This window comes from Gorilla gorilla, chromosome 8 (genome assembly GCF_029281585.2).
Source record: "Gorilla gorilla gorilla isolate KB3781 chromosome 8, NHGRI_mGorGor1-v2.1_pri, whole genome shotgun sequence".
Lineage (NCBI taxonomy): Eukaryota > Metazoa > Chordata > Mammalia > Primates > Hominidae > Gorilla > Gorilla gorilla.
The window spans coordinates 21,095,764-21,157,183 of record NC_073232.2 but is presented as its reverse complement, the minus strand read 5'-3'; the positions used below and the strand labels follow the sequence as shown (position 1 = coordinate 21,157,183).

The 61,420-nt window shown below is 46.3% G+C and overlaps 1 protein-coding gene and 1 non-coding gene across 3 annotated transcripts; one reads left to right on the top strand and one right to left on the bottom strand.

The window, feature by feature from the left end:
- Positions 1 to 2,983: 2,983 nt before the first annotated feature.
- On the bottom strand, positions 2,984 to 59,862 carry DHTKD1 (dehydrogenase E1 and transketolase domain containing 1). Of its 2 annotated transcripts, XM_004049058.5 has the most exons (17): positions 59,606 to 59,862; positions 47,107 to 47,262; positions 44,160 to 44,371; positions 41,185 to 41,379; positions 39,653 to 39,922; positions 37,222 to 37,393; positions 34,601 to 34,799; positions 30,877 to 31,189; positions 28,609 to 28,693; positions 27,681 to 27,820; positions 22,445 to 22,595; positions 20,831 to 20,937; positions 15,794 to 15,958; positions 11,123 to 11,205; positions 9,982 to 10,151; positions 5,920 to 6,005; positions 2,984 to 5,410 (listed from the first exon to the last, which is right to left on the bottom strand). In XM_004049058.5, exons 1-17 carry the CDS (start codon positions 59,757 to 59,759, stop codon positions 5,309 to 5,311), a joined length of 2,760 nt encoding a protein of 919 aa, XP_004049106.4. In that variant the 5' UTR covers positions 59,760 to 59,862; the 3' UTR covers positions 2,984 to 5,308. The 2 variants fall into 2 exon arrangements, 1 of the variants encoding a protein (XP_004049106.4); XR_010135154.1 differs by lacking the exon at positions 2,984 to 5,410 and having other exon boundaries at positions 15,780 to 15,958; positions 59,606 to 59,836.
- Positions 12,498 to 12,604, top strand: LOC115936069 (U6 spliceosomal RNA). Its single transcript, XR_004071654.1, has one exon. It is a non-coding gene; the product is annotated as a U6 spliceosomal RNA (small nuclear RNA).
- Positions 59,863 to 61,420: the final 1,558 nt, after the last annotated feature.

Genomic DNA, 61,420 nt, shown 5'->3' with positions numbered 1-61,420 from the left:
TTGTTTAATTAGCAGGGCATAGTGGCAGGCACGTTAGTTCTAGCTACTTGGGAGGCTGAGATGGGACGATCACTTGAGCCCAGGAATTCGCGGCTGCAGTGAGCCGTAATCGTGCCAGTGCACTCCAGCCTGGGGGACAGAGTGAGACCTCGTCTCTAAATAAATAAATAAATAAAATTGCAATTGGCAGTGAGGAAAGGAGTCTGCTTTAGATTGTGCTTTATCAGATTTAAATAAAATGACAATGAATTACTATTTCTATAGAGTAAGAGCTTTTGGGGTTTTTTAATTGATGAATGCTAGATGTACATACTTTCAAGGTGCATGTGATAATTTAATACGTTCATATAATTTGTAAATATCAAATTGGTGTATTTGGGATATCCATCACCTTAAATATTTGTCTTTTCTTTATGATAGAACCACTTGAATTCTCCTCTAGCTATTTCGCAATGTATAGTAGATATTGTAAACTATGGTCACCTACTGATTAAACTATGATCACCTACCGATCCATCTAACAGTAGGTCTTATTTCTTCTATCCAACCATATATTTGTACCCATTAATCTACTTCTTTTCATCACCCCACCCCTTCCCCTCCCGACCTCTGATACCACCAATCTACTCTCTATCTTCATGAGATCCACATTTTTTTTTTTTTTTTGAGACGGAGTCTTGCTCTTGTCACCTTGGCTGGAGTGCAACGGCATGATCTCAGCTCACTGCAACCTCTGCCTCCTGGGTTCAAGCAATTCTCCTGCCTCAGCCTCCCCAGTAGCTGGGATTTACAGGCATCCGCCACCACACCTGGCTAATTTTTCGTATTTTTAGTAGAGACAGGGTTTCACCCTCTTGGCCAGGCTGGTCTCAAACTCCTGACCTCAGGTGATCCACCCGCCTTGGCCTCCCAAGGGGCTGGGATTACAGGCATGAGCTACCGCGCCTGGCCAAAATCCACTTTTTAAGCTCCCATGTGAGTGAGAATATCCAAGTTTTGTCTTTCTGTCCTTGACTTATTTTACGTAACATGATGACCTCCAGTTCCATCCATGTTGCTACAAATGACAAGATTTTATTTTTTTAAATGGCTGAATAATATTCCATTGTGTATATGTAACTTATTTTCTTTAATATCCAAATACATATAAGAAAAATGTAGGTGAACCTTTTGGAACCTCAAGACTCAAAAGTCTTGATCCTTAATCTGTGACTTCCTTCCAGTGTAATCTTTTTTTTGGGGGGGGCAGGGTAACCCTTTCATTTCTTCAATTTTGTAAAAGGGCCAGGCGTGGTGGCTCACGCCTGTAATCCCAGCACTTTAAGAGGCCAAAGAGGCCTAACGCTGACGCAGAATCACTTGAACTAGAAAGGCGGAGGTTGCAGTGACCCGGGATCGCGCCACTGCCCTCCAACCTGGGCCACAGAGCGAGATTTGGTCTCAAAAGAAAAAAAGAAAACCTTAGTAATTTTATATTTGTATCTTATTTATATCTATTATTTATATCTATCTATGCCATTTTAATGTTCAATGAGGACTAAACCTTAAATTGGGTATTCAAGAAGTAGAAATAGTAGCAACCATGGAAAAATTTTAGTTTTATCTGAAATGACAAATTATTCTTAGTAAAATAAAAAATTTTTTAGTGAGAATAATAACTATTTTGCTCAGCTTTTCTATGTCTTGCCTACACATGCTATTTGGGAAAAATACTATGAAGCTTAAACATCTTTAGACTGACTACATTACCTTTGAAATTTTATTATTTTTTAAAAATTCCTTGGTTGACAATAAAAATAGTATCCCTTTTACACTTTTTTTTTTTTTTTTTTTTGAGATGGAGTCTTGCTCTGTTGCCCATGCTGGAGTAGTTCAAGTGATTTTCCTACCTCAGCCTCTCAAGTAGCTGGGACTACAAGCATGCACAACAACGCCTGGCTGTTCTTTGTATTTTTTAGTAGAAACAAACAGGCTTTCACCAGGTTGGCCACACTGGTCTCAAACTCCTGACCTTAGGTGATCTGCCCACCTAAGCCTCCCAAAGTGCCGGGATTACAAGCATGAGCCACCACGCCTGGCCTACTAAATTTTTAAGGGAAAAAAAAGTAATGAGTATTTGATTTGGAATTCCTCAAATGGTCCCTCCCTGCAAGGGAATGTAAAATGCTGATCCATGTTGCAGTAGTGATTGAGAGTAGAAAGGTTAAGCCAACAGAAGACACATTTCATGACTCGAGTTAGAGAAGACATAAAAAGAAACCATGAACAGACTCTGAGGTGTAAAATTAGAAATTTGGAGAGATCCACCAGTCACAGTGGCTCATGCCTGTAAACCCAGCACTTTGGGAGGCCAAGGTGGGCGGATCATGAGGTCAGGAGATCAAGGCCATCCTAGCTAACACGGTGAAACCCCATCTCTGCCAAAAATACAAAAAACTGGCTGTGGCACGTACCTGTAGTCCCAGCTACTCGGGAGGCTGAGGCAGGAAAATCTTTTGAACCCAGGAGGTGGAGGTTGCAGTGAGCTGAGATCGCACCACTCCAGCCTGGGCGACAAAGTGAGACTCTGTCTCAAAAGAAATTCGGAGAGATTTAAAGTAACCTTTTATTTTTTGAGACACAGTCCCGCTCTGTCACCTAGGCTGGAGTACAGTGGTGCGATCTCGGCTCACTGCAACCTCCGCCTCCCGAGATCAAGTGATTCTCCTGCCTCAGCCTCCCAAGTAGCTGAGATTACAGGCATGCACCACCATGCCCTGCTAATTTTTATATTTTTAGTAAGAGATGGAGTTTAGCCATGTTGGCCAGGCTAGTCTCGAATGCCTGACCTCAGGTGATGCACCCATCTTGACCTCCCACAGTGCTGTGATTACAGGCGTGAGCTACCACGCCCAGCCTAAACTAACCTTTTACAAAGATCTAATCTTCCATCTCATTTTTGTGCTTAGACTTTTGAAATCTTTTAATTCAAGAAGTCCAGGAGTCCTGAGAAAAAAAAATGACAATGTGCTTTTATTTTTTTTCTTGTTAAAAAAAAAAAAAAACATTGGTAAATCGTTTTCATTAAATAGACCTTTGTGATTTTACTGATTTACATGAGTGGCACTAAATTACATGATTTATAAGGCTTGACACAGGAAGGATACGCTGAGGTATATGGTAAGAAAAGGGATATGAATACTAGAGAAATGTTAAATTGATAACAAAGGCACACTTTCGGATGTGAATCATAAATCTACCACTGTGGCTAGAACAGCCTATATGTACATGGATTCTGAAAGGCATGATCAGTTGCTGGTAAAAGTAGAGAGGGCCTGGGCTTCTGCCAGTCCCCTGGTACTTCCCACACCACTTCAGAGAAAAAGCATCATGACACAAGAACAGTAGATGGTAGAGGCCCCCAGCACTGAGTCAGGTGAAGCTACATGGTTCGCTGTTTAGTTATGTTTCCAGTACTTGGTTTAATTTCACAGTGAGGGAGTCGGTTGGTGATCTCTAAGAAATCCCCAAGCACCTGGTGTTGGGAAAGTCCCTCAAATAAAGAAGTGTTCTTTTCTTTTTTTTTCCTCTCTCTCTCTTTCTATTTATTTATTTTTTGAGATGGAGTCTTGCTCTGTCACCCAGACTGGAGTGCAGTGGCAGGATCTCAGCTCACTGCAACCTCCACCTCCCGGGTTCAAGCGATTCTCCTGCCTCAGCCTCCCGAGTAGCTGGGATTACAGATACCCACCACCAGGCCCAGCTAATTTTTGTGTTTTTAGTAGAGACGGGGTTTCACTATGTTTTGTCAGGCTGGTCTCGAACTCCCAACCTCAGGTGATCCACCCACCTCAGCCTCCCAAAGTGCTGAGATTACAGGCGCAAGCCGCAGCGCCCAGCCAAGAAATGTTCTTTAAACATCACAAATAAACATACTGCATCAGGGACTTGTAGGGACAAGACTGATTAACCAGGGGCTGAAATCCCCATATCAGAAACCCCAGACAGTTAAAAATAGTAAGATATCACTATAAGAACAATTCAAAGAAAAACAAGTTTACGGCAAAACAGACTACAAATCAATTTCATTATCACTAAAACTCCTTAATTTAAAAATACAGTACTAGAAGATCATCCACCCAAAGATTTGTATTTAGTAGGACCTAGATTTGCTAGTGTTGGGGAGACACTTCATACAGTGACTGGAAAGCAGCACCAGAGATTACATAAAATGAAAATATTAGTACTGCCACAGGACTTTCAAAAAGGAGGGGGAAAATTAATGAAAGTGACATGCATCAAACAAATCAAGAGGCAGTGTTGAGGTCATCGCCACGGAGCTGTAAACTCAGAAGTGTTTCCTGGTCATATATGGTCAATTAGGGTGAAGTCTGAAATCATCTAGATAATGACCTAGTTTTCCAGCTCACTCAGAGCTAAAATCCATAACACTATCATACATTCCTTTTAATTTCTGAGATGGAGTCTTGCTCTGTCGCCCAGGTTGGAGTACAGTGGCGCCATTTCGGCTCACTGCAACCTCTGCCTCCCAGGTTCAAGCAATTCTCCTGCCTCAGCCTCCGGAGTAGCTGAGACTACAAGCGCATGCCACCACACCCAACTAATTTTCATATTTTTAGTAGAAACGGGGTTTCACCACGTTGACCAGGCTGGTCTTGAACTCCTGACCTCAGGTGATCCAGCCGCCTAAGCCTCCCAAAGTGCTGGGATTACAGGCGTGAGCCACTGCACCCAGCCATCACACTTTCTTTTTTTGTTATTGTTTTTCTTTTGTTGTTTTCCTATTTCTACCATCACACCTTCAAGGATAAATTTGCTGGTTGCATTCACATATTCATAACCAGTTCCCCGTGGTTATTAAATCATGTATATCAATCCCAACATCTTAGAGGAATACAGTCTTTTCATGTTACCCAACAGAGGGGTTGAGAGAGTGGAGGAAGGAGGCCTCTTTTAATGGCTTTTTTTTTTTTTTTTGAAACGCAGTCTTGCTCTGTCACCCAGGCTGGACAGCAATGGTGTGATCCTGGCTCACTGCAACCTCCGCCTCCCAGATTCAAGCAATTCTCTTGCCTCAGCCTCCCAGGAAGCTGGGATCACAGGTGCCCACCACCACACCCGGCTATTTTTTGTATTTTTAGTAGAGGCGGGGTTTCACCGTGTTGGCCAGGCTGGTCTCGAACTCCTGACCTCAGGTGATCCACCAGCCTTGGCCTCCCAAAGTGCTGGGATTACAGGCATGTGCCACCCCACCCGGCCTTAATGGCCATTTTCTTAAAGAGAAATAGTGTTTCTTCAAAAGTCATCATCAAGCGAAGGTCTTGGCGAGGATATCTTCATGCTGGTGCAAGTGAACTGTGCCAATTCCTACAGCGGGTACTGGCAAAGGGGGCCGGCCCACCAGACGGAGCTATAAGTGCAGCAGAGAAGAAATAAAATGACATTTTGACTAGATCAGAGCTCTGCTTAGTTCCAACAAGACAGTGCATGTATTTCTCTTAGCTTAACCATAAATCACCTCTTTCAAATAATGAGTTACACAGAAGAGATTAGAGGGACAGGGCTCTGTGCCTCAATGCCTGTAATCCCAGCGCTTTGGGAGGCCGAGGTGGGCGGATCACGAGGTCAGGAGATTGAGACCATCCTGGCTAACATGGTGAAACCCCGTCTCTACTAAAAATACAAAAAAAATTTAGCTGGGTGTGGTGGCGGGCGCCTGGAGTCCCAGCTACTTGGGAGGCTGAGGCAGGAGAATGGCGTGAACCCGGGGGGTGGAGCTTGCAGTGAGCTGAGATTGCGCCACTGCACTCCAGCCTGGGCAACAGAGTGAAACTCTGTCTCAAAAAAAAAAAAAAAAAAAAATTAAGAAAAGAAAAACAACATGCACACAAAACACTACCAGAGAAAACGTGTGATTACCTTGCAGGCCAGCTGCTTTTCAAACCTTGGAGAAACAAATGACCATGGACCCATGTTCTGAGGTTCCTCCTGACTCCAAATATGATCTATGAGAGAAGAAATTCTTTCAGCACCTCAAGTAGACACATGCAGACGGTCCCCAATTTACTATGATCCCACCTACGACGGAGTTTTCAATTTTACGATGGTGTGAAAGGGATTCACATTCACTAGAAACTGTACTTCAAGTACCCATACAACAGTTCTGTTTTTCACTTTTGGTACAGTATTCGATAAATTATCTGAGATATTCAACACTTCACTATAAAATGTAATAGATTTTGTGTTAAATGATTGTGCCCAACGATAAGCTAATGTGAGTGTTCTGAGCATGTTTAAGGCAGGCTAGGCTAAGCTGTGTTTTGTAGTTTAGGTGTATTCAATGCATTTTCTTTTTTCTTTTTTAAGTTCTGGGGTACACATGCAGGATGTGCAGGTTTGTTATGTAGGTAAATGTGTGCCACAGAGGTTTGCTCCTCAGATCATCCATCACCTAGGTATTAACCCAGCAACCATTAGCTATTCTGCCTGATGCTCTCCCTCCTCCCCCGTGACCCTCGGACAGGCCCCACTGTGTGTTGTTCCCCTCCTTGTGTCCACGTGTTCTCATCATTCAGTTCCCACTTATAAGTGAGAACATGCGGTATTTGGTTTTTTGATCGTGTGTTAGTTTGCTGAGGATAATGGACTCCAACTCCATCCCTGTCCCTGCAAAAGACATGATCTCATTCCTTTTCATGGCTGCATACTATTCCCTGGTGTATATGTACCAAATTTTCTTTTTTTCTTTTTTTTTGAGACGGAGTCTCGCTCTGTCGCCCAGGCTGGAGTGCAGTAGCGCAATCTCGGCTCACTGCAAGCTCCACCTCCCGGGTTCACGCCATTCTCCTGCCTCAGCCTCCCGAGTAGCTGGGACTACAGGCGCCCGCCACCACGCCCGGCTAATTTTTTTGTATTTTCAGTAGAGACGGGGTTTCACTGTGTTAGCCAGGATGGTCTTGATCTCCTGACCTCGTGATCCGCCCGCCTTGGCCTCCCAAAGTGCTGGGATTACAGGCGTGAGCCACCGCGCCCCGCCTGTACCAAATTTTCATGTTTTTGTTTTTTTCTGACACAGAGTCTGGCGCCCAGGGTGGAGTGCCCTGGCGCAATCTCGGCTCACTGCAACCTCCGTCTCCCAGGTTCAAGCAATTCTTCTGCCTCAGGCTCCCAAGGAGCTGGGACTACAGGTATATGCCACCACACCTGGCTAATTTTTGTATTTTTAGTAGAGACGGGGTTTTGCCATGTTGGTGACCCTGGTCTCAAACTCCCGACCTCAGGTGATCCACCCACCTCAGCCTCCCACAGTGCTGGGATTACAGGCGTGAGCCACTGCGCATGGCCTGCATTTTCAACTTAATGGTATTTTCAACTTACGATGCATTTATTGGGATATAGCCCCCTCGTAAGTTGAGGTGCATCCATACACCAAAACAGGAAGGGGAATATCTAGAGATACGTTTAGAGAGATTTTTCTCTATATATTAAAATTCAATTAAATATATGCTTTTCCAATATGGCATAGTGTTGCTTGTCTCTTTTTTTCCTGGCAAATACAGTCATGTATCCACCACCTCAATCACGATACAGAACAGTTCTATCAACCCCCAGCATTTCCTCATCCTGACCTTTTGTAGTCGACTCCAGCTCCCACCCCCACCACTGAAAATCACGGATCTTTTCCCTATCGCTACGGTTTTTTTCTTCTCCATAATGTCATATAAATGAAATCATGCAGTCTTGGGGCTCCTGGAACTGTAATAAGCATTTGTGATTGATTCACGTTGTTATGCACAGCAATGGTTCACTCCTTTCCGTTGCTGAGTAGCACATTATACGGATGTGCCACTAACTGTTTATTCATTCACTGGTTGAAGGGCATTTTGGTTGTTTCCAGTTTGGGGCAATTAGGAATAAAGCTGCTATAAACACTTGCCCACAGATTTTTCCGTAAACCTGTTTATTATTATTTTTTGTGACAGGGTCTCATTTTATCAACCAGTCTGGAGTGCAGTGGCATAATCACAGCTCACTGCAGCCTCAACTTCCCGGGCTCATGTGATCCTCCCACCTCAGCCTCCGAAATAGCTGGGACTACAGGCACATGCCAGCACACCTGGCTAATTTTTCTATTTGTTTTTTAGAAAAGGGGTTTTGCCATGTTGCCCAGGCTGGTCTTGAACTCCTGAGCGCAAGTGATCCACCCGCCTCGGCCTCCCAGAGTGCTGGCACAGGCATGAGCCACCGTGCCTGGGCTATTTTCTCTTTTGTAATTAAATAAAACTTTTTGAGAGAGTGGGTCTCACTCTGTCACCAAGGCTGGAAATGCAGTGGTACGATCACGGCTTACTGCAGCCTTGAACTGCTGGGCTCAAGCAATCTTCCCACCTCAACCTCTCGAGTAGGCTAAAACTACAGGCATGTGCTATCACACCTGGCTAATTTCTTTTATTTTTTGTAGAGACAGGGTCTTGCTGTATTGCTCAGGCTAGTCTCCAACTCCTGGCCTCAGGTGATCCTTCTGCCTCGAGCTCCCAAAGTGCTGGGACTACGAACATGAGCCACCATGCCTGGGCTGTGAATGTGTTTTCATTTCTCTTGAGTAAATACCTATGAGTGAGACTGCTAGGGGAATATGGTAACTCGGTGTTTAACTTTATAAGAAACTTACTTTTTTCCAAGGTGGCTGCACCAGCTTGCATCCACCAGCGGCGAGTGAGGGTTCCAGTGGCTCTGCTCCCTCCTCATCAACACTCATAGCATGAGTCTGTTGTTTAGTTTTGTTTTAGTTTTAACCATTCTAACAGGTGTGTGGCCATAGCTCATTCTGGATTAATTTTATTTCTTTTAACATGAATAATATTGAGCATTTTTTCAAGTGCTTATTTGCCATCCACTTCTTTGGAGAAGTGCCTACTCAAAGCTTTTGCACATTTTGAAAAATTGGATTATTTGTTTTCTTTGGGTTTGTTTTGTTTTTTTGAAATGGAGTCTCACTCTGTCGCCCAGGCTGGAGTGCAGCGGCACAATCTTGGCTCACTGCATGCTCCGCCTCCTGGGTTCAAGCGACTTTCCTGCCTCAGCCTCTGGAGTAGCTAGGATTACAGGCACCCGCCCGCCACCAAGCCTGGCTATTTTATGTATTTTTAGTAGAGACAGGGCTTTTCCATGTGGGCCAGACTGGTCTTGAACTCCTGACCTCAAGTGATCTGCCCACCTTGGCCTCCCAAAGTGCTGGGATCACAGGTGTGAGCCACCGTGCCGGGCCTTTTTTTTGTTTTTTAGAGACAGGGTCTCACTCTGTAGCCCAGGCTGGAGTGCGGTGGCACAATCTGGGCTTGCTGAAGCCTCAGCCTCCCAGGCTCAAGTGATCCCCCTGCCTCAGCCACCTAAGTAGCCAGGACTACAGGCGTGCACCACCATGCCCAGCTAATTTTTATATTTTTAGTAGAAATGGGGTTTTGCCATGTTGGCCAGGCTGGTCCCAAACTCCTGACCTCAAGTGATCCACCTGCCTTGGCCTGCCAAAGTGATAGGATTACAGGTGTGAGCCACTGCACCCGGCCGAGATTCAACTTTCTTCTTCTTTTTTTTGAGACAGAGTCTCACTCTGTCACCCAGGCTGGAGTGCATTGGTGCGGTCTCGGCTCACTGCAAACTCCACCTCCCAGTTTCACACCATTCTCCTGCTTAAGCCTCCCCAGTAGCTGGGACTGCAGGCGCCCACCACCACGCCCGGCTAATTTTTTGTATTTTTAGCAGAGACGGGGGTTCACTGTGTTAGCCAGGATGGTCTCAGTCCCCTGACCTTGTGATCCACCTACCTCAGCCTCCCAAAGTGCCAGGATTACAGGTGTGAGCCACCGCGCCCGGCCCAAGATTCAATTTTCTAATAACCCCCACCATGTCTTTTCATTTAAAAGAGCTGAAATGGGTTTCGGGTATCTGAACATCAAAACCCAAATGAGAACAACCTCTTACCTTTAACATGTTTGTATTTGCTCATCTCTTGCTGTAAAGAATCCAACGGGAAGGGGCAGAGTTCCTCTACTCGAATGATGGCAAAGTCATGCTTCTTGGCCCCCAGAGATTCTCTTTGTTTCACCAGGGAGTAGAAATGTTTGCCGGAGCAGAACACGAGGGTCTTAACCCTGTTGGACAGAAAAGGAACAATAGGGTGGGGGAGAAATTTTTTAAAGTAAGAATTACGTCAGAAGAGGCCAGGTGCTGTAGCTCACACCTGTAATCCCAGCACTTTGGGAGGCCAAGGCGGGCAGATCACGAGGTCAGAAGATCGAGACCATCCTGGCTAACATGGTGAAACGCTGTCTCTACTAAAAATACAAAAAATTAGCCGGGCGTACTGGCGGGCACCTGTAGTCCCAGCTACTCGGGAGGCTAAGGCAGGAGAATGGTGTGAACCCAGGAGGCGGAGCTTGCAGTGAGCCAAGATCGCGCCACTGCACTCCAGCCTGGGCGACAGAGCAAGACTCAACCTCAAAAAAAAAAAAAGAGAATTATGTCAGAAGAAAGGGGAGACAGTGCAGATTTAAAGTCCTCATGAACAAGGTGGTGGGGGTCTCTGCAGCCGAGTTCAGTCACAGGCTATTCCTGGGGATCCTTCTTCAGCAACATGCGCCTACAAAGTCCACTTTCCCACCCACACTTAACTCATACTCCACTGACTTAAAGGACTTAGGATAGAGGAGGCCAGGCATGGTGGCTCACGCCTGCAATCCCAGCACTTTCAGAGGCTGAGGTGGGTGGATAACCTGAGGTCAGGAGTTTGAGACCAGCCTGGCCAACATGGTGAAACCCCATCTCTAATAAAAATAAAAAAATTAGCAGGGTGTGGTGGCGGGCACCTGTAATCCCAGCTACTTGGGAGGCTGAAGCACAAGAATCACTTGAATCCGGGAGGCGGAGGTTGCATAGAGCTGAGATTGCACCACTGCCCTCCAGCCTGGGCAATAGAGCCAGACTCAGTCTCAAAAATAAATAAATAAATAAATAAAAATAGGAGAGGGGAGATCTGCATCACCTGTGATCTCTTAATGTGAACTACTTTTCCCATTAATTAAAATTCTGCCACAGAATATGAAAACAGAGATACATATCTTACTTTTTTGGATCCACAGATGAATCACCAATGACCGGGTTAAATGTTGTTCCTGGTGCCATTTCTTGAAGAGTTGACACGGCTGCCTACGAGGGAGAAGAGGCCACACATCCAGCAAGCAACAGAAAGAGGTGATGCTGTCACTTACAAGGGTCACTATCAAACACGAGTACCAAAGTTCCAGCCTAGCACTGCAAGGAGACACATGTCCTAATAGACATAATGCCTTGCCAAAAAATATCAGTTCTGTATACTTCAGGGTAAAACTATGTTTCTGAGGTTACATAAGATAGCCTTTTGGAATCTTAACACTTTGGGAGGCCAAGGCAGGAGGATCGCTGGAGGCCAGTTCAAGACCTGCCTGGCCATCATAGTGAGACTCCCTTTGCACCCCCTACTCCACCATCCCCACTGGTGCCCTGCCTCTATTAAAAAAAAAAAAAAAAAAAAAGGTGCCGTGGCTCATGCCTGTAATCCTAGCACTTTGGGAAGCCAAGGTGGGCAGATCACCTGAGGTAAGGAGTTTGAGACCAGCCTGGCCAACATGGTGAAATCCCATCTCTACAAAAATATAAAAATACAAAAATTAGCCGGGCATGATGGCGGGTGTCTGTAATCCCAGCTACTCAGGAGGCTGAGGTGGGAGAATTGCTTGAACCCAGAAGGCAGAGGGTGCAGTGAGCTGAAATCGCACCATTGCACTCCAGCCTGGGCAACAGAGCAAGACCCCATCCGAAACAAAACAAACCAAAACTGGCCAGTTGCAGTGGCTCCAGCCTGTGATCCTAGAACTTTGGGAGGCTGAGGCAGGTGGATTGCTTGAACTCACAAGTTTGAGACCAGCCTGGGCAAGATGGTGAAACCCCATCTCTACAAAAAAATACAAAAATTAGCCAGGTGTGGTAGCGCACGCCTGTAGTCCCAGCTACTCAGGAGGATGAGGTGTGAGGCTAGAAGTTTGAGCTTGGAGGCAGAAGTTGCAATGAGCCATGATCATGCCACTGCACTCCAGCCTGGGTGACAGAGCCAGACCTTGTCTCAAAAAAAAAAAAAAAAGAAAAGAAAAAGACTGGGCGCGGTGGCTCATGCCTATAATCCCAGCACTTTGGGAGGCAGAGGTGGACAGATTGCCTGATATCAGGAGTTCAAGACCAGCCTGGCCAACATGGTGAAAACCCGTCTCTACTAAAATTATAAAAGTTAGCTGGGCGTGGTGGTGCGTGCCTGTAATCCCAGCTACTGGGGAGACTGAGACAGAAGAATAGCTTGAACCTGGGAGCCGGAGGTTGCAGTGGGCTGAGATCACACCACTGCACTATAGCCTGGGTAACAGGAAACTCCATCTCAAGAAAAAAAAAAAGTAAAAAGATTGCCTTTTGTGCTCATTTTGGCAGCACATATACTAAAATTAGAACACTGCAGAGAAGATTAGCATGGCCCCTGCACAAGGATGACAATAAAAATTGAAAAATGAATTTAAAAAAAGATTACCTTTTGCCTGGTGCCACGACATAATTTTAAGAATCAGGCCGGACGTGGTGGCTCATGCCTGTAATCCCAGCACTTTGGGAGGCCGAGGCAGGCATATTGCTTGAGGCCAGGAGTTTGAGACCAGCCTGGCCCACATGGCGAAACCTCGTCTCTATTAAAAATACAAAAATGAGCCAGGCATGGTGGTGCATGCCTGTAATCCCAGCTACTTGGGAGGCTGAGGCAGGAGAATTGCTTGAACCCAGGAAATGGAGGTTGCAGTGAGCTGATATTGTGCCATTGCACTCCAGCCTGGGTGACAGAGCAAAACTCTGTCTCAAAAAAAAAAAATTGCTGGGTGTGGTGGCACACACCTAATAGTCCCAGCTATGTCGGAGGCTGAGGCCTTGCTTGAACTCAGTAGGCAAAGGTGGCAGTGAGCCAAGATTATGCCGCTGCATGCCAGCCTAGGCGACAAAGCAAGACTCTCAAAATAACAAAAAAAAGAAAAAAAAGAGCCCCATCAGAAAAATGGTGCTAAAGGCATTGCATTAACTCTTCCTGAATGTTCAGTGATGCCTCCAGGCTTATGAGGTCACCTCAAAATATATAAGGTTGTTTGCGAAACACTGGGTGAGAAAGAACCAGTAGACCACTATAAGTGAACTAAAAATGAATGGCTGCTATTGGTAAGACTACTGAAATCCATTTCCTGGCTATTGACTAGATACTGACTCCCAGGGCCAGGCTAGGGTGAGTCAAGTAAGGTACCTAGTGCAAAAAGTTTAAGGAGGCACTGATTTTAGGGCCATGAAAATATCGCCCCTGAGAATGAGTACCTCCCTACTCCCCTCTGAATGCTAAAAACTGCTTAAAACAACGAGGCCAGGCATAGTGGCTCACACCTATAATCCCAGCATTTTGGGAGGCCGAGTCAGCCCGATCACTTGAGGCCAGGAGTTCGAGACCAGCCTGGCCAACATGATGAAACTCTGTCTCTACTAAAAATACAAAAATTAGCTGAGCATGGTGATACAAGCCTGTAATCCCAGCTACTGCGGAGGCTGAGGCTGGAGAACTGCTTGAGCCTGGGAGGCGGAGTTTGCAGTGAGTGAGCCGAGATCGCGCTCTCCATTCCGGCCTGGGCAACAGAGCGACACTCCATCTCAAGAAACAAACAAACAGGCCGGGAGCGGTGGCTCATGCCTGTAATCCCAGCACTTTGGGAGGCCGAGGCGGGTGGATCACGAGGTCAGGAGATCGAGACCATCCTGGCTAACACAGTGAAACCCTGTCTCCACTAAAAATACAAAAAATTAGCAGGTCGTGGTGGCAGGCGCCTGTAGTCCCAGCTACTCAGGAGGTTGAGGCAGGAGAATGGCCTGAACCCGGGAGGCGGAGCTTGCAGTGAGCCGAGATCGCAGCACTGCACTCCAGCCTGGGCGACAGAGCGAGACTCCGTCTCAAAAAACCGACCAACCAACCAACCAACCAACCAACCAAGGGGTGGAAGCAAATCACTCGCAGCTTTTCTTCACTACCCCTCAATTCCAAATATACACTCTCGAACCTTTGTGAGCAGCACAAGATATTCTTGAATGGCCAAATTCTAAACGTCTTATTTCACCTCAGCAGTCATATCCAAATAAATGTAAAAACTGTAATACTCCCGGCCGGGCACGGTGGCTCATGCCTGTAATCTCAGCACTTCGGGAGGCCAAGGCAGGTGGATCACATGAGGCCAGGAGTTCGAGACCACCTGTCCAACACAGTGAAACCCCATCTCTACTAAAAATACAAAAATTAGCCAGGCATGGTGGCGAGTGCCTATAATCCCAGCTACTCAGGAGGCTGAGGCGGGAGAATCGCTTGAACCCGGGAGTTGGAGGTTGCAGTGAGCTGAGACAGCACCACTGCAATCCAGCCTGGGTGATAGAGTGAGACTCCGTCTCAAAAAAAAAAAAAAATTTAATACTAATTCTAATTAAAACTCATATGAACCTGAAAAAATTATAGCAGATGGGATAAATATATGCTTAGTAGTATTTATTATTTTGAACATTTCTATTTGAAAACTAGCATATTTTTGTGATTTGAAAAACAATGTACACTTAACAGATAAATAGGTAAACCTACGTATGTGTTAAATGATAAAATGATAAATTTCACGCCACTGCACTCTAGCCTGGGCAACAGCACAAGACTCCATCTCAAAAAGAAAAAAAAAAAAAAAAGAATGACAAATAATGCCACTCATTTTCAACAAAATACTTTGAATTCCCAAATTGCTGCTATCAAAAAAAATAGTGCTTAGACCATATGGGCTTTAAAACTTTTTCTTTTCTTTATCAGACAAGGTCTTGCTGTGTTGCCCAGGCTGGAGTGTAGTGGCATGGTCATACCTCACTGCAGCCTTGAACTCCAGGGCTCAAAAGATGCTCCCATCTCAGCCTCCTGAGCAGCTGACAGCACAGGTGTGAGCCACCACACCAGCTAATTTTTTTTTTCAGAGATGGGGTCTTGCAATGTTGCCCAGGTTGCTGTCAAACTCCTGGGCTCAAGCAATCCTCTTGCCTAGGCCTCCCAAAGTCCTGGAATTATAGGCATGAGCCACCATGCCCAGCCTAATAGCCTAAAAGCTTTTCTAAATAGTATTTCTGCTCAGGAGGGCACTAGTATAACATCTGCTATCCCTGTCCTTCATTACAATTGACAGAAAACCTACCTATCTCTCCAGGTAGTCTTAAAAGGCTGTTTAAAAAATGAAAGCAGGCTGGGTGTGGTGGCTCACGCCTGCAATCCCAGCACTTTGGGAGGCCGAGGCGGGCGAATCACCTGAGGTCAAGAGTTAGAGACTAGTCTGGCCAAGATGGCGAAACCCCATCTCTACTAAAAATACAAAAATTAGCTGGGTGTGGTGGCACGTGCCTGTAATCTCAGCTACTTGGGAGGCTGAGGTGGGAGAATCGCTTAAACCCGGGAGTCAGAGGTTGCAACGGGCCGAGATTGCACCATTGCACTCCAGCCTGGGTGACAGAGCGAGACTGCGTCTCAAAAAACAACAAAAAAAATGGAAGTAGCAAAGTCAGTTGAAACTAAAAAGGTGTTTCTGTAATTTAAATATAATTAGATATGGAAAATAGAGAAAAATGGAGTGCAAAAAATGACAAAAGGAGGAAGGCTTACTCACCACCTTCTGCTTACCGGGAGCCTGAGTAACATCTTAGGGGAAGCAACAATGAGTGGTTTTCTGAAGTTCCGGACCATCTGTCTCCTAAGCAAGTGGAAATACTGCGCAGGAGTTGTTGGGTGAACCACAAACATGTTCACAGTGTCTCCGTCCACCCCCTCTTCCGCACTGTCACACATCTGGGAGAGAAGTGGCAAGAAAGGAGAAGAATGTTCAGATCATCTATTTCAGTCGTGGTGACAATGGGCTGGCCAAAGGGAAACACAGGTTTTCTTGATTATAGCAGAAAAGCTATTGCCCAACATTACAGAAAAATATCAGCAGGTGAATTTATGAACGGTGCGGTATTAACCAAAGGAGAGCTCTGATGGCTTTCTCCACTGGCCCAATTCTGTGTCATCTAACACAATTGTTCCCAAACACGGCTGATAGCAAAAATCATCTGGAAAGGACTTTAAAAAAAAAAAATACATATTCTGATTACTACAGGGTTAAGATAGGGGAAGGAAGCACTATCAGAATCTCACTTTCCTAATGTAATAAACAAAACGATTGTGTGTGTGTGTGTGTGTGTGTGCACGCGTGCTTTAAGACAAAAAATCAAAAGCAGCTAATAGAAAGGTTGAAAAATTGAGGGCAAGGAAGTTAAATCTCAGAAGATCCTGGTGGGACAGAAAGCTGAGGCATAACTCCTAACCCTACCCCAAAGGCAGTGAAAGGAAAGAAAGCGAGTTGACAAAATCTGGACAATTATTTTTGTTGTTGTTACAGAGTCTCGTTCTCTCACCCAGGCTGGAGTTCAGTGGCATGATCATAGCACACTGTAACCCCAAACTCTGGACTCAAAAGCAATCCTCCCACCAGAGCCTCCCAAGTAGCTAGGACTAAAGGTGCCTGCTACCACACCTGACTAATTTTAATATTTTTGTAGAGATGGGGTCTTGTTATGATGCCCAGGCTGGTCTCAAACTCCTGGGTTCAAGCGATCCTCCCGCCTCAGCCACCCAAAGTGCTGGGATTACAGGCATGAGCCACCGTGCCTGGCCTCAATCATGATCATCTTCTTTTTGCATACACCCTTGATTCCCATGACCCTTCACTCCAACCCATAAACCTAGTTAATCCCCACTTTCTGCCTGTTCCATGTCTGCAGAGAAAGTAGCTGGAGACAACGCAAAATCACACCAATGGTCTTACTTTAGAATCCTGACCAACAATCTGAGGTGGGCCCTTAGTGACCTTAGACTCTTAAACTCTATTTCCCTAACTCACTCATTCTCCTTCTTTCCCAGGTGACTAATTCACACCTTTAAACTCAGGACCTCCTCCTGCATCACCACTCTCAGCTAATGACCTAACAGCATGTCCTCAGACCATCTACACACACATTCTCACTTGCACCCATCTTCTCTGCCTTCCATTTATTGCCACCAACCATGCTGCTGTCTAAAGCTAATTTAATCCATCATGTACTAGAGCCCACCCCATTTTACCCATGCAAGGAAATCACTCAGTTATTCTATCAGCACCATTCTCTTCTTGTCTACTGGATCATGCCTATCACCAAACAGGCCTTATTTCCTACCTTTAACACAAAACAAAGGCCTGGCGCGGTGGCCCATGCCTGAAATCCTAGCACTTTGGGAGGCCAAGGTGGGAGGATCACATGAGGTCAGGGGTTCAAGAGCAGCCTGGTCAACATGGTGAAACCCCATCTCTACTAAAAATACAAAAATTAGCCAGGCATCGTGGCACAAGCCTGTAATCCCAGCTACCCGGGAGGCTGAGGCAGGAGAATTGCTTGAACCTGGGAGGCAGACGTTGCAGAGAGCCAAGACTGCAGCATTGCACTACAGCCTGGGTGACAGAGCAAGACGCCATCACAAAAAGAAAACAAAACACAAAAAGAACTCTTGACACAAATTTTCCCACCAGCTACTGTCTCATTTTCTGGTTCTATTTACAGCAACTCCTCAAAAGAGTTAAGTTGACGTTCCTCCCTTTTTTTTTTTTTTTTTTTTGAGACAGGGTCTGGCTCTCTTGCCCAGGCTGGAATGCAGTGGTGCAACCTCAGCTCACTACAACCTCTGCCTCCCAGACTCAAGTGATCCTCCCACCTCAGCCTCCCAAGTAGTGAGGATTATGGGCATGCACCACCACCCACCCAGCTAATTTTTTTAGTTTTATTTTTAGCAGAAATGGGGTCTCACCATGTTGCCTAGGCTGGTCTCAAACTCCTGAGCAAGATATCCACCCACCTTGGCTTCCCAAAGTGCTGGGATTACAGGTGTGAGCCACCATGCTAAGCGAACTTTCCTCCCTTGAATAAGTTCTGGAGATCTACTGTACAGGATGGTAACTGTAGTTAACATATTATATACCTGAAAATTACTAAGAGGATAGATTTTAAATGTTCTCTTCACAAAAAATGGTGAGTATGTGAGGTGATGGGTCTGTCAATTAGCTTGAATCAATCAGTTCACAATGTATAGCTGTATCAAAACATCACATTTTATACTATTAATATATACAATTGTACATTTGTCAATTAAAAATGTTTAAATAAATACACTTTCCTTTCTCTAGAATCAGGAATCAGGGGTGTCTGATCTTTTGGCTTACCTGAGCCACACCGGAAGAAGAAGAATTGTCTTGTGCCACACATAAAATACACTAACACTAACAATGGCTAATAAGGTGTAAAAAAAAAAAATCACAAATAATGTTTTAAGAAAGTTTATGAATTTGTATTGGACCACATTCTTTTTTCTGGAGACACAGTCTCGCTCTGTCACCCAGGCTGGAGTGCAGTGGCGCAATCTCAGCTCACTGCAAGCTCCGCCTCCCAGGTTCACACCATTCCCCTGCCTCAGCCTCCCAAGTAGCTGGGACTACAGGTGCCTGCCACCGTGCCCAGCTAATTTTTTGTATTTTTAGTAGAGACAGGGTTTCACCGTGTTAGCCAGGATGGTCTTGATCTCCTGACCTCATGATCCGCCCACCTCGGCCTCCCAAAGTGCTGGGATTACAGGAGTGAGCCACCACGCCCGGCCTGTATTGGGCTACATTCAAAGCTGTTCTGAGCCGCATGCGGTCCGTGGACACGGGTTGGACAAGTTGCTCTAGATAGTCCTTAATATGTCCCAGACAGACTTTTGTCCCTACCACTCCATCAAAACCGCAGTCATCAACCAACAAATGGACTCTTGATTTCTAAATCCAGTGGTTCATTCTTATGCCTCATCTATTTATTTATTTATTTATTTTTAGTAGAGACAGGGTCTCACTATGTTGCCCAAGCTGGTCTCAAACTCCTGGGCTCAAGCGATCCTCCCACCTCGGCCTCTCAAAGTGCTGGGATTACTTCACTCCTCATCTTAATTGACACTGACACTCCCTCTTCCCTGATATGTTTCCTTCGCTTGCTTTCTAAGATCTTCCTCCCACCTCACTGGTTGCTCCTTCTTCATCTCACTTCTTCTTCTCTGCATCCTCTGAGGTTGGACTATCCCAGGGCCCAGAGCTCAGGCACCTTCTCTCCTCCACTGTGCTCGCTGCTTCGATGACTTCTTCCAGACTCATGACTGTCAATGTCATCTAGTGGCCGATGACTCCGAAACTGTATCCCCCACCTACTCATTTCCTCTGTTTCTTCAACAACTAGTAGTTTTGTATTTCACATGTCATGCTTTAGTTTATCTACCATTACTCTAATCTCTTTTTAAATAAAATTCTCAATGTCATCATTAATGTAACTATCCATCTATCTGTTGTTCTGTCTACCTATCTATTAAGCTATCATCTGTTTATACATTTTAGCTGCACACATGCCAAAATCATTAACAATATGCATGCTGAAGTACTTGGGGTGACATGTATTGATATCTCTATTTATTAATTATTTATTTATTTATTTAATTTTTTTGAGACAGAGTCTTTGTTGTCCGGGCTGGAGTGCAGTGGCGTGATCTCACTGCAACCTCTGCCTCCTGGGTTCAAGCGATTCTCCTGCCTCAGGCTCCCGAGTAGCTTGGATTACAGGGATGAGCCACTACACATGGCTAATTTTTGTATTTTTAGTAAAGATGGGGTTTCTCTGTGTTAGCCAGGCTGGTCTCGAACTCCTGATCTCAAGTGATCCACCTGCCTTGGTCTCCCAAAGTGCCAGGATTACAGGTGTGAGCCACTGCACCCAGCTAATGTCTCCATTTATTTTGAAATGAATCAAAACATAAGATGCATTGAAGGATACCAGAATGGCAGATGAATAGATATGTGAAAAAACAAGTATAATAAAAAATAATGGTGAATTCTAGGGAGTGGGCATATGAGTATTCACAGTAAATTCTTTCCAACTTTTCTGTATATCTGAAAGTCTTCATAATAAACTATAAGGAAATAACATGCAAAAAGACACATTTGTAATGATTCACACCAAATGAGGACAATGGCTATTTCTGGCAGGATATTTCAAATGTTTTAATAACCAGCCAATGTTGGTGGCTCACGCCTGTAATCCCAGCACTTTGGGAAGCTGAGGCGGGTAGATCACTTGAGGCCAGGAGTTTCAGACTAGCCTGGCCAACATGGAAGAACACCAATCTCTACTAAAAACACAAAAATTAGCCGGGCATGGTGGCATACGCCTGTGGTCCCAGCTACTTGGAGGCTGAGCCAGGAGAATCGCTTGAACCCAAGAGGCAGAGGTTGCAGTGAGCCAAGATCGCACCACTGCACTCCAGCCTGGGCAACAGAGCGAGACCCCATCTCAAAAAAAAAAAAAATAAAAAAGCTCTCTGGGGGATTCTGATGATCAGCCTGGTATAAGAACTGCTGATCCTGGCAAAAGAGAACTTTAATTGCCATAAAACCGTGATACAATTATACCTGAGGCATTACGTTTCCAAAGAAAATTGACATTGCATCAAATCTGTTTCACTCAAATACTAAGCTGTGTTACAGTTAGGTGGGCGTTAAGCTATCCGCAGGAGGTAGAAAAGCTCTAGGAAGCAGGAAAATGATTCATTGACTCCGGAAGACGTTACCCTTACCTGCAGGAAACGCTCTATTCGACAGGATGAGTGGTCTGGCCCAGCCCCATCGTAGCCATGTGGAAGGAGGATGACGATGCCGCTTTGTAGGAGCCACTTGGCCTCTCCTGGAAAAGTACCATGTGGGGAGTAAGAGCTCTACGAAGCGGGGACAAAGTGGCCTGACGCGACTCAGCTGGGGAAATCAATGTTAGTTTTCTGCCTGACCCCCCAAAACTGCTTTCATTACATGCACCTTCTAGAACTGTTATGCTATACTTAGGGAAATGTCCGTTTCATTGAATGAAAACCTATCATGGGCTAGGCACGGTGGCTCACACCTGTAATCCCAGCACTTTGGGAGGCTGAGGCGGATAGATCACTTGAGGTCAGGTGTTCGAGACCAGCCTGGCCAACATGGTGAAACCCCGTCTCTACTAAAAATACAAAAATTAGCCAGCTGTAGTGGCACATGTCTGTAGTCCCAGCTACTCGGGAGGCTGAGGTGGGAGAATCACTTGACCCCGGGAGGTAGAGGTTGCAGTGTCCTGAGATCATGCCACTGCACACCAGCCTGAGGGACAGAGTGAGACACCGTCTCAAAAAAGAAAACCATAACCTATCACGGCACAGGCCCTGGGCTTTTATGAGTGGAAGACACACTCAAAGGGGAACGTTCCCAGCTTCCTGGACAGCACATGCCGCTCCAATACCACCGCAGGCACCACTCTTACAAGAATGGGCAGCTCCCGGCCGGGCACAGTGGCTCACACCCGTAATCCCACCACTTTGGGAGGCCGAGGTGGGTGGATCATGAGGTCAGGAGATCGAGACCATCCTGGCTGACACGGTGAAACCCCATCTCTACTAAAAATACAAAAAATTAGCCGGGCGTGGTGACCGGCGCCTATGTAGTCCCAGCTACTTGGGAGGCTGAGGCAGGAGAATTGTGCAAACCCAGTAGGCGGAGCTTGCAGTGAGCCGAGATCGCACCACTGCACTCCAGCCTGGGCGACAGAGCGTGACTCCATCTCAGAAAAAAAAAAAAAGAAAAAGAATGGGCAGCTCTCACAGCCCAGCTGACAACACAGTCCACTGTCTTGAAACAGGGGGTGGTGGGCACGACAGAACAGTCTCTGGACAAGTCAGAAGTCCAGGCCCTCAGGCACTTTTCTTCCTCCCAGTGAAAATGTTACAGAGAAGCATAACTATAGGAAAGATTTAAGGCAGGTATTCAAAACCCAAGAGTGGGAATCCCTGGAAAATGGGATTCAGGGTCTGGGGAGAAGACTTAGACGTTTACTTCAATTACTTCTAATTTTTACGGTGAGCAGGTACTGCTTCGGAAGCTTTCAGACACTGGAGCGGGTTTTCATGGCCCTACTGACTCCTGGGCACAGGTGCTGGGTGGCACCAGTGCTCCTGCTGAGACAGAACTTGGGTTTTTGTCCCAGTAACACATTAACCTGACAGTGGCCACACTCCCGTCATAACCGGGTGATCCCAACTCCCTGGAGGCGCCGCCGCACAGGGGAGTCTCAAGGCAGCAGTGGCCCCTTTTCATTCATTTGTCCCCGCGAGGCTGGGGCCACGCAAGGACCCCCACCTGTACCCACCCTATACGCTGACACCAACCTCCAGAGATGAATGTGTCAAAGATGATCTGGGCACCATTGAAGAAATCGCCAAACTGTGCCTCCCACAGGGGCAGTAACTTTGGGCTCTCAATGCTCATCCCATATTCGAATCCCAGGACAGCCTCTTCTGACAGGGGGCTGTTGCTGACCTAATCCCAGAGAAGAGAAGGAAACGCTGCATGTGAGGGCCACGGCAGAGCACTGGGCTCCTGGGAACTTATCGAAGGGAGGTGGTACGGAGAGGGAGCCTTGCTCTCATTCATCACCACATTCTTTTTGTTTGTTTGTTTCTGCTTTTTGAGATGGAGTTTCGCTTTTGTTGCCCAGGCTGGAGTGCAATGGCTCCATCTCAACTCACTGCAACCTCCGCCTCCCAGGTTCAAGTGATTCTCTTGCCTCAGCCTCCTGAGTAGCTGGGATTACAGGCACCCGCTGCCACGCCCAGCTAATTTTTGTACTTTTAGTAGAAACAGGGTTTCAGCATGTTGGCCAAGCTGGTCTCAAACTCCTGAGCTCAGATGATCCACCCACCTTGGCCCCTCAAAGTGCTGGGGTTACAGGCATGAGCCACCACGCCTGGCCTCATCACCACATTCTTTTGAGAAGAGATTTGCTGCTTGGTGTCAGTGATGCAGATGAGAAAAGTTGGGACAAAGAGAGGAAAAGATAAAAGAGGCCAGAATATGGGTATTACAGAGTTTCTTCAAGGATAAGCACAATACTTCTCAGATGACCCTCTTCTGGAGCTAGGTATACAACTGCGTCTTATAAGCTTTTCAAAAACCTGTGGCCGGGCGTGGTGGCCTCCCAACAATTTGGGAGGCCAAGATGGGAGGATCGCTTGAGCACAGGAGCTTGAGATCAACATGGGCAACATGGCAAAACCCCATCTCTAAAAAAAGCAGACAAAAATTAGCTGGGCATGGTGGCACATGCCTGTAGTCCCAACTACTTGGGAGGCTGAGGTGGGAGGATCACTTGAGCCCAGGAGGTTGAAACTACAGTGAGCTATAATCACACCACTGCACTCCAGCGTGCGTGACACAGTGAGATCCTGTCTCAAAAAAAAAAAAGAAAAGAAAAAAAATTGTCATGAAACAAAGTGAGGAAAGTTAAAAAATAAAGGCCTACCTTTGGTTAAAATCATTATTCTAACATCGTATTTGCATGGTAAATCAAAAGAACCATCATGATATGTTAACATTAAAAAAAGCAGAATACAAATTTTATCTCTGAGAAGGTTAAAAAGACATGACAATTAAATGCAATACATAATCCCAGCACTTTGGGAGGCCAAGGCAGGCAGATCACCTGAGGTCAGGAGTTCGAGACCAGCCTGGCCAACATGGTGAAACCCAGTCTCTACAAAAAATACAAAAATTAGCCGAGCATGGTGATGCAGGCCTCAAGAGGCTGAGGTGGGAGGATTGCTTGAACCTGGGAGGTGGAGGTTGCATTGAGCCGAGATTGTGCCACTGCATTCCAGCCTGGGCAACAGAGTGAGACTCTGCCTAAAAAAAAAAAAAAGAAAAAAAAATTGTTGATCTTGGTTTGAGAAATACATGGTAGTCATGTCTGTGTTCATTTCCCGATTTTGGTGTGTTATGATGGAGAAGGATGTCCCCCCGTTTGTGGAAATACACAGTAGGGGGCACCAGGATGGCAACTAGCTCTCAGATGGTTCAAGATGAAAAAAGGGAGCTAGGAGGATCACTTGGACACAGGAGGTCGAGGCTGCAGTGAGCAGTGATTGCGTCACTACACTCCAGCCTGCGTGACAGAGTGAGACCCTGTCTCAAAAGAAAAAATAAAGATGAGAAAAAGTTCCTTACTGTACACAACATTTTGGTAATTTTGTGTTTCTTTCAAATTTTAAAAAAATATATGTTTAAGTTACATCTTTATAGAATATTATTTTGGAATAAAAAGGAAGGATGGGCAGAGTGTGGTGGCTCACGCCTGTAATCTCAGCACTTTGGGAAGCTGAGATGGGCGGATCACTTGAGGTCAAAAGTTTGAGATCAGCCTGGCCAATGTGGCAAGACCCTGTCTCTGCTACAAATTCAAAAATTAGCAGGGCCTGGTGGCGCACACCTGCAGTTCCAGCTACTTGGGAGGCTGAGGTGGGAGAACCTCTTTAACCTAGGAATCTGAGGTTGCAGTGAGCCGAGGTTGCGCCACTGCACTCCGGCCTGGGCAACAGAGCAAGACTTGGTCTCAAAAAAAAGAAGGATGTACTGATACATGCTACATGCATGGATGGACCTTGAAAGCATGATGCCAAATCAAAGAAGCCAGTAAAAGGCCACATGTTATACCATTCTAGTCACATGAAACATCCAAAATAGGCAGATCAATAGAAACAAACAGTCGATGAGTGGTGTCCAGGGGCTGGAGGGAGGAAGGAGTGGGCAGTGACTGCTAACGGACATGGGCTTGCTTTCTAGGGTAATGAAAATGTTCTAAAATTAGATAGTGGTGATGATTACACAACTCTGTGAATAGACTACAAACTGCTCAAGTGTACACACTGAGAGGTTGAATTTTATGAGTTATAGCTCAATAAAGCTTTTACTTAAAAAAATAAAAACCCTCTAGGCTGGGCACAGCAGCTCACATCTATAATCCCAGCACTTTGGGAGGCCAAGGCAGGAGGATTGCTTGAGGCCAGGAATTCAAGATGACACTGGCCATCACAGTGAGACTCCTATCTCTACAAAATATTTAAAAGTAGCCAGGCCTGGTGGTACTTGCCTGTAGTCCCAGCTACTTGAGAGGCTGAGGCGGGACGATTGCTTGTGCCTAAGAGCTGGAGGCTACAGTGAGCTATAATTGCACCATGGGACTCCAGCCTGGGCAACAGAGGAGGACCTGTCACATACACACACACACACACACACACACACACACACACATAGATTGAGATGTACAACGAAGTTGGGGGAAAAACACACCCCAAGGACCTATTCACTTATCATGAAGGCTGCCTGACCTCTGTCCCTTCCTAGAAGCCATTATTGATAAGGGAATGCTGGTCAGTTACAAAATTCAATACTATTAGACAATGAAGGCAGATCACTACTCAGGAAAATACAGCTACTCTCACTACCAAGATCAAGCAGGAGTTTCTCCCAGGGTCTTCACATAGAGGACATGGTATTAAATAATAAATTACTCTTATTATTATTTGAGACAGAGTCTTGCTCTGTTGCCCAAGCTGGAGGGCAGTGGTATGATCTCCGCTCACTACCTCTGCCTCCTGGGTTCAAGCAATTCTCCTGCCTCAACCTCCTGAGTAGCTGGGATTACAGGCATGTGCCACCATGCCTGACTAATTTTTGTATTTTTAGTAGAGACAGGGTTTCGCCATGTTGGCCAGGCCAGTGTTGAACTCCTGGCCTCAAGTGATCTGCCTGCCTTGGCCTCCCAAAGTGCTGGGATTACAGGTGTGAGCCACCATGCCAGGTCTAAATAATAAATTAAATCTTCGGCCAGGCGTGGTGGTTCACACCTGTAATCCCAGCACTCTGGGAGGCCAAATAATCCCAGCTACTTGGGAGGCTGAGGCAGGAGAACTGCTCCAACCCAGGAGGCAGAGGTTGCAGTGAGCCTAGATCACGCCACTGCACTCCAGCCTGGGTGACAGAGTGAGGCTCCGTCTCAAATAAATAAATGAACGAATGAATGAATGAATGAATGAAACTAAATTAAATCTTCAACAGTATCCACAAAACAGACACAAGGCATTTAATTAGGACTTTTTCAATAGCAAAATTCAAAACTGATAATAAATATCAAAGCACAATTCAATGAAAGCCTCATCTGAGGTAGGGGAATGCTAAACATTTCAGTATCTAGTTCAGCAATCTGACTTGATCCAAGGGTAGATTTTGGACTAACTTAAAGAAAAGATGAGCTCCATATCCCTTCAGTTATCTTCCTAAAATGTAGCTTTTCCCAAGTGAACTTTCTTTTTCTTTTTTTTTTTTTTTTGAGACAGAGTCTCGCTCTGTCGCCAGGCTGGAGTGCAGTGGTGCGATCTCGGCTCACTGCAACCTCCGCCTCCTGGGTTCAAGCGATTCTTCTGCCTCAACCTCCTGAGTAGCTGGGACTACAGATGCGTGCCACCACACCCAGCTAATTTTTGTATTTTTAGTAGAGATGGGATTTCACCATTTTGGCCAGGATGGTCTTGATCTCTTGACCTTGTGATCTGCCCGCCTCAGCCTCCCAAAGTGCTGGGATTACAGGCGTGAACCACCACACCCGGCCGCCAAGTGAATTTTTTATAAGGTGTCAGTAACTCAAGATGATGTTCTCAAACTAATGGCTAGAGTAGGAAAGAAGATGACATGCCACTCAACTTACCTTAAGGAATAAGTTATTTTCATAAACATCATGTGCTAGACACTTGAATAATTGTTTGAGATAAATAAATGAAAAGACTCCACTACTACCCTTAAGGCACTACAGAGGGCACAGAGGCTGCCACACAGAAATACATGGTTATATCTGGCCGGGTGCAGTGGCTCACATCTATACTTCCAGTGCTTTGGGAGGCCAAGGCAGGTGGACTGCTTGAGGCCAGGAGTTCAAGACCAGCCTGGGCAACATGGTGAAATTCCATCTACTAAAAATAAAAAAATTAGCCAGGAATGGCACCTCATTCCCATGGTCCCAGCTACTCGGGAGGCTGAAGCATGAGGATCCCCTGAGCCTGGGAGGTGGAGGTTGCAGTGAGCCAAGATGGCACCACTGCACTCCAGCCTGGGCAACAGAGCAAGATTAAGTCTCCGAAAAAAAAGAAAGAAATACATGGTTATGTGTACATTCGTCAAGCCATTCATACCTTAGGGAACAGGTAACCTTGAGGATGCGCGATTTTGCTTTCCTTAAGTAGGCAAGGAATACTGACTTATCCGTATCTTTGACTAACTTTAATGAATTACAGCAATATGCAGATGATAATGTCAACTTTGAGTTAACAAAACACACATTGATTTGACATTTACATGATTACAGATATGTCGCCAGAAGAAGAAAGCTCCAGCCTACTCTCTAGGGGTTACTTGCATTCCAAATTGACAGACCCACCTCATCCACCCATTTAGCACCCCTTTACTTCCAAAAGTACTGAACCCAAAGTTGCCAGCACTCCTTCCTACTTGTTCTAAGAATCCTGGAAGTGTAATCGTTGGCACCTGGATTTTACAACAGCTATAGAAACATCTCACCTCTAGAAACCCCTTCTGATTTGGGTCCATATGGTTCAGGGGGATGTAGGTGTCATCCGTCTCCTGGCAAACCACCATTGCATGCCTCTGACTGAAAGTTCCACGACCAACATCTTGGCCACTTAGACGAACATTAAAACCTTAAGCAAGCAAGAAAAAAAAAGTCAGATTCCAATAAACAACCTAATAATAAGGTGTGGTGACTGTAAATTCTTATATACTGGCTTAATCCTGAGAATTTTCCTTAGGATAACAGATAGTTATTAATATATGCTGTCCGATATTCAAAAGTCTATAGTTAAGATGAGATTGCATAAGAATGGAGAGGTATCATGTGCCCTGCAATTTTTAGAGAAAACTATCTTTCCAGTACATCCAGCACTAGCCCTTTGTTTCCCAGGCATAACTGTCCTATGTCTATACTCTGATGAAGGTTGTCAGCATGACTTATACTACAAATAAGTAATATTGTCAGGAAAGAAAAATTAACATGCTTTAGAACCTCTCTGGTCAATGAACACAATGTGAGGTAGTTATAACTCAAATAAACTGCAAAGGTAACAGGTAGCAAACGTGATTAAAGTACTCTCTACTAGCTAGACAGAAAATTCTTACCTTGGCTGGGCACGGTGGCTCACGCCTGTAATCCTAGCACCTTGGGAGGCCGAGGCAGGTGGATCACGAGGTCAAGAGTTCGAGACCAGCCTGACCAACATAGTGAAACCCCGTCTCTACTAAAAATACAAAAATTAGCTGGGCATGGTGGTGCGCCCTACTTGGGAGGCTGGGGCAGGAGAATCGCTTGAACCTGGGAGGCGGAGGTTGCAGTGAGCTGAGATCGCACCACTGCATTCCAGCCTGGGCGACAGGGCGAGACTCAAAAAAAAAAAAAAAAAAAAAAAAAACAGAAAAAAAAGAAAATTCTTACCTTGAGCAAGTAAAGAACCCAAGGCAAGAGCTTCCGCGGTGGCCCAGTCTAGCTTGGTTCCGTCCATCACCTTCTCCATTCTGGACTGTAAAATTCAGAGGAAGAAAAAAAAGGAACGTCTAAGAGTCCATTTCCTTTTTCACAATGAGTACAAAAAATTTAATGCAGGCCGGGCATGGTGGCTCATGCCTGTAATCCCAGCACTTTGGGAGGCCCAGGCGGGTGGATCACTTGAGGTAAGGAGTTCAAGACCAGCCTGGACAACATGGTGAAACTCCATCTCTACTAAAAATACAAAAATTAGCTAGGCCTGGTGGCGTGTCTCTATGATCCCAGCTACTCAGGAAGCTGAGGCAGGGAGTCACTGGAACCTGAGAGGCGGAGGTTGCAGTGAGCTGAGATGGCTCCACTACACTACAGCCTGGGCGACAGAGCAAGACTTGATCTCAAAAAAAAAAAAAAAAAAAAAGCAACGAAATTAAGCATCAAAAACAATGCTGAAAAAAACAGAGTACAAAAGGATATATTAGAGAAGGAGAGCAATTATATACAGTTTTTATTTTATTTATTTTCTTTTTCTGAGGCAGTCTCACTCTGTCACCCAGGCTAGAGTGCAGTGGCGTGATCTTGGCTGATTGCAACCTCAGCCTCCCTGGTTCAAGTGATTCTCCTGCCTCAGCCTCCTAAGTAGCTGGGACTATGGGTGCACACCACCACGCCCAGCTAATTTTTGTACTTTTTAGTGGAGAAGGGGTTTCGCCATCTTGGTCAGACTGGTCTTGAACCCCTGAACTCAAATCATCTGCCCGGCTTGGCCTCCCAAAATGCTCGGATTACAGGAGTGAGCCACCACACCCAGCCTATATACAATTTTAAAACAGGCAAAACAAACACGTGCTTAGGTTAGTGGTTACCTCTGCGGAGGTGGGAGGAGATGGATCAAGGAGGGGTGTGTGGGGAACTGTATTTATAACATCCTATTTCCTAAGCTGAGTGATGAGTACATATTAATAGTTTGTTGTAATAGTCTCTGTACCTATAATAAAAACTTAAAGTTAGTGGGTTGGTTTTTTTTTTTAATTTCCTTTTTTTGGAGAAACAGGGTCTTATTCTGTCACCCAGGCTGGAGTACAGTGGTGCAATCTCAGCTCACTGCAGGCTCAACCTTCTGGGCTCAAGCAATCCTCCCACCTCAGCCTCCTGAGGAGCTGAGACTACAGGCATGCGCCACCATGCCAGGCAAATTTTTTAATCTTTACTAGCGATAAGGTCTCACTATGTTGCCCAGGCTGGTCTTGAACTTCTAGGCTCAAGCAATCCTTCCACCTTGGCCTTCCAAAGCACTGGTATTACAGATAGGAGCCACCGTGCCTGGCCAAGTTAGTGTTTGAAAATAATTCATGTTGGGCACGGTGGCTCACACCTGTAAACCCAGCACTTTGGGAGGCCAAAGTGGATGGATCAATTGAGGTCAGGAGTTCAAGACCAACCTGGCCAACATGGTGAAAACCCATCTCTACTAAAAATACAAAAATTAGCTGGGCGTGGTGGCACATGCCTGTAATCCCAGCTACTCAGGAGGCTGAGGCAGGAGAATCGTTTGAACCTGGGAGGCGGAGGTTGCAGTGAGCCGAGATCACGCCACTGCACACCAGCCTGGGTGACAGAGTGAGATTCCATCCAAAAATAACATAAAATAAAATAATTTAGAGGGCAAAGTTCCTTCATCCAAGCTTAAGAAAGAAAAAGACATTTAACTCTTTGCTCTCCTTGTTTTAGCACTTAAAGTCCCACATTCCAGAAAACCCTAAGTCCCAGGCCCACCAGGGTGGTTTGTCATCCTATAGTGATCCTAAGACAATACGTAAAACATGAGCATGTTTAGGGGGCTACCTTGGGGTATGTGTGTTGACTTTTGTTTCTTTTATTTAAGCCACCTGAAACAAAGTGTTTTCTACTCACTGGTTGGAAAAATAAAAACGGACATTCTTGTATCTCTGTATTTTTTATAGTGTGCATGTATTCCAGGTACATGTAATGTATGAACATGCATAAATAAATAAATACATGGAGGAAAAAGAAAAGAAGAGAAAATCTGAGGTAACTGACTATCAGTACCAAAACAACACTAGGATCAGTTTCTAGAACCTAATGACACACAATAAATATTTGTCAAATGAATCAGACAACTGAAAACACCAGACCAACGTCAGCTCCTTTGCTGAGCAGGAAGGAGAAGCAATAACCAGCCATCTGGAGGCTGCCCACCTGAACATGTGTCTTCAGCAGGTGACTGTGCATCTGCAGCTCTCTTGGCACCTCCACAGACTTCATGCCAACAAACCGCAGGAGGTCGAGGGGCACACCTGTACTCCAGGTGGTGATCTGTGCTTCTGGCTGAGCCAGGCCCTGCCAGTGGGCCTGCAGGTTCAGGGCAGGGGGCCTGTAGTGGGCCATGTTATTTAAGTGATCATTCAACTTGGCATAGTAGGAGGATTTTATTTCAGACACCTCCTCCTGCGTCATGAGTCCGCCAGCAATGAGGTGCTCTGCATATGTGTCTGGAATGCTCTTTCGAGCTCTGCCCAAGAAAGAGAAGAAACAAAAATCAGTCTGACCTGTAACAATCTAATAGAGACAAGGAGAGTCACTGTCAAGGGCGGTGGAGTGTCAGCACTCTAAAAAGGCATTCGACAGGTGCAGTGGCTCACACCTGCAATCTCAGCATTTTGGGATGCCAAAGTGGGTGGATCACCTGAGGTCAGGAGTTCGGGACCAGCCTGGCCAACGTGGTGAAACCCCGTCTCTACTAAAAATACAAAAAATTAGCTTGGCATGGTAGCACGCACCTGTAATCCCAGCTACTCAGGAGGCTGAGGCAGGAGAATTGCTTGAACCTAAGAGGTAGAGGTTGCAGTGAGCCGAGATGGCACCACTGCACTCCAGCCTGGGCAACAAAAGTGAAACTTCGCCTCAAAAAACAAATAAATAAAATTAAAAATAAATAAAAATAAAATAAAAAGGCATTCAGGAAAAATGTTTTGGAACTAGACAGAAGTGATGGTTGCAACACTTTGTGAAGGTAAATAAATGCCACTGAGCTGTTCGCATTAAGACAGCCAATTTTATATTATGTCACGTTCATCTCAATAAGTTTATAAAACAGAAACAAAATAAATAAACAATGTTAAATATAATAAATTAATTTAATAAATGAAGGCACTCATAGTAACAACCTCTTTTCCAGGCAAGTGAGAGAAAACAAATTTATCTTTATAAGTTTTTGTCTGCATCCAAATAGAAATAATTAACTGAGTTTTTCTATGATTTGGTAAATTCTGACAATTATTTCCAAGACTGACCCACACTGTCTATCCAATCAGCACCCCCCTTTATCTAAAAAGGTACAGAACCCAAAGTTGCTCCAGTCTGAAAGTTGCAATCTTTCAGGTTGCATCTATCATCCTTTAACTACAGTCATCAACACCTGGGTGTTACAATAAATGTCACTCTACATTCATGTCATACTTTCAACTATAAAGTCTATTCACATATATTATCATATTTAATCCGATAAAAGAGAGAAGAAAGCAGGATGGATTTTAAAGGTAACGCCCTGGGGCCAGGTGAGGAGGCTCATGCCTGCAATCCCAGAACTTTGGGAGGCCGAGACGGGCAGATGGCGAGACCAGCTTGGGTAACGCTGTGAGACCCCATCTAGTCAGGCGCAGTGGCAAGCACCTGTAGTCCCAGGTACTCAGGAGGTGGAGGCGGGAGGATCGCTTGAGCCCAGGAAGTCGAGGCTACAGTGAGCCGTGATCATACCACTGCACTACAGCCTGGGCGACAGAGCAAGACCGTGTCTCAAAAAAATAAATACAATAAAATAGGGCCCTGAGGTTCACTGAGTCATTCAGCTGCTAAATTCAGAGCTAAAGAGAACACAATTAGTTATTCTGAGAGCAGTCCTCTTTCTGGTACCAAGGATCAGAAACGCTCATAAAACGTGTATTCCTCTGCTTTAATTTATATCTATAAGGAAATAAACTTGGAGGAGGGGAATCTATTTTATTTTCCAGTATCTAGAAAAGGAAGTTCCAAAGTAACAAATTCCCCCTCCGTCACATTAACCATCTGAATCAGCACCATGGGACAGAAATGAAATGCAAGCCATGAGTAATTTAAAATTTTCTGGCAGTCACGTTAGAAAAGATAAAAAGAAACAGGTGAAATCAATTTCTTTTCTTTTTGTTTTTTCTTTGAGACCGAGTCTCGCTCTGTCGCCCATGCTGGAATGCAGTGGCACAATCTCAGCTCACTGCAACCTCCGCCTCCCCAGTTCAAGCGATTCTGCTGCCTCAGCCTCCCGAGTAGCTGGGACTACAGGCACGCGCCACAACGCCAGCTAATTTTTCTTTTTCTTTTCTTTTCTTTTTTTTTTTTTTTTTTGAGACGGAGTCTCGCTATGCCACCCAGGTTGGAGTGCAGTGGTGCGATCTCGGCTCACCGCAAGCTCCGCCTCCCGGGTTCACGCCATTCTCCTGCCTCAGCCTCCCGAGTAGCTGGGACTACAGGCGCCCGCCACCACGCTCGGCTAATTTTTTGTATTTTTAGTAGAGACGCGGTTTCACCGTGTTAGTCAGGATGGTCTCGATCTCCTGACCTCGTGATCCGCCCACCTCGGCCTCCCAAAGTGCTGGGATTACAGACGTGAGCCACCGCGCCTGGCCAAATTTTTCTATTTTTAGTAGAGATGGGGTTTCACCATGTTGGCCAGGCTGGTCTCAAACTCCTGACCTCAAGTGATCCACCCACCTTGGCCTCCCAAAGTGCTGGGATTACAGGCATAAGCCACCATGCCCGGCATTTCAATAACATATTTTATTTAAGTCAATATACTCATTATATTGTCATTTCCATATCTAATAAATTTTAAAAATATTATTTTGGGTTTATATTTTACATGCTAAGTCTTTGAAATATGGTGTGTGTATTATCCTTACAGCACATTAATCAGGACTAGCCACTTTTCAAGTACTCAATAGCCACTGATGGCTAGTGGCTTCCATCTTGGACAGCATGGTTCTGAACATTCATTAGAATCTTCTGAGTTACCTCTCATCAAGGTGCCAGGCAGGTCGGCAGCTATGGTTTGTAGAAATGAATCACTGAGGTTCTATTTCTGGTCCTGCCGACACTGCAGTAAATAGATTTGGGCGAGGTTTGCTTAATTCCCCCTGCTTCAATTTTCCCATCTGCTGAGTTGCTAAATTGCCCTTTTTCTATTCAATGAGGAACCATGTCAAGTGTGAAGAGTATGGGAGGCCAGGCACGGTGGCTCATGCCTGTAATCCTAGCACTTTGGGAGGCTAAGGCGGGTGGATCACTTGAGACCAGGAGTTCGAGACCAGCCTAGCCAACATGGCGAAACCCCTGTCTGTACTAAAAATACAAAGATTAGCCAGGCGTGGTGATGCATACCTGTAATCCCAGCTACTCAGGAAGCGGAGGCACAAGAATTGCAATTGCTTGAACCCAGGAGGCAGAGGCTGCAGTGAGCCAAGACTGTGCCACCTGCACTCCAGCCCAGAACTGTGTCAGCTTTAGCTCTTAAAGTTTCATGTCCTGCCTGGGCATGGTGGCTCATGCCTGTAATCCCAGCACTTTGGGAGGGCGAGGCAGGCAGATCACCTGAGGTCAGGAGTTTGACATCAGCCTGGCCAACATGGCAAAACTCCGTCTCTACTAAAAAGTATGAAAACTAGCCAGGCACGGTGGCACACGCCTGTAATCCCAGCTACTTGGGAGGTTGAGGCAAGAGGATCACTTGAGGCAGGAGGATCATTTGAACCCGGGAGGTGGAGATTGCAGTGAGCCAAGATCGTGCTACTGCATTCCAGACTGGGTGACAAAGCAAGACTCCATCTCAAAAAAATAATAATAGTAATTTTAATTTTTAGGGGGCATATCACACAAGGGTTTATAATTGTACCTGATGATTTTGTACATGATGGGGTTGGTGAAGAATGGCTCATCCAGCTCATTGTGGCCCCACTGCCTGTAGCACAACAGATCAATAATCACATCCTTGCGGAAATGGCGTTGGTATTCAAAAGCCAGTCGTGTGGCACGGACCACTTCCTCTGGGCTGTCTCCATTGACATGGATGATGGCACAGCCCACAAGCTTCCCTGAAGGACAGAAGACCAAGCCGAAACAGGACAGTTAACCCAGAATGACACTGGCCCTCTCTAAGCCCTACTTCCTGTATCAAAAGACAGCCCAATCCTCACAGGTAGATATCGGTTTGGTTAACAACCCCAGCTTTGGAGACCAGCTGGCAAGTTCCAACTCTGGGACTTATTGTGTGACCTTGGTAAAGCTACAAATCTCAACCTACTTATCTATAAATCGGGACTGGGGCTCCTACCTCTTAGTGATGTTGCAAAGGTTCGATGAGTGAATGCACAAACAGTTGTAATGCCTAACAGTGCCTGGTACATAGTAGTTAATATTTATTTTGTTACTGTTATTATCATTACTCTCTTTCTCCCTGAGATAAAAGGGTCATTAAAGGATGTACCTTAGAAAAAGATAAATTTGCTCCAAAGAAGCTCAAGAATGGATCTTCAGTATCTTCATCAGACTAATCATAAAGGATTCACATAGACAAGCCCAAGAGGCATCCAGTCCAGGCTGTTTGTATAAAAGGAGAATAGTTGCTACCATCAAACAGCCTTGTAATCTGTGAAACTGGGAATGGGTAATAACAGCCCTGTCTTTATCTTAAGATGACCAATTTCAGCCTGGCACAGTGGTTCACGCCTGTAATCTCAGCAGTTTGGAAGGCTGAAGAGGGATCACACAAGACCAGAGGTTCAAGACCAGCCTGGGCAACACAGTGACTCAATCTCTACAAAAATTATTTTAAAAATTAGCTGTGGCCAGGTGCAGTGGTTCACGCCTATAATCCCAGCACTTTGGGAGGCTGAGGCAGGTGAATTACCTGAGGTCAGGAGTTTGAGACCAGCCTGACCAACATGGTGAAACCCCGTCTCTACTAAAAACACAAAATTTAGCTGGGTGTGGTGGTGGACACCTGTAGTCCCAGCTACTCGGGAGGCTGAGGCAGGAGAATTGCTTGAACCCGGGAGGCGGAAGTTCTGGTGAACCGAGATGGCGCCATTGCACTCCAGCCTGGGCAACAAGAGCGAAACTCCATCTCAAAAAAAAAAAAAAAATTAGCTGTGCATGGTGGCATGTGTCTGTAAATCGCAGCTACTAAGGAGGCTGAGGAGGGAGGATCTCTTGAGCCAGGGATGTCAAGGCTGCAGTGAGCCATGATTGTACCACTGCACTCCAGTCTGAGTAACAGAGCAAGACTCTCAAAACAACAACAACAACAAAAAAAACCTACCAATTTCCACAGGTAAAAAAGAAGCTGACTTTGATTCTTCACATCTTATTTCTTTTTTTTTTCCTTTGAGAAGGAGTTTCGCTCTTGCTGCCCACGCTGGAGTGCAATGGCCTGATCTTGGCTCACTGCAACCTCCGCCTCCTGGGTTCAAGTGATTCTCCTGTCTCAGCCTCCCGAGTAGCTGGGATTACAGGCATGCACCACCATGCCCGGCTAATTTTGTGTTTTTATTAGAGACGGGGTTTCTCCATGTTGGTCAGGCTGGTCTCGAACTCCCAAGCTCAGATGATCCACCTGCCTCGGCCTCCCAAAGTGCTGGGATTACAGACGTGAGCCACTGTGCCCAGCCTTCACATCTTATTTCTAACTATACTATTTCACCAAGTTTAGTGGTTGAACACATCCCTTTTCACTAAGCCCCTGGGCACTCCAAGTTTGAATATCCTAGAGATAACAACTCTGGTGTTGTACTCATTGTGTTGATCTCTGACTTGTACCAGATCACCCATCCAGTTATAAGAAATTTGAGATGGCACACTGTGGCTCCATCCTTGTCTTATTTCTTTGGATTTAAAAATCACACTGATAGGCTGGGCATGGTGGCTCACGCCTATAATCCCAGCACTTTGGGAGGCCTAAGCAGGCAGATCACCAGAGGTCAGGAGTTTGAGACCAGCCTGCCAACATGGTGAAACCCCGTCTCTACTAAAAATACAAAAATTAGACAGGTGTGGCGGTGTACACCTGTAGTCCCAACTACTTGGGAGGCTGAGGCATGAGAATCACTTGAACCCGAAAGGCGGAGGTTGCAGTAAGCCGAGATCATCTACTCCAGCATGGAGTACATGCTGGAAAGGGCAACAGAGTGAGACTCCATCTAAAAAAAAAAAAAAAAAAAAAATTAGCCAGACATGGTGGTGCACGCATGTGGTCCCAGCTAATCAGGAGGCTGAGGCAAGAGAATCACTTGAACTCGGGAGGCAGAAGTTGCAGTGAGCCGAGATCGTGCTGCTGCACTACAGCCTGGGTGACAGAGCAAGACTCCATCTCAAAAAATTAATTAATTAATTAATTAATTAATTAATTAAATGAAAGGAGGGATAACCAGTGAGGCTCATTGTTCTATGTGCACCAGAGGTTTCCCTAGGAATTCCATGTCGGCTTCAGCAATATCAGTTCCTCCCTGTGTTACGTACCAATATCACTGCAGTATAAAGAAGACCTTCCTCTTTCAGCTGGAGTGGTGTAACCCAGCTGGTTATTAACAATCAAATGTACACTCCCACCAATTCTGAAATGCGGGAGATTGGACAGCGTGAATGTTTCAGGAACAATCCCTTGACCACAGAAAGAAGCATCACCATGGACCTAAATCATGAGGCAAGGGGAGGGGGTGGGGAGAAAAGAAACATAAGGGATTAAGAAATTTAGGCTTTCAGGTTGGAATAACTTTTTTTTTTTTTTTTTTTTTTTTGAGACAGAGTCTTGCTCTTTCGCCCAGGCTGGAGTGAAATGGCACGATCTCAGCTCACTGCATCCTCTGCCTCCCGGGTTCAAGCGATTCTCCTGCCTCAGCTTCCCTGGTAGCTGGGATTATAGGCATGCACCACCACACCCGGCTAATTTTTTGTATTTTTAGTAGAGGCGGGGTTTCACCATGTTGGTCAGGCTGGTCTCAAACTTCTGACCTCAGGTGATCCACCCTCCTTGGCCTCCCAAAGTGCTGGGATTACAGGCATGAGCCACAGCGACCAGCCTCATTTATCATCATTTTAAAGAAAATGGCCTTTTCACCTTTTATTTCAGAAGTCAATCTTCTTTTGGTTTTTTTTGAGACGGAGTCTCGCTCTGTTGCCCAGGCGGGAGTGCGGTGGCGCAATCTCGGCTCACTGCAAGCTCCGCCTCCCGGGTTCACGCCATTCTCCTGCCTCAGCCTCCCGAGTAGCTGGGACTACAGGCGCCCGCCACCACAATCTTAAGATCAGCTCAATGTACTGGGTAAAAATGAAGGATTAAAATAGAGTATTATAAATTATGTGAAAGGTAAACAGAATGTCTGGCTAATGATTTCAAGATTTCTATTTAGAAACACCCTATCAGGCCAGGTGCAGTGGTTCACACCTGTAATATCTACACTTTGGGAGGCCAAGGCAGGAGGGTTGCTTGAAGCTAGGAATTTGAAACCAGCTTGGCCAACCCAGCAAGATCACGTCTCCACAAAATAAAATAAAATAAATCAGCCAGGTATGATGGCACGCACCTGTAGGCCCAGCTACTTGGGAGGCTGAGACAGGAAGATTGCTTGAGCCCAGGCATTTGAGGCTGCAGTGAGCTATGATTGCGCCATTGCACTCCTGCCTGGACAAAAGATTGAGAACCCATCTTGAAAGAAAGAGAGAGAAAGAAGAAGGAAGGAAGGAACGAGGGAAGGAAGGAAGGAAAAAAGAAGGAAGGAAGGAAGGAAAAAAGGAAGGAATGAAGGAAAAAAGGAAGGAAGGAAGGAAGAGAGGGAGGGCCGGCCATATCATAATGAACTCCAATTCTGCCTACTCCCAATTTATTCACTACAAGTTTCTGGCCTGTGAAAAATTAAAATGCATAGGATAACGTGGCTATTCATAAACATAGTAGAATATTTGATTGCCTTATATATTTATCTATTTCTGTGGAATTTGAAGACTGATTCTGAAATCCAGGGTTCATGATCTCCTGTAGTTAAAGGTTCATATTTAAATGAATGCTCACAGAAGAAACATGACCACAGCCCAAACCTCTAAAAGATACTTGTTGTGTTACCAAAAACTGGGAGACAGGGTAAAAAAAGAACGAACCACACTGATAATTTGTGTTATGTGCCTTAATGCCAAAGGCTTTCATTTTCAAATAAACAAGCAAAAAAAAAAAAAAAAATAGGCTAGGTATAGTGGCTCATGCCTGTAATCTCAGCACTTTGGGAGGCTGAGGTGGGAGGATCACTAGAGGTCAGGAGTTTGAGACCAGGCTGGCCAACATGGTGAAACCCTGTCTCTACTAAAAATACAAAAATTAGCTGGGCGTGGTGGCACGTGCCTGTAGTCCCAGCTACTCGGGAGGCTGAGGCAAGAGAATCACTTGAACTCAGGAGGCAGAGGTTGCAGTGAGCTGAGATTTCGCCACTGCACTCCAGCCTGAGTGACAGAGCGAGACTCAGTCTCAAAAAAAAAAGCCATAAAAAAGAAAAGATAATAAAGTAAACAAGAAATGAAGTAAAATCACACTTAAAGTCTTTTTTTTTTCACGCTTGTCTTGTTATATGTATGGGTACCACAAAGTTTCCAAGAAGGCCATACTTCCAGAGAAATAATGACATCTGTGCTCTCAGAAGGAGCAGGTTTGCCAGCCCAAACCCCAAGTTAATTCATAAGCCATGCAAGGAAAACAGAAGTGGAAGGCCCAGGCTAAAGCCAGTTGCCTGAAGACTAAACCTCATGAATCTCCTGTTAGTTTTTAAAACAATCCCAGAATCTTTTTCCAAAAGGTCGTCTCAGTTTCATCATGAATGTCTGCCATGTGCTTTCAGCCCTCCCAACCCACACATTCTTCCCAGTTTTCCCTACCTCTGGCCTCAATTTCAGAAGCTCCAAGTACCTGTAAGCAAATGACCCTGTCCCCCGGCTGGGCTGAGTTGTCTGGAGAGTAATCGCCGTCTTGGCGAGACTGCTGCCTGCCGCGAGTTTTGCCCACGGCCACGGGGTTGACGGCCTCCAGGTGCGAGGGATTGGGCAACATTGTCACGTGGAGGGGATGGTGCGCCCCAAAGTCCAGGTCCACAGAGGAGGTCAGGTGAGACAGGACGTCTCCAGTGGCTGAGAAATTCTCCGGAAATTCACTTAAGCCTCGCATTTTACGGAACATCAGCTATTGTGGATACATTCAAAAGGAAAAAAATGGCATTCATCACAATGGAGTCTAGGGAAGAAGTGCTGAGTTGAAATCATACAACAAAAAAGAAAATTTAAAGCCAGGAGTGGTGGCTTATGCCTGTAATTCCAGCACTTTGGGAGGCTGAGACGGGAAGATCACTTGAGGTCAGGAGTTCGGGACCAGCCTGGCCAACATGTGAAACCCCGTCTCTATTAAAAATACAAAAAATTAGTCGGGTGTGATGGCAGGTACCTGTAATTCCAGCTAGTAGAGAGGCTGAGGCATAAGAATCACTTGAACCTGGGAGGCGGAGGTTGCAGTGAGCCGAGATCACGCCACTGCACTCCAGCCCGGGTGACAGAGCGAGATTAGGTCTCAATAAATAAATAAGTAAGAATACATGGAAAACCAATCCAAATACCAACTCTGTCAATTAACTAAACTGTCTAAGCTACCTCCTGGACCAACTGCTCGTATGTTTAGTTGCCTTTCCTCTTTTTTTTTTTTGAGACAGGATCTGGCTCTGTCTTCCAGGCTGGAGGGCAGTGGCACAGTCTCAGCTCACTGCAGCCACCATCTCCTGGACTCAAGAGATCCTCCTATCCCAGCCTCCCGAGTAGCTGGAACCATAGGTGCACCACCTAATTTTTATGTTTGTAGAGACCGTGCCACCTAATTTTTATTTTTGTAGGGACAGAGTTTTGTGAGGTTACCCAAGCTGGTCTTGAACTCCTGGGCTCAAGCACTCCTCTTGCCTTAGCCTCCCAAAGTGCTGGGATTGCAGGTATGAGCCACCTTGCCCAGCCTTAGCTGACTTCCTAAAATGAATGATCACCATGAGTTTTACTTTTTAAAAATTTATTTATATTCAGGCAGCATCTTGCTTTGTTGCCCAGCCTGGAGTGCAGTGGTGAGATCATAGCTCACTGCAGCCTCAAACTCCTGGGCTCAAGTGATCCTCTGGCCTCAGTCTCCTGAGTAGCCGGAACACAGGTGCGTACCACCATGCTTGGCTAACTTATTTTATTTTTGGTAGAGACAAAGTCTCACTTTGTTCCACAGGGTGTTCTCAAACTCCTAGATTCAAGCCATCCTCCTGCCTCATCCTCCCAACAGGCTGGGATTGCAGGTGTGAGCCACAGTGCCCGGCCATCACCATCACCATCACCATCATTTATCACCAGAATGAAACCAGCAGTTTTATTCTGTACAATCAATCATATAGTGCTACTGAGAAACACAGCGAGTAACCTTACCTCTGGAGGGAACTGCAGAAGGCCTGTCAATAAATTCAGCCTCCCTCTATGGGGCATCCCAATAATGACATCAGTGATCCCGCTGTAGGCCGACATTTTCAGCAGCTCGTGGAAAAAGCCCATCATGCTTTCAGCCCCTTCGCCTCCATATCGCTTCACTGTCGAGAACTTGGTGGCCAGAAAGTGGTCAAACTCCTGCAGAACACCATGTCAGACGTGAGCTGCCAGGAGACAGCCAGCTTCTCCAGTGGAAGGCAGATAAGTCTGTGTGTGTTGTGAGATGGCCCCACACTCCCCAAGTGGCCACAGCAATGCCACTTTACTACATATCCCGGAGAGAGACATTACACGGACACAGCGGGATGGTTTTCCTAGGATCCCGGACAGTAGGAGGAGCCCAGGAGAATAACCTGAGCGGCAGAATAACTCACCCCAAGGAAACCCCCTTAGACTGTGTGTTCTTCTGGACTGGAATCCAGGCCTTAGATTTCTGCTGCCTCTTCCCAGTACCCCAGTTTTCACACGGGGCTCTATGGTATGAATCAAGGCTGCAAACTATCCAACTACCCAAACTATTAGGAAGGGGCTTCTTGCCATCTTGACATTCCAGAGTCCCGGTCACAGCCCCAGCAGAGGTTCAGTTCCATTCATTTGTACGGAGCCTGTCTTCCACATGTCATCTTTTGATCATCTCAGATTAAGTTCTGAACTTAAGTGTCTTTAGTTCTTAAGAAGTAAGACCAGGCCAGGCATGGTGGTTCACGTCTGTAATCCCAGCACTTCGGGAGGCCAAGGCAGGTGGATCACTTGAGGCCAGGAGTTTGAGACTTGGCCAACATGGTGAAACCCCGTCTCTACTGAAAATCTAAAAATTAGCCGGGTGTGGTGGTGTGCACCTGTAATCCCAGCTACTCAGGAGGCTGAGGCAGGAGAATTGCTTGAGTCCAGGAGGCGGAGGTTGCAGTGAGCCGAGATCGTGCCACTGCACTCCAGCCTGGGTGACAGAGCAAGACTGTCTCAAGAACTGCAACTATACATAGCCCTGAATGGTGACAGTATGTCCTGTTACCAAAAGACTTTTTTTTCTCACATATTAAAAGAAATTTTAGGCCAGTCATGGTGGCTGACGCCTTAATCCCAGCACTTTGGGAGGCCGAGGTGGGCAGATCACGAGGTCAGGAGATCGAGACCATCCTGGCTAACACATTTTAGGCTGGGCACGGTGGCTCATGCCTGTAATCCCAGCACTTTGGAAGGCTGATGGGGGTGAATCACGAGGTCAGGAGATCGAGACCATCCTGACTAACACAGCGAAACCCCGTTCTACTAAAAATACAAAAAATTAGCCGGGCATCATGGCATGCGCCTGTAGTCCCAGCTACTTGGGAGGCTGAGGCAGAATGACTTGAACCTGGGAGGCAGAGGTTACAGTGAGCTGAGATCATACCACTGCACTGCAGCCTGGGCGACAGGGAGAATCCATCTCAAAAAAAAAGAAAAGAAAAGACAAATAAATTTTAAATAAATTAAAAAAAAAATTTTTTTAAAAGACCAGGTATGGTGGCTCATGCCTGTAATCCTAGCACTTTGGGAGGCCGAGTCGGGTGGATCATGAAGTCAGGAGATCGAGATCATCTTGGCCAACATGATGAAACCCCGTCTCTACTAAAAATACAAAAATTAGCTGGGTGTGGTGGCACGTGCCTGTAATCCCAGCTACTTGGGCAACAGGGCGAGACTCCGTCTCAAAAAAATAAAATAAAATAAATAAATAAAACCTTAAGAACTATGTTTTTTGTTTTTTGTTTTTTTTTTTGGACAGAGTCTTGCTCTGTTGCCCAGACTGGAGTACAGTGGTGCAATCTTAGCTCACTGCAGTGGCGCGATCTCGGCTCGATGCAACCTCCGCCTCCTGGGTTCAAGCGATTCTCCTGCCTCAGCTTCCCAAGTAGTTGGGACTACAGGTATGCTCCACCACATCAGGCTAATTTTTTGTATTTTGTTTTTTTAGTAGACACGGGGTTTCACCATGTTGGCCTGGCTGGTATCGAACTCCTGACCTCAAGCAATATGCCCACCTAAGCCTCCCAAAGAGCTGGGATGACAGGCGCGAGCCACTGTGCCCAGTCAGAAGTAAGGTCTTAAATAAGTCTTAAGTAAGGTCTTTTATAGAGTGAGTAGACACATACACAAGAAGTATTTTGACTCTGAGGAGAGCCAATAGGTCAATATTTTGGCAACCAACAATTTGCTACTTAGAATAAAGTGATATGCTCAGAACAAGGATCTCTGAGGAAAAATAAAATAATAAAATGGTGTGTGTTATATGATCTGTTGTGTTGAAGTAATGAGGGATTTAAGTTCAGAGTTAATGGCTCAATTCCCTCTCTTCAGTAGTTATATATCTTCTTTTTTTGAGACAGAGTCTTGCTCTGTCACCCAGGCTGGAGTGCAGTGGAGCGATCTCAGCTCACTGCAGCCTCCACCTCCCAGGTTCCAAGGATTCTCATGCCTCAGCCTCCTGATTAGCTGGGATTACAGGTGTGCACCATCACCCCTGGCTAATTTTTGTATTTTTAGTAGAGACGGGGTTTCTCTATGTCAGCCAGGCTATATATCTTTATAGGCAGTGAGGCTGACCTATGCCCTTGCTATTAAATGCTCCTTTTTTTTTTGAGAAGGTGTTTCGCTCTTGTTACCCAGGCTGGAGTGCAATGGCGTGATCTCGGCTCACTGCAACCTCTGCCTCCTGGGTTCAAGCAATTCTCCTGCCTCAGCCTCACAAGTAGCTAGGATTACAGGCATGCACCAGCATGCCTGGCTAATTTTCGTATTTTTAGTAGAGATGGGGTTTCTCCATGTTGGTCAGGCTGGTCTTGAACTCCTGACCTCAGGTGATCTGCCCGCCTCGGCCTCCCAAAGTGCTGGGATTACAGGCATGAGCCACTGTGCCCGGCCTAGATGCTCCTTTTTACCTGAGATTCCAGCATTAGTTTTGACAGATGTTTTCGCTCTTCTGTGGTAAACGTCTCCTTTTGCAGTTCCTCAAACCGCCTGGCAAACCAGTCTTTCTCCTCCTGGCTCTGAAGTTGGGAGGTTTCAATAGAAATCTGCCCACAGTAGATTTGATTGAGATAGACTAACACTTCCTCAAGTGAGGCCTCTTCCTTCCCCATGTTCAATAATCCTGTGAAATACAATCAAAGGGGTCATCTTAAAAAATAATCATGTGGCAAGTTAATTCTGGAACATACCCAAATAATTACTTCAACGCAGAGTGCTTTGTTCTTAATAATTTGGGTCATTATTGGCTGGGTGCCGTGGCTCACGCCTGTAATCCCAACACTTTGGGAGGCAAGGCGGGTGGATCTCCTGAGGTCAGGAGTTCGAGCCCAGCCTGACCAATATGGTAAAACCCCGTCTCTACTAAAATTACAAAAATTAGCCGGGCATGGTAGCGTGCGCCTGTAGTCCCAGCTACTTGAGAGGCTGAGGCAGGACAATTGCTTGAACCTGGGAGGCAGAGGTTGCAGTGAGCCGAGATCACACCACTGCACTCCAGCCTGGGTGACAGAGCAAGGCTCTGTCCCAAAATAAATAAATAAATAACTTGGGTCATTATTAATGCTTATCTCGATATTTTTCTAAAGAAAAAACTAAAAATACGGTCAAAGGTCATGAAGTAGTAAAACTAGAAGGGGGAAAGCCCCCACTTCCTTCACAAGGACAGAGCCTGCTGCTGCTTTATGCCAAGTTTTGTTTCTACAGTAATTTCTTTTGTATGTGTGTGTGTGATGGAGTTTTTGCTCTTGTTGCCCAGGCTGGAGTGCAGTGGCACGATCTTGGCTCACTGCAACCTCTGCCTCCCAGATTCAAGTGATTCTCCTGCCTCAGCCTCCCATGTAGCTGGGACTACACGTGCACACCACCATGTCTGGCTAATTTTTGTATTTTTAGTATAGATGGGGTTTCACCATCTTGGCCAGGCTGGTCTCGAACTCCTGTCCTCAGGTGATCCTCTTGCCTCGGCCTCTCAAAGTGCTGAGATTACAGGCATAAGCCACCACACCCCACCCCAACGTTTACTTTATATTGCTTAGCAAGCTTGTCTAACCCACAGCCCACAGGCTGCATGTGGCCCAGGACAGCTTTGAATGTGGCCCAGGACAGCTTTGAATGTGGCCCAACACAAATGAACAAACTTTCTTAAAACATTGTGAGATTTTCTTTGTGATTTTTTTTTTCAGCTCATTAGCTATGATTAGTGTTAGTGTATTTTATGTATGGCCCAAGACAATTCTAATTCCAATGTGGCCCAGGGAAGCCAAAAGATTGGACACCTCTGGCCTATGGTTTCTTTTTTTTTTTGAGACGGAGTCTCGCTCTGTCGCCTAGGCTGGAGTGCAGTGGCACGATCTTGGCTCACTGCAAGCTCCGCTTCCCGGCTTCACGCCTTGCTATTAGATGCTCCTTTTTTTTGCCTCAGCCTCCCGAGTAGCTGGGACTACAGGTGCCTGCTACCACACTCAGCTAATTTTTTTGTATTTTTTTTAGTAGAGACGGGGTTTCACTGTGTTAGCCAGGATGGTCTCGATCTCCTGACCCCGTGATCTGCCCGCCTCGGCCTCCCAAAGTGCTGGGATTACCAGCATGAGCCACCGCACCTGGCCAGCTTATGGTTTCTTACAACAAAGTTCATCGTATTTCTTTTTTGTATAAAAAGATTTAAAGTATTGGTCTTTTGAGGAAGTTAGATGCATCACCACTATATTCCAACTGAGCCATTAATCATGTCGCTTAATGTCTTCCACATTAACGTGTTTGCTTTTATGAGGTGCTGAGAAATCAATTCTTTCTGCAGAGGCTCAAGAAAAGGGCCTTTGGAGGCCCATCTCAAAAAAAAAAAAGAAAAAAGAGAGAAAACTACCACCTTGCAAAGCCCAGGTAACCCCCCGAACCCTAAGAGACACTAAAATGATCGTTGAGGGTTTAAATGCCATTACGTCTTGGGGTAGTTTATTACACAGCATTAGATGACTGAAACATGACTCACTGATACACACAATCAGAATTTGATATTTGCAAGATTAACTTCAAAAAGTAACATGAGGTAGGACCCTGAAATCATGACTGATGATGCAGGCCCAACTTTTTCTAAGTTCCCAGGCTGGGAAAGAAAACAGAATGAGGGGGTATCAGCTTTGGAATGGAAGTAGCCCTGGATTTCACCCCACCTCTGCCACTGAGCAGCTATGAGTCATATAAGTTCTCTTTGTTTCTCCATCTACAAAATAAAGAGGACAATAACTACTTTTGGGAGTGATTTTGAGAATAAATTGACATATGCTAAGCATATGGCACTTTAGAGTTCAAGGTTTTTTGTTTGTTTGTTTTTTCAGACAGGGTCTCACTCTGTTGCCCAGGCTGGAGTGCAGTGGCAAGATCAAGGCTTACTGCAGCCTTGACCTCCCAGGCTCAAGCAATCCTCCCATCTCTACCTCCGGAGTGCCTCGAACTATAGGCGTGCACCACCATGCCCAGCTATTATTTTTTTTTTTTTTTCTGTAGAGACAGTCTCACTATGTTGCCCAGGTTGGTCTCAAACTCCTGGGCGCAAATGACCCTCCCACCTCGGGCTCCCAAAGTCCTGGGATTATGGGTGTCAGCCATTGTGACCAGCCAATTAAATGTTTTTGAACCTTGAGAAAACAGGCCTCCTCAGAACTTCTAGAATCCCAAGAATGCTCCTCCCTGACCGTACTTCAACGTGCCCCTCGGGTCTCCTCACACCTGTGGGAGCCTCAGCTGCAGTGGGGATGCCTCTTCTTCAAGAACAGAGGCAGGAGCCTGGCCTGGTGTGCAGCTCCGAGCTCCCACCTGCTGTGCAGCTCCGAGCTCCCACCTGCTGTGCAGAAGCCATACCTGCCGTGTGGAAGGGTCCCTGCAGTGTCTGCACCAGGGCTTGGATTTCAGGCACATTCTCCAGCAGGGCTTGTCCGGTGAAGAGGGGGTTGATTTTGGCAGCTTTATGACCATGCTCACGATATACTGTCACCAACCTGGCAAGGCCATGATCAACTAAATCAGGGGAAAATTTAAAAATGCAAACAGTTTAGGAGATGACTACAAATCACAAAAATCAGATTTTCAAAGAAGCTCTTACAGCCCTAGACACCTTACGTTGTATTTATTTATTTATTTTAGAGACAGGGTCTTGCTCTATTGCCCAGGCTGGAGTTTAGTAGAACCATCACTTTTTTTTTTTTTTTTTTTTTTGAGATGGAGTCTTGCTCTGTCGCCCAGGCTAGAGTGCAGTGGCACAATCTCGGCTCACTGCAAGCTCTGCCTCCCAGGTTCACGCCATTCTCCTGCCTCAGCCTCCCAAGTAGCCTGGATAATTTTTTTGTATTTTTAGTAGAGACGGGGTTTCACCATGTTAGGCAGGATGGCCTCGATCTCCTGACCTCATGATCTGCCTGCCTCGGCCTCCCATACTGCTGGGATTACAGGCGTGAGCCACCGCGCCCAGCCAAGAACCATCACAGCTCACTGCAACCTGGGCTCAAGTGACCCTCCTGCCTCAGTCTCCCGAGTAGCTGAGACTACAGGCGTGCACCACCACATCTGGCTAATTTCTTTTTTTTGGTTGAGATGGAGTTTAACCATGTTGCCCAGGTTGGTCTTGAACCCCCGAGCTCAAGTGATTCACTCACCTTGGCCTCTCAAAGAAGGCCAAGAAACACATTTTTACAATTTGTGTTTTTATTTTCAGAACCCAGAGACAATTGTTAGCATATTTTCAAATTTCTTCTTTTTTTTCTTTTCTTTTTCTTTTTTTTTTTTTTGAGACATTGTCCTGCTCTGTCGCCCAGGCTGGAGTGCAGTGGTGCAATCTTGGCTCACTGCAACCTGCGCCTCCCGGGTTCAAGTCATTCTCCTGCCTCAACCTCCCGAGTAGCTGGGACTACAGGTTCCCGCCACCACGCCCAGCTAATGTTTTGTATTTTTAGTAGAGATGGGGTTTCACTGTGTTAGCCAGGATGGTCTTGATCTCCTGACCTCGTGATCTGCCTGCCATGCCTCCTGAAGTGCTGGGATTACAGGCGTGAACCAATGTACCCAGCCCACATATTTTAAAACTTATAACGTCCATTTTATGAACAAGTGTTGCCGTGGAATGATTTCAGAGCCACCCATGCGCTTCGGTTTGTATTCTATGCACTGCCAAAGCACATCTTTTTTTTTTTTTCTTTTTTTGAGACGGAGTCTTGCTCTGTTGCCGAGGCTGGAGTGCAGTGGCGTGATCCTGGCTCACTGCAAGCTCCGCCTCCCGAGTTCACGCCATTCTCCTTCTTCAGCCTCCTGAGTAGCTGGGACTACAGGCGACTACAGGCGCCCACAGGCACCCGCCACCACGCCCAGCTAATTTTTTCTATTTTTAGTAGAGACAGGGTTTCACCATGTTAGTCAGGATGGTCTCGATCTCCTGATGCCGTGATCCACCCACCTCGGCCTCCCAAAGTGCTGGGATTACAGGCGTGAGCCACCTCACCCAGCCAAAGCACCCAAAGCACACCTCTTTACTTGTAGCAGGTTTAGTGAGGAAAGAACAGAGAGGTATTGAACACACACAGGATGTCTTTGCACTCATACAGCAGTTAGGTGGAGCCATAATAGCTCAAATAAATGAAACAAACCATCCCAGGAAATGAACTGATTTCAGCCTGGGGGTTAGTCCTATAAATTGCTAAGGGTTCTATTTTGAACCTTATTCAAGTTCTCCATCACTGTCATATGAAGCAGGAAACCTTTATATTTGTGGCTAAAATCCAAACTGACTATGTCTAAAGCACGTCCCTGTGGGCCACTCTCACCTTTTTTTTTTTTCTTGAGATGGAGTCTCACTCTATCGCCAGGCTGGAGTGCAGTGGCACAATCTCGGCTCACTGCAATCTCTGCCTCCTGGGTTCAAGTTATTCCCCTGCCTCAGCCTCCCGAGTAGCTGGGACTACAGGTGCATGCCACCATACCTGGCTAATTTTTTGTATTTTAGTAGAGATGGGGTTTCACTATGTTGGCCAGGATGGTCTTGATCTTCTGACCTTGTGATCCACCTGCCTCGGCCTCCCAAAGTGCTGGGATTACAGGCATGAGCCACCGCAACCGGCTCCTACTCTCTCCTTTTAAGAACATATTCTTCCCTGGGCTCTACAGCATTGCAGGAACATTGCAGGAACCTGGTTTTCTTTCTAACTCCAGAGCTACTCAACCTCAGTCACTTTTGAGGGACTTCTCTTTGTCCTTCTCTAAATATTGGTAGCCAGGCATGGTGGTGCACACCTATAATCCCAACTACTCAAGAGGCTGAGGGAGGAGCTTGAACCCAGGAGTTCGAGGCTGCAGTGAGCTGGAATCTCACCACTGCACTCTAGCCTGGGTGAGAGAGCAAGATCCCATATCTAAAAAATAAAATACATAAAATATTGGTACTCCACAGCTCTGCCCAAGGCCGCCTTCTCAGTCTACTTTCTCTCTGAGCGATCTCCCCCCAACTCATGATTAGTGGTATAAGAACAATAGCAAACATACAGGGCAATCTCCATTCCCATTGCAAACCAGCGGCCATATTGAAAACGCCCCTTAGAGGCCGAGGCCAGTGGGTCACTTGAGGTCAGGAGTTCAAGACCAGTCTGGCCAACATGGTGAAATCCCATCTCTACTAAAAATACAAAAATTAGCCGGGTGTGGTCGCACGTGCCTGTGGAGGCTGAGGCAGGAGAATCGCTGGAACCTGGGAAGTAGACGTTGCAGTGAGCCGAGATGGTGCCACTGCACTCCGGCCTGTGTGACACAGCAAGACTTTGTCTCAAAAAAAGAAAAAAGAAAACATCCCCTTAGAGAAGAACCCATGTCAATGCCTAGAGATCGCTGCTTCTATGTCTTTTTCTTTTTTTTGAGACGGAGTCTCGCTCTGTCACCCAGGCTGGAGTGCAGTGACACAATCTCAGCTCACTGCAGCCTCCGCCTTTTGGGTGCAAGCGATTGTCCTGCCTCAGTCTCCAAGTAGCTGGGGTTGCAGGTGCGTGCCGCCATGCCTGGCTAATTTTTGTGGGGTTTTTTTTGGTTTTGCTTTTTTTTTCTGAGATGGAGTCTTGCTCTGTTGCCCAGGCTGGAGTGCAGCGGCACGATCATGGCTCATTGCAACCTCTGTTTCCCAGGTTCAGGCAATTCTCCCATCTCAGTCTCCCGAGTAGCTGGGATTACAGGCATGTGCCACCACACCTGGCTAATTTTTGTATTTTTAGTAGAGAAGAGGTTTCACCATGTTGGCCAGGCTGGTCTCCAACTCCTGACCTCAGGTGATCCACCCGCCTCGGCCTCCCAAAGTGCTGAGATTACAGGCATGAGCCACTGTGCCTGGCCCACTGCTTCTATTTCTAAGTACTCACTAGCCAGGCTGCTAATGATACACTAGAATACTGACACAGAAGTTGGCACAAAATAACACTCCTTGCCACAAAGAACATGAGGCATGTAGCAGTTTGGTACCGGCAGAGAGAGGAAGTCCTCTCTCATGTCAGGCACATCCTCTATTCACCCTGGCGACACATGCTCCCTCAGACTACCATTTCTTCAGGCAGGTTTCTTCTTCCACCAACCCTATCTCCGACCCCTTCCCTCTCTGTCTCCACCTCCTTCCACCAAGACCTCTGGCACTCTGTTTCATGAAAAACAAACCTCTCTGAACGTTCCTCACACTCCTGGGCTTAATCAGAACTTGGCTGTCCCTAGAGAGCATGAGTACAACGTGAAGGTACTCAGTGGCCCTCACCCGCACCCTCCAATCTTGAAGACAAAGGTAGGCCCTCCTCATTCTTCACTGACATCTCCCTATCATTAGTTCTCTCTTTATAAACCCATCCTCTGAGGGACAAGCAATGGCATTAACTCACTTCAAATTGCCGACAGCCATTAAAAAATAATATTGTAGAAGAATGATTGATGAAAAAGCATCCAGACTTAATGAATGGCCGGGCACAGTGGCTCATGCCTGTAATCCCAGGGGCCAAGGCAGGCCAAGGTGACCTCATCACCTGAGGTGAGGAGTTTGAGATCAGCCTGGCCCACAAGGTGAAACCCTGTCTCTACTAAAAACAAGAAATTAGCCAGGCCTGGTGGCAGACACCTGTAATCCCAGCTACTCAGGAGGATGAAGCAGGAGAATCGCTTGAACCCAGGAGGCAGAGGTTGCAGTGATCCGAGGTTGTGCCATTGCACTCCAGCCTGGGTGACAAGCATGAAACTCCGTCTCAAAAAAAACCCAAAAAACACTTAATGAATGACCACAATATATAAAGCATGCACCTACGTTGTTACACTGTGTATGTACATATGAGTAGTTCATAATATATATTTTATCTTATAGTATATGTATTAGTATATGTAATTATATATACTTATATATATGCACACATATATATTTCATAAACAAAAGAAACTGATCAAAAATTTAAGTGATAATCCTATGTAGAAATTGCCGACTTGTTCTTTTTTCTTCCTTTTTTTTTTTTTTTTTTTATCAGAAACAGGGTCTGGCTGGTTGGGCTTGGTGGCTCACGTCTGTAATCCTAGCACTTTGGGAGGCGGAGGCAGGAGGATCACGAGTTCAGGAGATCGAGACTATCTTGGCTAACACGGTGAAACCATCTCTACTAAAAATACAAAAAATTAGCCAGGCATGGTGGCGGGCACCTGTAGTCCCAGCTACTCGGGAGGCTGAGGCAGGAGAATGGCATAAACCCGGGAGGCGGAGCTTGCAGTGAGCTGAGATCATGTCACAGCGCTCCAGCCTGGGCGACACAGCAAAACTCCGTCCCGAAAAAAAAAGAAACAGGGTCTGGCTATATCACCCAGGCTGGACTCATACTCCTGGGCTCAAGAGATCCTCCTGTCTCAGCCTCCCAAGTAGCTGGGATTACAGGTGCACGTCATCACACCCAGGCAGATTTGTTATTTTTTGCTTACTGTATTCTCACAGTTTTCCACAGTGAACATGTACAATAAAGCTCTTTTTTTTTTTTTTTTTTTTTTTTGAGACAGAGTCTCGCTCTGTTGCCAAGGCTGGAGTGCAGTTGCACCATCTCGGCTCACTGCAACCTCTGCCTCCTGGGTTCAAGCGATTCTCCTGCCTCAGCCTCCCAAGCAGCTGGGACTACAGGCCTGTGCCACCACATCCAGCTAATTTTTTGTATTTTAGTAGAGACGGGGTTTCACCATGTTAGCCAGGATAGTCTGTATGTCCTGACCTCATGATCCGCCCACCGCGGCCTCCCAAAGTGCTGGGATTACAGGCGTGAGCCACCGCACTCGGCAATAAAGCTCTTTCGAATGCAGCCATTTAGCGGACTTGCTGCCTGATGCACTCACTCTAAAAGCTTTGGTTTGTGGCTTCTCTCTAGCATACGCAGCACTGCTCTCATCAGTTGACTTTGTGCTTATAAGAATCAGTTCTGTTTGTCCCTAAGACTGTTGCTGTGGGAAAAAGTAAAATTAGGGGAAGAAATCAGAAAAGTCTAGAGATTTTGCATTCAGATTGCTTTATTTTCTTTTTCCTTTTTTTTTTTTTGAGACAGAGTCTCGCTCTGTCAAAATTGTTTTAAAAGAAAAAACAAAAGAAGTAAAAAAAAGAAGTAATATAAAAATAAATGGAATTAACTGATCAAGTTCCAATTTCAAATGCTCTAGATAAAACGTACTTCAACTGTATTACCTTTATAATAAAGAATGAAATTAAAAGATTTAATTCTTTTTGCCTGGAAGGATAGAAAAATAAATAAATAAAAATAAAATTTAAAAGAATGAAAGCACAGCAATAGAATTATTCATAAAATACTTCCCATTACTGGATGGCCATTGTGGCTCACACCTGTAATCACTTTGGGAGGCTGGGGCAGGAGGACCTCTTGAGGTCAAGGGTTTGAGACCAGCCTGGGCAACAGAGTGAGACCCTGTCTCTACAAAAAATACAAAAATTGGATGGGCGCAGTGGCTCACGCCTGTAATCCCAGCACTTTGGTAGACCGAGGCGGACGGATCACAAGGTCAGGAGATCGAGACCATCCTGGCTAACACGCTGAAACCCCATCTCTACTAAAAATACAAAAAAAATCATAAGCAAGACTCCATCTCAGAAAAACAAAACCAAAACCAAAAAAAACCCCACAGAAATTAGCCAGGCATGGCGGCACGCACCTGCAACCCCAGCTACTTGGAGGCTGAGGCAGGATAATCACTTGCACCCAGAAGGCGGAGGCTGCAGTGAGCTGAGATTGTGTCACTGCACTCCAGCCTGGGTGACAGAGCGAGACTCCGTCTCAAAAAAAAGAAAAAGACATAGAAGCAGCGATCTCTAGGCATTGACATGGGTTCTTCTCTAAGGGGATGTTTTCTTTTTTCTTTTTTTGAGACAAAGTCTTGCTGTGTCACACAGGCCGGAGTGCAGTGGCACCATCTCGGCTCACTGCAACGTCTACTTCCCAGGTTCCAGCGATTCTCCTGCCTCAGCCTCCACAGGCACGTGCGACCACACCTAGCTAATTTTTGTATTTTTAGTAGAGATGGGATTTCACCATGTTGGCCAGACTGGTCTTGAACTCCTGACCTCAAGTGACCCACTGGCTTTGGCCTCTAAGGGGACGTTTTCAATATGGCCGCTGGTTTGCAATGGGAATGGGGATTGCCCTGTATGTTTGCTATTGTTCTTATACCACCTCTGCCTCCCAAAGTGCTGGGATTACAGGCATGAGCCACCAGGCCCGACCTGTTTATTTGTTTTTTTTGAGACACAGTCACTCCGTGGCCCAGGCTGGAGTGCAGTGGAGATTTTGGCCACTGCATTCCAGCCTGGGCAACATAGCAAGACCCGCGGTAGCTCACGCCTGTAATCCCAGGACTTTGGGAGGCCGAGGAGGGTGGATCATGAGGTCAAGAGATCGAAACCATCCTGGCTAACACAGTGAAACCCCATCTCTACTAAAAAAAATACAAAAAATTAGCCGGGCATGGTGGCGGGCGCCTGTAGTCTTGGCTACATGGGAGGCTGAAGCAGGAGAATGGTGTGAACCCAGGAGGCGGAGTTTGCAGTGAACAGAGATCATGCCACTGCACTCCAGCCTGGGTGACAGAGCGAGACTCCGTCTCAAAAACATAACAAAAAAATACAAAAATTAGCTGGATGTGGTGGCACGTGCCTGTGATCTCAGCTACTGAGGAGACTGAGGTGGGAGGATCACTTGAGCCCAGGAGTTTGAGGCTATGGTAAGCTGTAATTGTGCCACTGCACTCAGTCTGGGCGACACAGAGTGTCTCAAAGAAAACAAAACAAAACAAAAAGCAGAACTTTCTATTACTGCAGAAATGAAAGAATTACTGTAAGAGAAAAATGAATACCTTTACGTTAGGCGTAATACCGCCCAAACAGTTTACTGTTCATAATATCTGCAAAAGGTCACAGGATTTAGATTTGATGTTTAAGTCCGTAACGAAGCCAGAGAGAATAGAGAAAACAACAGCAGATACACGCCTGCACTCCTCTTAAAAATAAAGGAGAATATCGGAGGCATGCTTCTGGCTCAGAAGACTAACACATGGTAGACGCTCAAGAAATATTTGTTATTATTTGAATGAAGTCCTGAGATTAAGAGTCATGCTTCATGATAAAAGCTTTTCAGAGCCCTCAAACTTAAGAGTACAAGAGCTGAAGCAGCTTCTTCTCCCTCACTTTGCACCCTCCCATGCCAAGCCGTGGGGCTTGGTGGGGATGCACGCATTACTCCAGTCTGCCTTGCTGCTGGAGAGGCTGAGTCAAGCTGGGCCAGACTGAGCTTTTCCAGATTTTGAAACTCAGAATTGAGAGATAGCTTATGAGAAAAGAGCTAGCCAGAGACTGCGGCCTTCAGAAAAGCCTGGTTGAGGGCAGATGGCTTGAGCTCCGGAGTTCAAGACCAGCCTGGCCAACATGTGAAACCCTGTTTCTACTAAAAATACAAAAATTAGCCAGGCACGGTGGTGAGCACCTGTAGTCCCAGCTACTCAAGAGGCTGAGGCAGGAGAATCTCTTAAACCCGGGAGGTAGAGGTTGCAGTGAGCTGAGATCATGCCACTGCACTCCTGCCTGGGTGACAGAGTGAGACCCTGCCCCCCCAAAAAAAGTAAAAGAGCTAATATTTTCATGGACTGGGTGCAGTGGCTCATGCCTATAATCCCAGAACTTTGGGAGGCAGAGGTTGTTGGGTCACTTGAGGTCAGGAGTTCGATACCACCCTGGCCAACATGGTGAAACCACGTCTCTACTAAAAATATAAAAATTAGCTGGGTGGGGTGGCATATGCCTGTAATCTCAGCTAATCAGGAGACTGAGGCAGGAGAATCACTTGAACCCAGGAGGCATAGGTTGCAGTGAGCCAAAATCACCCCACTGCACTCCAGCCTGGGCCACGGAGTGACTGTGTCTCAAAAAAACAAATAAACAGGTCAAGCGCGGTGGCTCATGCCTGTAATCCCAGCACTTTGGGAGGCCGAGGTGGGTGAATCACCTGAGGTCGGGAGTTCGAGACCAGCCTGACCAACACAGAGAAACCCTGTCTCTACTAAAAACACAAAATTAGCCAGGCGTGGTGGTGCATGCCTGTAGTCCTAGCTACTCAGGAGGCTGAGGCAGGAGAATCACTTGAACCCAGGAGGCAGAGGTTGTGGTGAGCTGAGATCGTGCCATTGCACTCCAGCCTCGGCAACAAGAGCGAAACTCCATCTCAAAAAAAAAAAAAAAAAAAGGAAGAACACCGGTGAATCACTACTCCTAAACCCACCTCCATTTTAAATTGGCATTGTTGATAAATAAATTCAAGTTTCCTTGGAAATCGAGGTTTACAGAGGTGAAAGTACAAGCTGTTACAAATATCTAGTTACAAAGAACACTCATCATGGGTCAAATTGTAACTAGTGAAACCACTGCGATCCAAAAAGTTACTAGAGGCAAATTCAATATCTATTTAATTATCTATTTATTTGTATTTATTTATTTATTTATTTATTGAGACAGAGGCTTGCTCTGTCACCCAGGCTGGAGTGCAGTGGCGTGATCTCAGCTCATTGCAACCTCAGCCTCCCAGGTTCAAGTGATTCTCCTGACTCAGCCTACCGAGTAACCGGTATTATAGGCACACACCACCAGGTCAATTTTTGTATTTTTAGTAGAGATGGGGTTTCACCATGTCAGCCAGGCTGGCCTGGAACTTCTGGCCTCAAGTGATCTTCCCAGTTCGGCCTCCCAAAGTGCTGGGATTACAGGCATGAGCCACCACACCCAGGCTCAACATCTCTTTAAAGCCTTAATATAAGGGAAGTCTTAGTGAATGATGTGGTCGTCCTATGTAGACATTTATTTTAGCCAAGATAAACATATGAAGAAAGAAGGCCAGTGAACCGGGCGCAGTGATAAACATATGAAGAAGATAAACATATGAAGAAAGAAGACCAGTGAACCAGGCGCACGCTGAAGTGAGCTGTGACTGCACCACTGCACTCCAGACTAGGTGACATAGCAAGATCTCGTCTCAAAAAATAAAAATAAAACACGGTAATAGTTTAATATGTTGCCTAACATATAAAGATACTTGATAATTAATGTTACGTTTGTACATACAAAATGCAAATGTACTATATGTCACCAATAAATTGCGTATATAGAACCCTCTTTTCATTCCTTAGGAAGTATAAATTATTTGGGGCTGGACACGGTGGCTCGCGCCTATAATCCCAACACTTTAGGGGGCCAAGGCAGGCATATCACCTGAGGACAGGAGTTCGAGACTAGCCTGGGCAACATGGCAAGACCCTGTCTCAAGTGATCTGTCTGCCTCGGCCTCCCAAAGTGCAGGGATTACAGGCATGAGTCACTGAACCTGGCCCCACGTCTGCACCACACCCGGCTAATTTTTGTATTTTTGCTAGAGACGAGGTTTCACCATGTTGGCCAGGCTAGTTTTGAACTCCTGACCTCGTGATCCGCCCACCTCGGCCTCCCAAAGTGCAGGGATTACAGGCATGAGCCACCGCGCCCAGCCTAATAAATAAAATTTAAAAAATAAAAACTAAAAAGATTTGATGTGAAATATGAGGTGAAAAAGATAAAGGTGGATTGCTCATCTCAGATTACTGTAATACCTCTGTGGCAGAGACTGCTACAATTCCTAACTTCCATTCTGAACCCTCTCTTTGATAGTAATAGAGAGCCTAGTATATGGCCACCCAGAATAAAGAGCCACCTCCCAGCCTTCCCCATAACCTGGTGGCCATGTGACTAAGTTTTGGACAATGAGAACATAGCAGCAATGTATACAACTTCTGGGTCATGACCGTAAGGGGAAGGAAAGAAGATATCCCTTCTCTTTGTATATCACAGCACCTGAACTCTTCCAATCTAATACAGAATTTGGTACCAGAGGTGGGTTGCTGCCCTAACAGAGCCTAAAAATATATATGGCATTGGATTAGCAGCCAGGCAATGGGTACCAAGGACACAGGTATTTCCACCTAGAAAGCTGATGGGCAGTGTTATGCTACAGGACAAAACATTTGGTTTTTGTCCTGTAGGACAGGACTGAGGCAGACTACATGCCCTTGAAGCCTGTAGCTCAGGAGTGCATGTTCATTGTTTCTTGTCACTTTCAGGAAGGCCCAAGAAGAAAGATGAGGTCAAATTGGAGCTCCCTAATGAGCAAGTAGACAGGAAGGGGAATTCGGCTCTGCAAAAAGGAGGTACCCTCTTGGCCAGGCACGGTGGCTCATGCCTGTAATCCCAGCACTTTAGGAGGCCAAGGCCAGTGGATCACTTCAGGTCTGGAGTTCAAGACCAGCCTGGCCAACATGGTGAAACCCCATCTCTACTAAAAATACAAAAATTAGCTGGGCATGGTGGCAGGTGCCTGTAATCCCAGCTACTCGGAACACTAGAGCAGGACAATCGCTTGAACCCAGGAGACAGAGATTGCAGTGAGCCAAGATCATGCCACTGCACTCCAGCCTGGGCGACAAAGCCAGACTCCATTTTAGGATCAAAAAAAGAGAGAGAGACAGAGATATGAGGTTTATTTTAAATGCCCTCCGAAGTGAAGAGCAAAATATTGAAGTTCTAGTGTGTGATTGATGGAACATTCCAAGGTCAGGTGCCCAGATGCCGAAGGGAATCTTCAACATTAATCTAATGATCAGATCAAAGATGCCAAATGATTTTCCTCTAATAAGCAATCTGTATTTATCTTCTACTCCGTGAGGATAAATAATGATACAATAATTTTGGAGCGTAAACCAAATACTCAAAATTAGTCTCGCAAATGAGCATGCAACAGAAGTTCCAAAAGCTGATATTCATGACTGTTAATTCATTAAAACCACCAGCACATATCGAGATGTCAATAGAGTGGCTAAAAGGAAAAGAAAGAAACCCCACCAGCACATAGTTCCAAATTCAGCAGAGTTAAAAGTTAAACTCTGAAATTAAAGTAACAGACTAGCTACAAGGAGACAAATACATAATAAATATCATGCTGTCTTCCAAGACTGGAACTAACTGCCCACTTCTCCCAAGCAATGTAGTCTTGGACCCCCCACCTGCTCACATAAAAGAAGCCTCAGAGATGGTCCTGGAAATGTATCCTTGGGAGACCTTAAAACTTTACTTCTCCCACAGCTCCGCCTCATTAAAGAGCTGGTTTTCTAGGCTGGGTGCAGTGGCTCAGCCTGTAATCCCAACACATTGGGAGGCCGACGCTGCAGGATCAGTTTGAGCTCAAGAGTTCAAGACCAGCCTGGGCAACATGGTGGGACCCCATCTCTACTAAAAATGAAAAAAAAAAAAAAAAAAAAAAAGCTGGGCGTGGTCATCCCTCTGTGTCCCCAGCTACTCGGGACGCTGAGGTGGAAGGATAGCCTGAGCCCAGGAGTTCGAGGCTGCAGGGAGCTGTGGTCGCAGCACTGCACTCCAGCCTGGGCCACAGAGCGAGACTCCGTCTCAAAAAAAAAAAAAAAAAAGGAAAGAAAAAGAGAAAGAAAAAAAGAGTTTCTCACACGTTTCCAACAAAGGAAAGAAAAGCCCTTCCGAAACCAGGTCCGGACCAGCAAGATGGGAAGACCACCCAAGCGTGGACCTCAAGGATCCTCAGTTACAGAGGCTGGACGGGGGATGACCCCAACACTGAGCACCCACACCTACCCTCTGCTCCCCTCACCTCCCCCTCCTCCCCACCGGCCGCGCGTTCAGGCCGGCGGCCGGTTCCCCGACCCCGACACCCCACCGCAAATCGGCCAGGGGAGGCTTCTGCGTCCCAGCCCCCGCTCCCACCGCCCGGGCCCCATCCCCGACCTGGGGGGCGCTCCAGGGCTCCCTGGGGCTCGCGGCTCTTGGGCTTCCTCGGCCGGTAGCCGTAAACGCCCCGCTCGGTCTGGTAGCCACGCCAGAGGAGAGGGGGAGCCCGGCCGAGGCCCCGTCGTGCTGCTGCCGCAGTAGCAGAGGCCATGTTCACCAGATCTCCCGGCCAGCACGCTAAGGCGGGAGCCCGAGGGGGGTCCCACCGGCCCTGGTAAATCCGGGACTCGTCAGAGGAGGCCGGAGCCCCGCCCCCAGACAACGCCCCCGCGCCTGATTGGCCGAGGGGCCGGACCCTGGAAGCCAATCCGTGGCAGCGCACTCACAGCGAAGCGACGCCCAGGATTGGGGCGGGCTTCCAGGGCGGTTCCGGCGGCTGAGACCGCCCTGCTCCACCGCAGGGCGGGGCAAGTAAGTGTTCCGCGGGGCGGCACCTGCTCCCAGTACGAAACTGGATGTAGCTGCAGCGCCTGTAGTCTCCCGCCAGGAGTGTTCACCCATCACGCCTCTGCCCAACCGCATAGACACAGTCTAGGGTGTCTGTTACAGAAAGGACAAATGAGCCACAGGGTGGATAGGAAATGGCTAGGACTGAGACCAAGGGACGCAAAAAGCAAAGGTTATTTAGCGCAGCTACAAAATCAATACCCCTAATTTTTTTGTTTTCTTAAGAAACATTAACAGAGGCCGGGCGCGGTGGCTCACGCCTGTAATCCTAACACTTTGGGGGGCCACGGCGGGAGGATCATCTGAGGTCAGGAGTTTGAGACCAACCCGTCCAACATGGCGAAACCCCATCTCTACTAAAAATACAAAAATTAGGTCGGGCGCGGTGGCTCACGCCCGTAATCCCAGCACTTTGGGAGGCCGAGGCGGGCGGATCACCTGAGGTCGGGAGTTCGAGACCAGCCTGACCAACGTGGAGAAACCTCGTCTCTACTAAAAATACAAAATTAGCCGGGCGTAGTGGTGGGTGCCTGTGGTCCCAGCTACTCGGGAGGCTGAGGCAGGAAAATTGCTGGAACCCGGGAGGTGGAGGTTGCGGTGAGTTGAGATGGCACCATTGCACTCCAGCCTGGGCAATAAGAGCGAAACTCCGTCTTAAAAAAAACAGAACAAAAACAAACAAACAAAAGAACAAAAAAAAAAAAAAAAAACAGGCTTCAGTGGCTCATGCCTGTAATCCCAACACTCTGGGAGGCCGAGGAGGGCGGATCACGAAGTCAGGAGTTCAAGACCATCATGGCTACTATGGTGAAACCCCGTCTCTACTAAAAATACAAAAATTAGCCGAGTGTGGTGGCGGGTGCCTGTAGTCCCAGCTACTCGGGAGGCTGAGGCAGAAGAATCGCTTGAACCCTGGAGGCAGAGGTTGCAGTGAGCCAGGATCCTGCCCACTGCACTCCAGCCTGGGCGACAAAGCGAGAATCTGTCTCAAAAACAAACAAACAAAACACATTAAGAGAGAAAGAAGGAAATAGGGTAAAGGGAGCAGGGAAGAAAGGGATAAGAGTCAAAAGAAATTGGACATGAACGATTAGTTGGTCTGTCTCTGAGTGAGTTTCCCAAATGATTTTTTTCTGTGGCTTACTTTTAACTTTGCCAGTATGGTAGAGGAGAGAGTCTGCATCCTTACCTGGTCAGTCATCCTTCGTTCCAGTAAGCTGTGCAGCTATACCCCAAACTCCTAGGAATATTATACATACAAGCCCAAGACATCGTCCTTCTTACTCATTCAACCAGTACACTTATAAAGCACTCTGCTGGGTTACAAAGATTAATAAGGCACAGTTTCTGCCCTTAGTTCCCAGT

Excerpts from the sequence above, each read along its gene's own strand:
- DHTKD1 (XM_004049058.5), bottom strand. The coding sequence starts at position 59,759 with ATGGCCTCTGCTACTGCGGCAGCAGCACGACGGGGCCTCGGCCGGGCT. Across the intron at positions 47,263-59,605 it reads AGCCCTGGAGCGCCCCCCAG|TTGATCATGGCCTTGCCAGG; the intron begins GTCGGGGATGGG and ends CCCCTGATTTAG. Across the intron at positions 6,006-9,981 it reads CAAATACAAACATGTTAAAG|ATCATATTTGGAGTCAGGAG; the intron begins GTAAGAGGTTGT and ends CTTCTCTCATAG.